Raw genomic sequence first — 72,089 nt, 5'->3', positions numbered from 1 at the left:
TGCATAGTAGCACCATGTTTCATTAAGATAAAAATAGATAATACCTGAAGTATTCGCATTCCAAAATAAATCAGCCCAGCTCTCTGCTAGTGGGGTTTAGCTTTTTCGTTACTATATGGATATGATGGATACTTTTCAAAACCTAGTTTAGACAAACTGTTCAGAGAGAAATGAGTTCTCCTGATCAAACGAAAATTAAGGTGAAAATTGATGTCCTTCTTTCCTCCCCCCATGGAAATATTTAAGAATAAGAGACAATTATTTCTCAGAACGGTGAAGTCCTCTCAGGATTTGTCTCCTGCACATATGCAGCGACTATTTTAAACTCAGCCTATCTCTGAGGGGTGAAAGACAGAGAAAATAAATGAAGGAATGCCACCCAATATCGTTCTTTCTGCAGACAGAAGGCACGTGCGTGCTTGAGTCCCTTATTTCTCTTATTTCACAGAAGCAAATACCTCAGATCATTTATTTAAACATTAGATTTCTCCACTTTATTCATTTCTCAAGTAACCACCGGATGGCAGCATAGGATGATAAATCAAAGTTGATTCCTTAATTCAAAATCATCCACCAGAGGTTATTAATCAACGTGAATTCTTTCATGCCTAACACATGGAACTGGTAACAAATTTATTCATGGCGAAAATGTGTGTGATATTTAGTCCCGCCATGTGTGGTTGCAGTGACACCTTACCAAGTAATTTTTCAATTTGGCCTGGTAGAAACCATAACAGAATCTGCCTTTCACGCTGCAGTATCTTATAAGGTGTTACCAATGTGAACATGAATTTGTAGTGAGAAATAGTAGAGTTTTTACAAGAAAATGTAAAAGATCTGTCCATGACAGCCTGAGAGTTTGCTTTTTAAAAATCAATCCCAGATTTCCTGTTTCCGGCCCCATTTCCCTCTCTCATAAAGAAGAAAGTAAAATGTGCAAAAATCCATTCTGATTATATCAAGTGATTTGGGCTCATTAACACAAGATTTTTAATATTCTCATTATCTTCTGCAGAACAGGATGTAATTTATCTTCAGGCTGGATGATTAGCCAATGAATTTTAGGTACTTTTTTTCCCCCCCTGTGCCTTAGGAAGCCTCAGAGGGCGTGTTCCTCACTCCTACACTAATTCTGCTTCTCTTCCTTTTGGGAGCCATTATCTTTGCTCATCTCCTTTCTTCTACTCTCCATCTGGATGCCTTTGTTTATCAAAGAAGCTCTGGTCAGCTTTCCCTAGCATTTTCCCTCTGTGTACCACCCACCCAGTTGAACCACTTGAGACTTTCTTGCCTAGCCATATTTTCTGTTGCTACCAAGTTGCTCTTTGAGAGTTTACACCTTAATTTCTTATGAATTGAAATATAACTGACATATAACATTATAATAGCTTTAGATGTACAACAAAATGGTTCAAAATTTGTATCTATCATGAAATGATCACCACATTTAACATTTTACACCACAGTAAGTCTAGTTAACATCCATCACCACACAGAATTACAAATTTCTTTTCTTGTGATGAGAACTTTTAAGGTACTTTTAGGTACTTCTTAAAAGTTTAAAAATTGCAATATTTTAAAAAATTAGTTTAGATTTAGAACCCCCATATTCTATGTTTCCTTACTTTACATGTATTTCCTATTTTCTCACATGCTTACAATTGCTTCACATGATATTATTTGTCATGCTTAGAAATCCTCAGAACAGCATTTTCATTGGGATATCGTGGAGTACTACTTCCTAAGGAAATGTTTCACAAAAGAACGTCCATTGGAGGAATTATATGTAAGATTCCTTTTGAAAAGAAAGAATACACATTAACATATGAAGTCTGAAAAGTCTCACCAAAAAGAACTATTTTACCTTTTACAAATCCAGGTTTTTAAACTCTGCTATTAACTTGCATTAAGAAATGCTGATTTAGAACATATAACTCAAAGAATTAAGATTACAGTTCAAGATCCATAATATCTCTTACATACAAAACTGGCATTTTTGACACCACAAATACTGCGATTACAAATCACTTTGTTACCAACCCAGAATATTTGTTAACACTGAAAATACAATCCAATTCCAAAATTCCCTAGACAACAGTTTTAGACTATTTTTAAAAAATTTCTCATATATCTTAAAAGATGTAAATCATTCAGTTAATTTAAAATAAATCTTGTGTGTGAAAATTGTGCACCGTGTAACTGAGTTGACTTGTGAAAACGGTCTAATTTATCGATATATGTTGCCATCTAGTGACCATTTCTTAAATCACAGTGAACTCTCAGAAAGGAGTGGCCCCTTGGTTGGAAGGTGTCGTACAGTAATTACATTCAGAAATAGAATTTTAGAGTAGATTATTACTAAACTCAGATTAATTTATAATTCTATAAATTTAACTTGTGATGAGTATTTTCTTCATGAAATCTTCTATTTGATTTTCATTTCACTTATCTGTTTTTCTAAATTTACTGAGTACCTCTATATAAACAATAGTTTACTATTTTAGGGGGTTGGACGTCAGGGTGATTTTGACCTGCCCAAAATCAGGAGGCAGTGGAGAGAGAGGGAAAGAGAAAGTAGCGTTTTCACAGCTTGCTCACTTGGAAAGAAGTTCAAAATTACCCGGGGAAATATAAGTATCAAATATCACATGAGCTGGGGGGGGGGGGGGTTAGATGTGTAATAAAATTAGGACAGGATACAATGTTAACACAACCTGACTAAAGTTTGAGATGACTGGCCTAAGAAAGCAGAGAAATTAGAGACAATGAAAGAGTGAGAAAGAGGCTGATTTTTTTTTAAAGTGAATATTCTTAATCAATGCCTAACCAATAGACTTTCAACTTTTCAAAGCTTGGCTAAAATGATAGAACTGTCTCCATCTTGTTTCAGATATTTTTAATCTTTGCAATTTTTTAAATTGTATTTTATTGTGGTAAGAACATTTAACATGAATCTACCCTCAACAAATTTTTAAGTGTATAATACAGTGTTGTTGTTACAGTGTCACACAGCAGATCTCCAGAACGTTCTCATTTTGCATAACTGAAACTCTATAACCATTGAACAGTATTTCCCCATTTTCCCTTCTCCCAGCCCCTTGCAACTGCCTTTTTTACTCTTTGCTACTATGAATTTGACTATTTTAAATTCTTCATATAAGTGAAATTATGCAATCCTTGTCTTTCTGTGACTGGCTTATGTTATTTAATGTCCTCAAGGTTCATCCATGTCGTTGCATATTGAATAATTCCCTTCTTTTTTAAGGCCAAATAACATTCCATTGAATGTGTATACTACATTTTCTTTATCCATCTGTCAGTGGAAACTTGGGTTGTTTCCACATCTTGACTATAGAGAATAGCAATGCAATGAACATGAGAGTGTTAAGATGTCTATAAGATCCTGACTTCACTTCTTTTAGATAAATACCCAGAAGTGGGATTGTTAGATCATATCATAGTTTTATTTTCAATTTTTGGAGGAAAAAAATATACTATTTTCTATAGCAGCTGCACCATTTCCTATTCTTACTAACAGTGTAAAGGGTCACAATTTCTCCATACCTTCGCTTGTTGTCCTTTGTTTTCTTGATAATAGCCATCCTGACTAGTGTGTGGTGATATTTCATTGTGGTTTTGACTTGCATTTCCCTGATGATTAATGATGTTGAACATTTTTTCATGTACCTATTGGCCATTTGTATGTATGTCTTCTTTGGAGATATATCTACTTAAGTCTTTAGCCTATTTTTTAATCAGGTTATTAGTTTTGGTTATTGAGTTGTAGGGGTTCTTCAAACATTTTGGAGATTAACCCCTTATCAGATATGTAGTCTGCAAACATTTTCTCCCATTCCGTAGGTTGTCTTTTCACTCTGTTGATATTTTCCTTTGCTGTGAATCTTTGGAATTTTAAACGAAGACTTTGGAAGCTATCAAACTCCCAGCTTGCCAACAGAAAAGTCATATGCTTTTTTAATGAACATACTAAAAATTCAGTACAACTAAATAAAAGTAAGTAAAAAGTATCTATTGATGAATAACAAATTATCCTAAGGCTTATGACTTAAAAGAACGTATTTAAAGGACTTCCCTGGTGGTGCAGTGGATAAGACTCCACGCTCCCAATGCAGGGGGCCCGGGTTCAATCCCTGGTCCGGGAACTAGAACCCACGTGCCTGCTGCAACTAAGACTTAGCATGCCACAACTAAGGAGCCCGCGTGCTCCAACTAAGACCCGGTGCAACCAAAAATATATAGAGAGAGACCAGGAGAAGATGGCGGAAGAGTAAGATGCGGAGATCACCTTCCTCCCCACAGATACATCAGAAATACATCTACACGTGGAACTGCTCCTATAGAACACCTACTGAACGCTGGCAGAAGACCTCAGACCTCCCAAAAGTCAAGAAACTTCCCACGTACTTGGGTAGGGCAAAAGAAAAAATAACAGAAACAAAGGAATAGGGTCAGGACCTGCAACAGTGGGAGGGAACTGTGAAGGAGGAAAGGTTTCCACACACTAGAAGCCCCTTCATGGGCGGAGACCGCGGGTGGCGGATGGGGGAGCTTCAGAGCCACGGAAGAGAGCGCAGTAACAGGGGTGCGGAGGGCAAAGCGGAGAGATTCCCGCACAGAGGATCGCTGCCGACCGGCACTCACCAGCCTGAGAGGCTTGTCTGCTCACCCACCGGGGTGGGCGGGGCTGGGAGCTGAGGCTCGGGCTTCGGTCAGATCGAAGAGAGAGGACTGGGGTTGGCGGTGTGAACACAGCCTGAAGGGGTTAGTGCACCACGGCTAGCCGGGAGGGAGTCCGGGAAAAAGTCTGGAGCTGCCGAAGAGGCAAGAGACTTTTTCTTCCCTCTCTGCATCCTGGTGCGCGAGGAGAGGTGATTAAGAGCGCCGCTTAAAGGAGCTCCAGAGACGGGCGCGAGCCGCGGCTATCAGTGCGGACCCCAGAGACGGGCATGAGACGCTAAGGCCGCTGCTGCGCCACCAAGAAGCCTGTGTGCGAGCACAGGTCACTCTCCACACCGCCCCTCCCGGGAGCCTGTGCAGCCCGCCACTGCCAGGGTTCCGGGATCCAGGGACAACTTCCCCAGGAGAATGCATGGCGTGCCTCAGGCTGGTGCAATGTCACACTGGCCTCTGCCGCCGCAGGCTTACCACGCATCCATACCCCTCCCTCCCCGCGGCCTGAGTGAGCCAGAACCCCTGAATCAGCTGCTTCTTTAACCCCGTCCTGTCTGAGCGAAGAGCAGACGCCCTACATGCAGAGGCAGGGCCAAGTCCAAAGCTGAGTCCCAGGAGCTGTGCAAACAAAGAAGAGAAAGGGAAATTTCTCCCAGCAGCCTGAGGAGCAGCAGATTAAATCTCCACAATCAACTTGATGTACCCTGCATCGGTGGAAAACCTGAATAGACAACGAATCATCCCAAATTGAGGAGGTGGACTTTGGGAGCAAGATATATTATTTTTTCCCCTTTTCCTTTTTTTGTGAGTGTGTATGTGTATGCTTCTGTGTGAGATTTTGTCTGTATAGCTTTGCTTTCACCATTTACCCTAGGATTCTGTCCATCCGTTCTTTTCTCTTTTATTCAACTTTAAAAAATTTTTTTCATAATAATTTATTTTAATAACTTCATTTTATTTTATCCTACTTTATTTTATTATATCCTCCTTCTTTCTTTCTATTTTTTCTCCCTTTTATTCTGAGCTGTGTAGATGAAAGGCTCTTGGTGCTCCAGCCAGGACTCAGTGCTGTGCCTCTGAGGTAGGAGAGCCAACTTCAGGACACTGATTCACAAGAGACCTCCCAGCTCCACGTAATATCAAACGGCGAAAATCTCCCAGAGGTCTCCATCTCAACGCCAAGACCCAGCTTCACTCAATGACAAGCAAGCTACAGTGCTGGACACCCTATGCCAAGCAACTAGCAAGACAGGAACACAGCCCCATCCATTAGCAGAGAGACTGCCTAAAATCATAATAAGGCCACAGACACCCCAAAACACACCACCAGATGTGGACCTGCCCACCAGAAAGACAAGATCCAGCCTCATCTGCCAGAACACAGGCACTAGTCCCCTCCACCAGGAAGCCTACACAACCCACTGAACCAACCTTAGCCACTGGGGGCAGACACCAAAAACAAGGGAACTACAAACCTGCAGCCTGTGAAAAGGAGACCCCAAACACAGTAAGATAAGCAAAATGAGAAGACAGAAAAACACACAGCAGATGAAGGAGCAAGGTAAAAACCCACCAGACCTAAAAAATGAAGAGGAAATAGGCAATCTACCTGAAAAAAAATTCAGAATAATGATAGTAAAGATGACCCAAAATCGTGGAAATAGAATAGAGAAATGCAAGAAACATTTAACAAGGACCTAGAAGAACTAAAGAGGAAACAAGCAATGATGAACAGCACAATAAATGAAATTAAAATTAATTGATCTAGAAGGCATCCATAGCAGAATAACTAAGGCAAAAGAAAGATAAGTGACCTGGAAGATAAAATAGTGGAAATAATTACCACAGAGTAGAATAAAGAAAAAAGAATGAAAAAAATTGAGGACAGTCTCAGAGACCTCTGGGACAACATTAAATGCACAAACATTTGAATTACAGGGGTCCCAGAAGAAGAAGAGAAAAAGAAAGGGACTGAGAAAATATTTGAAGAGATTATAGTTGAAAACTTCCCTAATATGGGAAAGGAAATAGTTAATCAAGTCCAGGAAGCACAGAGAGTCCCATAAAGGATAAATCCAAGGAGAAACACGCCAAGACACATATTAATCAAACTATCAAAAAATAAATACAGGGCTTCCCTGGTGGCGCAGTGGTTGAGCGTCCTCCTGCTGATGCAGGGGACATGGGTTCGTGCCCTGATCCCAGAAGATCCCACATGCCGCGGAGCAACTGGGCCCATGAGCCATGGCCGCTGAGCCTGAACTCTAGAGTCTGTGCTCTGCAACGGGAGAGGCCACAGCAGTGAGAGGCCCACATACCGCAAAAATAAATAAATACAAAGAAAACACATTAAAAGCAGCAAAGGAAAAACAACAAATAACACACAAGGGAATCCCTATAAGGTTATCAGCTGATCTTTCAGCAGAAACTCTGCAAGCCAGAAGGAAGTGGCAGGACATATTTAAAGTGATGAAGGAGAAAAAGCTACAACCAAGATTACTCTACCCAGCAAGGATCTCATTCAGATTTGATGGAGAAATTAAAATCTTTACAGACAAGCCAAAGCTGAGAGAGTTCAGCACCACAAAACCAGCTTTACAACAAATGCTAAAGGAACTTCTCTAGGCAAGAAGCACAAGAGAAGGAAAAGACCTACAATAACAAACCCAAAACAATTAAGAAAATGGGAATAGGAACATACATATCGATAATTACCTTAAATGTAAATGGATTTAATGCGCTAACCAAAAGACACAGACTGGCTGAATGGATACAAAAACAAAACCCATATGTATGCTGTCTACAAGAGACTCACTTCAGACCTAGGGACACATACAGACTGAAAGTGCGGGGATGGAAAAAGATATTCCATGCAAAGGGAAATCAAAAGAAAGCTGGAGTAGGAATTCACATATCAGACAAAAAAGACTTTAAAATAAAGACTATTACAAGAGACAAAGAAGGACAGTACATAATGATCAAGAGATCGATCCAAAAAGAAGATATAACAATTGTAAATATTTATGCACCCAACATAGGAGCACCTCAATACCTAAGGCAAATACTAACAGCCATAAAAGGGAAAATCAACATAAAACAATCATAGTAGGAGACCTTAACACCCCACTTTCAGCAGTGGATAGATCATTCAGAATGAAAATAAATAAGGAAACACAAGCTTTAAATGATACATTAAACAAGATGAACTTAATTGATATTTATAGGACATTCCATCCAAAAACAACAGAATACACATTTTTCTCAAGTGCTCAAGGAACATTCTCCAGGATAGATCATATCTTGCATCACAAATCAAGCCTTGGTAAATTTACGAAAATTGAAATCGTATCAAGTATCTTTTTGGACCACAACGCTATGAGACTAGATATCAATTACAGGAAAAGATCTGTAAAAAATACAAACACATGGAGGCTAAACAATACACTACTTAATAACCAAGAGATCACTGAAGAAATCAAAGAGGAAATCTAAAAATACCTAGAAACAAATGACAATGAAAACACTACGACCCCAAACCTATGGGATGCAGCAAAAGCAGTTCTAAAAGGGAAGTTTATAGCAATACAGTCCTACCTTAAGAAACAAGAAACATCTCAAATAAACAACCTAAACTGCACCTAAAGCAATTACAGAAAGAACAAAAAAAACCCAAAGTTAGCAGAAGGAAAGAAATCATAAAGATCAGATCAGAAATAAATGAAAAAGAAATGAAGAAAATGATAGCAAATATCAGTAAAACTAAAAGCTGGTTCTTTGAGAAGATAAACAAAATTGATAAACCATTAGCCAGACTCATCAAGAAAAAAAGGGAGAAGACTCAAATCAATAGAATTAGAAACGAAAAAGGAGAAGTAACACTAACACTGCAGAAATACAAAGGATCATGAGAGATTACTACAAGCAGCTCTATGCCAATAAAATGGACAACCTGGAAGAAATGGGCAAATTCTTAGAAACGCACAACCTTCCAAGACTGAACCAAATAGAAATATGGATGGGAGAAAATATTTGCAAATGAAGCAACTGACAAAGGATCAATCTCCAAAATTTACAAGCGGCTCATGCAGCTCAATAGCAGAAAAACAAACACCCGATCCAAAAATGGGCAGAAGACCTAAATAGACATTTCTCCAAAGAAGATATACAGATTGCCAAGAAACACATAAAAGAATACTACTCAACATCACTACTCATTAGGGAAATGCAAATCCAAACTACAATTGGGTATCACCTCACACTGGTCAGAATGGCCATCATCAAAAAATATACAAACAATAAATACTGGAGAGGGTGTGGAGAAAAGGGAACACTCTTGCAGTGTTGGTGGGAAAGCAAATTGATACAACCACTATGGAGAACAGTATGGAGGTTCCTTAAAAAAACTAAAAATAGAATTAACATATGACCCAGCAATCCCACTACTGGGCATATACCCTGAGAAAACCATAATTCAAAAAGAGTCACGGGGCTTCCCTGGTGGCGCAGTGGTTGAGAATCCGCCTGCCGATGTAGGAGACACGGGTTCGTGCCCTGGTCCGGGAAGATCCCACATGCCGCGGAGCAACTAAGCCCGTGAGCCATGGCCGCTAGGCCTGCGCGTCCGGAGCCTGTGCTCCGCAACGGGAGAGGCCACAACAGTGAGAGGCCCGCATACCGCAAAAAAAAAAGAGTCATGTACCAAAATGTTTGCTGCAGCTCTATTTACAATAGCCAGGACATGGAAGCAACCTAAATGTCCATCAATAGATGAATGGATAAAGAAGATGTGGCACATATATACAATGGAATATTACTCAGACATAAAAAGAAAGAAATTTGAGTCATTTGTAGTGATGTGGATGGAACTAGAGTCTGTCATAGAGAGTGAAGTAAGTCAGAAAGAGAAAAACAAATGCTGTATGCTAACACATATATATGGGATCTAAGAAAAAAAAAAAAATGTCATGAAGAACCTAGGGGTAAGACGGGAATAAAGACACAGACCTACTAGAGAATAGACTTGAGGATATGGGGAGGGGGAAGGGTAAGCTGTGACAAAGTGAGAGAGTGGCATGGACATATATACCCTACCAAATGTAAAGTAGATAGCTAGTGGGAAGCAGCCACATAGCACAGGGAGATCCGCTTGGTGCTTTGTGACCACCTAGAGGGGTGGGATAGGGAGTGTGGGAGGGAGGAAGATGCAAGAGGGAAGAGATATGGGAACATATGTATATGTATAACTGATTCACTTTGTTATAAAGTGGAAATTAACACACCATTGTAAAGCAATTATACTCTAATAAAGATGTTTTATATATATATATATACTGATGCCCAAGGCACCCTTCCCTTAGTCCAATTCAGTCGGAAAGGGCCTATGCATCAGTACTATTTTTAACATCTTTATTGGAGTATAATTGCTTTACAATATTGTGTTAGTTTCTGCTGTCACAGAAACACCGACGCGGTCACAAAGCACTGAGCTGCTCTCCCTGTGCTATGGGGCTGCTTCCCACTAGCTATCTATTTTACATTTGGTAGTGTATATATGTCAATGCCACTCTCTCACTTCGTCCCAGCTTACTCTTCCCCCTCCACATGTCCTCAAGTCCATTCTCTAGGTCTGTGTCTTTATTCCTGTCCTGCCCCTACGTTCTTCAGAACCTTTTTTTTTTTTTTTTTTTTTTTAGATTCCATATATATGTGTTATCATACTAGGCATCAGTATTTAAGAAAAAAAAAAAAGAATATATTTATTATCTCACAGTTTCTTTAGGTCAGAAGTCCAGCACAGCTTAGCTGATTGTTCTGCTTTAGGGCCTCTCACAGCTTGCAGGCGTGCCGGCTGGGCTATAATCATCACAAGGCTCCAGCAGGCCCCCACGCTCACATGGTTGTAGGAAGGATTCAGTTCCTCATGGGCTGTTGGAATGAGAGCCTTGGTTCCTTTCTAACTGTTGGCCTCCGATCCCTGCTGTACAGGCATCCTCAACACGGAGGCTTGCTTCATCAAAGAATGAGCCAAGAAGGCAATAGAATCTTCAAGCAAGATAAAAGTTACAGTATTTTGTAATCAAATTACAGACGTGATATCTCATCAACTTTGCTGTACTCTTTTGGTTAGAATCAAGTCACTATATCCAGCTCATACTCAAGGAAAGATTTGTTAAGGGTGTGATTGCTAGGATATGGGAATTATTGGGAACCATTCCTGAAGTCTTCCTATCACAGAGGAGATGAAGCTTCTTGATGAGATTTATGGTCATCCTGAAGACCTGTTTTAACTTCTTATCACACACACACAAAAAGCTTGGAATCTACCATTCTAACTGGAATGACACATCAACCATATCTTTGAGACCTAAGAAAATTCCCTAAGTCTCAATCCAAAGGAATAGTGGGGAAGTGGCTCAGCACTGGATAATTCATTGGATAGTGTGCAACCCTTGTGCACTAGTGACATCCACCAATGTGCACATCTCAACAGCCAGTCTCAAAACTTTCAGGGCCACCTAAAGTCTAGCCAGTATTTAACTTCAATATTTAATTGCACTGATTAGAGCAACAATAATATCAGATATTTGGACTAATCATTTAAAAGGTTGAACCAAACATGTTGAATATGAAATAATATAGAGCCACACTGAAGGACAAGTCACCATGGGAGCTGCTTCTATAATGTCTGGCTCCAGGACTAAGCCACCACTACCATGTTCATGAAATTACCACCATCAAGACAAAGCCACAATCAAGAAGCATCAATTATCAGAAAGCTGTCGCAGGAATATGACACCTCCAAAAGACTTATTTTCAGAAGAAAAGCACAGAAGAAACAGAAGCCAGGCCTCTGATTCTCTTCGACTTTCCAGCACCTGTGCAAGGGCATCTGATGGATGGAACCTAAATTATAGCCAAAACCCTAAATGCAAGTGAGTCTGAAGAATGTAGCTTTTCTCTTTCTAGCTTATCCGCTACTGTACAGGAAGGAACAGTAGGAGGAATAGAGAATAGGTGTTTTGAGTGGTCCTGGGTCAATCAGAGTGACAGCTTTTCAGGCTTTGAATTTGACTCAAAGGAATTCTTGGCACCATTAGATGAAAGACTGTAGCCACATATCCCTCCACCATCATTGTACCAGCTTCTGACCTCCCTTTCCTGGTTGTATTCCAGGAGCAAATGCTGAATCATCAATGTCTATATAGCACATAGTAAGAAAGAGGAGTAAAACATGGGATTGTGATACCACACCAACTGAGATCCATCTCTGCTTGATGTGTATACACTATTCCTGCTGTAACAACTATGCTTTGGGTTAAGAGTTTTTAAAATATCACATTTTGTTGAAGTTAAACATGATTACAATTGTTATTTTTGCTTTCAGTAAACTTACAAGAAGAAAAGAAAACCCATGTGACCTGATGAAGAGTTCACTGATAACATACAAAGGTATAGATCTTGTCTTTTAGCAGCTGAGACACAAATCAAAGAAGCATTCACAATCAATCAATCAGTGTCATATGATAATGTCCAGAGTGTGCACACTGATCCGATTTGTTGACTAGATTAATTTCAATTTTCTTTTCTTAACCAGCATTAATGTCTTGCCACTGGATTCTAGATTTTTTTTTCACACCTTGATTTTATGACAGCTACACTTATTTCTTCCCACTGTGTTTACTGTGGTTCTGCATGTGTTGCTATTTTAAGTACTTACCTTATCAGCATGTGAGCACAGACTCATGGTTCCAAGTTATCTGGCTGGTCCACAGTATTTTTTAATCATAGCTGGGAATTTTCCTCTCCTTCTCTTACTTTTTTTTTTTTTTTCTTTGCTTCTCTTGAACATTTCTTTCCCACTGGGCCTCAGTAAAACCCTTTTTAATTTTAGTAGATTCTACTATGATATAAAATAACCTAAGCCCTCAGTTTGAATGCTGTCCCATTGGATGTTTTTGCTTCCAGAGTTCTAGTTTTTATTTATTTGTTTGTTTGTTTGTTTTTACTTTCTCTAAACTCTGGCATAGAGTCTATTTTTCTAAATAAGAATTGCAACTTAGCTAATAAATTTCTGACCTTAGTTTTGGGTTTCAGAGTCACAATTTAGGATGTTTGTCCACCATTTCTCTTGCTATCAGCCTCTTGTTTTTTTTTTCTGAAGATCTTGGCCACATTCTCAAATGTTGACTTTTATCATCTTGTATATGTTTATCTTTTTCATCAAATACCCTTTAATGCATCAATATCAGACACCCCACTCATTACCAAGTATCAGAACAATACCCATGTCCAATTAGGATTCTATACTCCTTGAAATGTAGGAATACTTCTTGGACATTCATTTCCTTCTCACTACTCTCACACCTTCATGGAAAAGGAAATTCCCACATTACACAAAGTAACTTAAAATATGGTCTTAAAATATTTATAAATATTTATATTTTAAAAATATTTCCATGATTACTCTAATGAAAAGTAATCATGTCTAAATTTGCAATCCATTTCAGGAGAAAATATTTATACTATAGAAATGTTATTGAAATATAAAGATTTGGGGGTATTTTTTTCCAGCTAGAGCATCTGTATAAAAATTAAACAGATAGCAAGTAAGAATAAAAATAAATGAAATGACTAAGTGCTGCCTTAAATAAGCTTTTTGGTATAAACTCATCTTTGATATATTTAAAAAATTGACTAGGGTAATATTTTGTTCAAACACTACCATTGTTTTCATGGGCCAAGGACAGATAGTTTGTAATGTCTATTATTGATAATTTTTGGATTCTTGGCATGATGTAAATAATGGATAAAAGATTTATGATGTTGGTAAACAGTGTTAAAATATGACATCCTAATGTGTACACACCTAGATAAATCTATAATGGTTTCTCCTCAAATTGAGTTCAACATAATGTAATATAAAACCAGTTGTGATAAATTCTCCAGTCTCAATGAAATAAGGAATAAAGCTTAACTGTGTGCCCCAAACCTTGAAAAGCAACACCAAAGTAAAGAAATAAATGATCTGTGGAATTTTCGTGTAGCACAACTTCTGACACCCACCCCACCCCAAAGAGAGAATACTGAGAAAAGAATATAAATTATTTGTTTTTAAATCCTGAGTGTTCCTATTAATAGCCTTCAATTCCGAGATACTTTAAATGAGCAGACCTGGAAATTGCAAATGAAAATCCACTGTGAGTAGAAGTTCTTGGGGTTCACCTTGAGACCTCAGCTTAGATAGAAAGATCATACACAGCTCTTCATCTTTCAGGGCATGAAGCTGAGTGGGTGATGAAATTTTGCTACCAGGAGAATAGAAAAGATCTCTAACTGATAGCTCAGACTGGTAAAATTCAGGGATGGTATGTATTTTGTTATTTATACTTTTCTTTCAATGTTTATATTTTTGAATAATGAGTTTGTATTATTTTATTATAGCAATACTTATTTTTTAAGAAGCCAGAAATATAAAAAGTATAATGGGATAATCAAAGATATTCACAAAATACATGCACAAGAAGGTTGATCATAATATTACCAGTTATCGACTCATGTGGTCATTACTATCTTGGCATGTCCTTTTTTTTTTAATTTTTACTTTACATTGGAGTATAGTTGATTAACAATGATGTGTTAAGTTACGGGTGTACAGCAAAGCGATTCAGTTATACCCATACAAGTATCCATTCTTTTTCAAATTCTTTTCCTATTTAGGTTATTACAGAATTTTAAGCCAAGTTCCCTGTGCTTTACAGTAGGTCCTTGTTGGTTATATATTTTAAATATAGTTCTTGGCATGTTCTCACAGGCTGTCAAAATCATAAAGCACCTCATCTCTTTAATGTTTACCCTTGCTTCATTACAAAAATAATCCTTTAAAGCTGCTTGGCTGGTCATTTTCTCAAAATGACCCCTTTATTCTCAAAGGTCTTATTTGGACAAATTTTTAGCTGTGAAGCACTTCTTAGTTAATTGAAAAGGTAATTGAAAGTAAAAACCAACTTTGAAGCCTGCTTGTGAGGATATCTCATAATTACAACATTAATTGGGTTGATTAAATCAACACCATTTTGAAAATTACCTTCATGAAGACAATTCCTATGTCCATTTATTACATTTTCTCAGAAGAAAAAGAATCATTACTTGAAAATGAAAAACATAAGAAATCTCAAAAAAAGGATTTTAAACATGAAGGCAATGCTAGTAGATATATTAAATTATATTTTTAAAAGGAGAAACAGGTATTCCTTCTTCTAAATTGATAAATAATTTTATGACTTGAAATAAAATGTTATACTTGAATATATTAAAAAACATTTGAAATATAAAGATATTTACCACCTCTACAGGGAAATCAAACATAGCACCGTAAGATATTTTACAACAATATTACTCAAGTCAGAAAAATTTTATAAATAATTTTATATGCAAATACTATCATTAGTATTTAGTATCTTACTTGCAACACAACACAATGGGGAATAAAGCTCAACTTTGGGGCAGTAAACAATGGATCCTTTGATTTTCTTTCATTCCTTAGCACATCCGGTAAGTGAAATGCCAGAAAGTGGGGAGAAACATGGAAAAAATTGGAATCTTTTGTGTAGTTAAAAACTCTATGGAATCCAACATCAGCAAAATGGCAGACTAGGAAGGTCCAAACTCTCCTTCCTACATAAAAACATCTACAAAACAACCAGAAACTATCTAAACCAATTTTGCAAGAGTTCTAGACACAAAGGTTTGTGACATAGCAAACACCCAACCACAAAAAAGTCATTTCCAAGATGGTGGCAAAGTTTTGCGGTGTTTTTATCTGCCTTCACCTCCTCCATGGTACAGTGGCAGGCTTGGTTTTAAGCAGCAGCAATCCAATTCCCAATTCCCCTCGTATTTGGACCAGAGAGAACAGAACAGACCTTATTTGTAAGTTATTGTGTAGGTGTGTTCTAATCTGGCTGGAGGATATTTGAAGGGCTGACTCACTAGTCTCTGTCTCACATAACTTGGAATGCAGGCAGAGTAAAGTGGCAAACACTCCTCAAAAAAGCTACAGGGGGGCTACAAACTCACAGACCCCTCGAGTAAGAGATTATAGGTAGAGACATGCAATAGACCATCTAAGATCTGGAGGAGAATCTGTAGTGAGACTCTTTGAGAAATCCGGACATTCAAAAGCAGCTGCTTATATGGGGGATTTTAGAATATCACACGCATGCCTAGGCAAGATGCAGGTTCAGAAGAGTCATGAGAAGACCTTAAGCTTTCACCTTGCACTGATCCATGAAGGACTGTCTCAACAAAAAGCCAGTCTGCAAAAACTGGAAGAGATAGTTGTTCTTTCTTTTCTTTTTTTTTTTTTTTTTGGTGTATTTTTGTTTGTCAATGAGATATGATTTTACATCTGCTAAAACAGCTACAATCAAAAAGCGTACGATAATAAGCATTGGCAAAGATGTGGTGAAATCAGAACCTTCATACACCATTTGTGGTCATGTAAAACGGTACAGCAGCTTTGAAAAACATTTTAACCGTTCCTCAAGAATTTAAACATAGAATTACCATGTGATCCAGCAATTTCACTCTTAGCTATATAGAAAAGAAATGAAAACATATGTCCACACAAAAATGTGCACATGAATGTTCATAGAAGCATTACTCATAATAGCTAAAAGGTGTAAACAACCAAAATGTTCATCAATGATGAATAAATAAACAAAATGTGTATAGCCATACAATGGAGTATTTTTCAGCCATAAAATGAATGAAATAATATACATGTTACAATATTGATAAACCTTGAAAATACTATGTTAATTAAGTGAAAGGAGCCAGTCACAAAAGACCACACACTATATGGTTCTATTGAAATAAAATGTCCAGAATAGACAAATCTTTAGAAACATAGTAAACTAGTGGTTGCATATAGCTGGGGGTACAAGGGGATTATTACTAATGACTACAGGATTTCTTTTGGCGGTGATGCAAATATCTTTAAATTGATTGTGGTCGTGGTTGCACAACTTTGACTACAATGAAGATATTCAGTTAATTACACATTAGATTAATTGTATGGTATGTGAATTGCATCTCAATAAAGCTGTTAAAATAAATAAACTGATTGGTTAATTGGCAAATCAATAAATAAGTAAATGTAGAAAACTGGTAGTAGAGATATAATGAATTTTTTTAACTGGATTGATGCAAATATAGTAAGGAAAGAGGAATAAAGTAATAAAATACAGATGGTTCTAAAAGAAAACTAATAGCAAGATGGTAGACTGAAATCCAACTATATCAATAGTTAAATAAATGAATTAACCCAGTTAAAAGATTTTTCCTTTATTATAAGACAAGATCAAACTACATGCTGTATGCAAGAAACACACTTTAAATAAAGACACAGATGTGAGGAAAATAAAGGAAAGGGAAAGAAATATACTCTTAGCAAAATACTTAGCAAGAGAAAGCTGGCATCGCTGTATATATTAAACAAATTAGAATTTAAGGCTAAAAATGTTACAAGTGATAAAAAGAAACACTTCATAGTGATAAATCAATTAAACAGAAAGATATGAAAATTTATATAAAATTGTCCAAAAATTTAAGACAGGCAAATCCATAATCATAATAGGAGGTTTTAACACACCCCTCTCAGTATAGATGTGTGATAGAACGAGCAGACCAAATATGTGGTAAAAACTACAGTATTTCAGCAACCTGATCAGCCAAATTGACCTAAATGACATATATAAAACTTAACCTGCAGCAACTTCAAAAAACATATTCTTTTAAACTTTGAAAAGCAGGGAAGTAGAATACCCCATTTTTTCAACAATTTCAAATAATGAAATGTTTATTGCATTGATTTGAGAAATTTTCTATATAATTTTCAGCATTGTACCCACTTAGGAACAAAAAAACAGAGTGGAAATTGAATAAACTTTCTAAAAGAAACAAATTGAGGTGAAAATTTAAGCTCTTTCAGCCCCATGCTCCCTCACATCTCTATGGCTCTAAGCCAGATTCCTGAATCTCTGACCTTGGGTTACTTGATCTATAAAATAAATATATTAACATGTCAGAATAAAATTCTAAGCCATCCAACATGTACTCAGTAATGTTGGTTTTCTTTCTTCCTTTCCTCTTCCCAATCATCCTAAACAACACAGGCTCCAGTTATAATCTTAGACTGTATCTAGATAGAATAGCTACAGAAGGTAATGTGATAAGTTTACTATACAGATGTAAGATATTACATATCAAAAATTATAACATAGATGAAAGAAATGCATCCCTCAATAAATCATTATAGTTTCTATCACTGGAGTTTCAGTATGAACATAGAGGTCTAAGTCAGTGGTTTTCTACCTTTCCTCGGGAAATTCATAACAAAAAACATTAAAAACAAAGCAAAATAAACATGAACCCCTGAAGCTCCATTTTTCAGTGAAACCAGATGGCCTGTTGTGACAGACCCAAAGGTGACCCCCAATGATTTCCCACTTGCCAGTGTCCACATCTTTGTGTCATCTCTCCTTTTGAATGCAAGTTGGACTTGTGATTTGCTTCTAACCAACAGAATATGGCAAAGGTGAGAGGATGTGACTCCCATGATTAGGTTACATGATGAGGCTCCAGCTCAGCGGACTGGAGGGAGAGGCAAGTAAGCAGCTGGGTTGAAGAAGCCCACGTGGCAATGAACCGGGGTGGCCCAGGTCTGACTCTAGATCTGGAATACCAAATAACCACACAAATGCTGACATTTCCTGAATGCCACTCAGAGGCAGGCAGAGCTCTAAGTATTTTACGCACACTGGCTCAGTTCAATCTCAGAGCGATCCAGTGAGGGTAGACAGATTTCATATCTCCCCCGATTAAAAACTACCGATGGATTCTCACTTCATTCAGAGTAAAATCTCCCACGAGAAATTTACAAAAGTTCTATGTCACATCCAAAAGAATACTCTGCAAGATTCCTCTGAAAAATTTCTAGGTCCAGAAATTATGCCAACTTGCTGGGTAATGTCGTTATTATGGAATAGAAAAGAAGCTGTCCATTAAAACTGCCTCAAATAAAGTAACACATTTGGTATCACTAATAATTGTCCATTATTTCTGCCTCGAAGGCCATAGTCAAATTAGTAAAATACACCAGTTGGCTTGGGAAAAAAATCCCCATTGACTGTCCAAGATGCTGGGATTCTGAAACTGCCTAGATTTGAGGAGAAGAAAAAAGTCATCTAATCAACAGAGGTATGAAATGAATGTGGTCAAGATCTACATGTTTAGCTAATATTATTCCAGGTAGAAAATAAAGGAGCAGGGAAAAGCACCACTTAGATTGGGCTCTATCCTGAAATCTTAACCTCATTACTTTTAAAATAGAATTTTAGAAAAATAGACCATGGCCCAAAACTGGGATTTTCACCTAATGTTGGCAAGGTATGAAAAATAAATTAATTTTCTCATAGAAACCATCTCCAGTACATTTATTTGATTCATGTTTCATATAAGCCATAGCAGCAGCAGGAAGAAAGCACTTGTAAATAGCTATCCACCACACATGAATTGCACTGAGCTTTTATGGTGTGTGAAATAAAGCATTTGGTTTTGAACAGAGAAGGGGAAAGGGGGAAAAAAAGAAAACAGTAAGTTAACTGTGAGTTCAGGTAGAGCTGACATAATTAAGAATAAAGTGTATTAATAATCACTGTATCATACACTAGCCATGTCTGACAGCTTCCTAAAATTATCTGAATGTTATTTGAGGACATAAAATAAACTCAAAGATAAAATTAGCTCTGTAGTAAAACAACTGGACAAGTGCCCTCATCTCTTATAGTGAATGTCAGTAAACACAATTAAGGTGATTTTTAATTTATAATAAAAGTTAGATAAACTGCCAAATTTAATCTCCTTAAGATCTTCGCTTTACATTATTCACAATAGCCAAGACATGGAAACAACCAAAGTATTCATCAACAATTAAAAGGATAAAGAAAATGTGATAAATATAGATATATAGACTTATACATGTGTCTATAGATCTAGGTATAGTATAAACATAGGTATAGATGATAATAGATATACACACCATGGAGTTTTATTCAGCCATGAGAATGAAGGAAATTCTGCCCTTTGGGGCAACATGGATGGACCTGCAGAGCATTATGCTAAATGAAGTAAATAAGACAGAGAAAGACAAAAAAAAATCTTCATTTGAATCTGCTTAATCGTCAAGAAGATGGTTCTGTATGTTCGTTTATTTGGTAGGCTCCTTGAAACATACATCCTTATGTCCTTTACCTTTCTTACCAGAATGAAAAATTATAGGACTGTTGGTGTAGAGATAAATAGAAAACCTAAACTGTGGAATACATGACATCAGATTAGTAAAGACACGCAGGCTCTGTTTAAGAGGGATGTTTTTCAGGCCTTGTAGGAAAAATGGATTGACTTGGGGTGGAGACATACCATTCAAAGGTGACATAAGCTGGCTGGAAGGCAAACATCAGGTCTGAAATCAGACCTGGCTCATGGCTGTAGAGACATGTTCGAAGACAAGTTGGATTCCCATTGTTGGAGGAGAAACAAGATGCCAAGCGCTGACACTGGCAGCTTGGTTCCCCCCAGAACACTTGCCGGTTCACACCTATTTATGTATTCCTTGTGACATTCCAAAGTCACTCACGTGGGTGCCTCCATCGTGACATGTGAAGGAGGGGATCTGGTAAGTAGTAAAGTTAGGAGGCAACTCAAGTCTAAGTCGGGGAGGCAGTAAATAGAAGACAACAGGAAGAAAAAGGAGAAAGAGGAGGAGGTGGGGGGGGATGGGAAGGAGAAGAAGAAATGTGGAAGAGGAAGAAGCAGAGAAGAGAAGAAAATGTTAAGAGAGAAGGCAGCAAAGAAGGAAGAGAGAAAGAGGAAGAAGAAAACCCTTTCTATGTACTAACTCATCTCACTTGGGTAGTAGGAAGTGCTGTTATAATTCATGTCTCTCCTCTGCCGAAGACCTGCCAGTGGACGCTTACCTTATCCATAGTAAGACCCCAAACCATTATGATAGCCACAGAGCCCTACAGGATTTTCCCACGGTGACGCCCCCTCCCGGCCCTCTCACTGTTCCTCCTCTTCCACTCAAGTTCAGCGACACCAGCTTCGTGGAACACACCAAGCAAAATCTTACCTCAGAGCATCTGGGTTAGCTATTGCCTTTTCCCAGAACGTTCTCTGCCCTCCCCAGCCCTGCAACAGGGCTTCCTCATTCACTTCCTTCAGGTTTTTGCTCGAAAGTCACGTAATTATAAAGACTTATAATTATAACCACTGTTTAAGAAAATAAAAATCTCCCATATTTATGTGTGCCCCTTTTCTGCTTTATTTTTTTCTTTACATCATTCATTGCTCCATGACATGTATTTGTACATTTGCTCATTATCTGTCTCCCCCCACCCCGCTTCTTGGGATTTGTCATGAGAACAGACTGGCTGTTTTATTTATTCATTGCTGTATCTTTAGCATCTAGAACTGTGCCTGGCAGGTGGTAGTTGATCAAGAAATAATTGTCAGTGATTTACTGACTGACAAGGAAGGAAGGAAGGAAGGAAAGAAGGTAGGAAGGAAGGAAGGGGGGGAGAGGGAAGGGACTTGCTTTAGACAATAAACAGAAGCACAGTGAAATTAAATAGTTTGTCCAGGTTACTTGGCAAGTTAAATAATTTTACTGTAATGAGCCAAACAACCTTTGTAGATATTTAGAACATAAATTGCGTTCAACTTTAAAGCTGATGTTTTCTTTGTGTATACATGTGTGTTTTTGTTTTATTTTCTTGTGCTTCTCTTTGGATCATTGTTCTAATGTGTTATCCTCATCTATCAAGATAATAATCTTATTCTATCATTACACATTCAGCATGAGTGTTGGTGTGTAGACTGGAGATGAGAAATTAGTCTAATTGGCTGCCTGAGATAATAATTTGCTCAATTAAGTTACCTACAAATCTGGTCAGAAAATAGGAGCTTACAACTTTTTCAAGGATTAGCAAAATAGTTTAAAAAAATTAAGGGGCATCCTGGATGTGAAGATCTCAGGAAGAGAAACCCTTCCCTCTGACCCCCAATTGCTTGAAGTAGCATAAACTCTCTGAAACTCGGACACAATCTATGAATAGGTGAGTGAAAGAGAGCCCTAATTTTAGTCTGATAAAATGTCCATTTTTATTTTATTATGGCCAACCAGCTAAATAGGGTGTGAGGGGACTCTCAAGATAAAGACAAATTAAGTTATGAAAAAATATTGACATATTTTCTACATCTGGAATTGTGATCATGGATATTATCTGTGTTCTAGGTTTACACACATACAACATAGAATTCCTTCTAAATCATACATGATCTTTCCAAATCAAGAAGGTGAGGTGAATAAGGCTTCTGTTTGAAAAATACAGTGTTTTGAGAATTGGACTGAGGAAAGTATTCATATTTAATTCTGAGGACCATTCCCAGAGTGGACCAGGTACATCCAGCATCACCAAGTTAGAATCACAGAACAACATGTGACTAAACCAATGTGATTCTAATAAAATTCACATCACTTTTTTCCTCTCTGCTTTGCTTTATTTTCCTTCTATGCCTAATATGTTTAAGCTGTTTTCTTGCATTCCCCCAAATAAACTTCTGTTATTCTCTATCTGCTTTAACTTGACTATGATGATTCATATTAAGAAAAAAAACACAGAAATTTCAATGTAGCAGGAATCTTTGTGAAATTTCACTTTTGCTTGGAACTCATCATGTCAGAGAAACTTGCATAGTCTCTGAGTCAGAATGCCAATGTCTCAGCTGTCACCAGTAATACAATCCACCACCACAGACAATTTGTCTCTACACAGGAAGTGAATCTAATAAGGTAACATGGAAATCTATCCTTTAATTTTAAAAAAGTATAGTCACATATCACACAGTTTGTATTTATGTTACGTAGTTTGAAAAAAAACAATAAAATTAATTTAATAAATACGTGGGAGCTTGGTAACAAATATTCAGGTTTATTCTAGAATATTATATCTATTAGCTTGCCCCTAAGTAAAATACTAGCTTGTAATATCCCAAGTGTGTATTTTCCCCACTATTGTTGTGCTGTCCACGGGAGATAGAACAATTACGGAAGACATAGGTTGCAGGCATTTCTGCCAATGTTTTAGCTTGTTTCAAATTGCCTTCTGAAGATCTCTCTGCTTTTGAAGTTACATGTGACGACGACAGCGTGCTTCTCTGGCACTGCCCACATGTTTGTGCATCCCCAGGCATCTTCAGGCTGTGCTCAAACACAGCAGATGTCTGAGTGACTGAAGGGTGTCTGAAAAGGAGCCAGAGACACTGGGAACCAGAGGAAAAGGCAGAACACCAAGCCTCTCCTACCCTGAAGACTCATGGAAATTACCTTGCCTGAGGACACCTGAAACCAGTTTTTCCTGAAGGGAAGTATATTGGGGTTTTTTCCCCAACGTGGGGAGAAACACATGACTTGAGATGTACCGTCAACAAACGTTTAGGTGTACAGTGTAGTATGGTTAACTGTGAGCAGTGTTGTATGCCCATCTCTAGAACTTTCATCTTGCATGACTGAAACCCCACCACCCATTGAACAGCAACTGCCCATTTCCCGCTCTGCCCCCAGCCCCTGGCAACCACCATTCCACCTTCTGTTCCTATAATTTTGGCCACTTTCCATACCTCATATAAGCATAATCATGCAGTATTTGTCCTGCTGTGACTGGCTTATTTCACTTAGCATAACGTTCTCAAGGTTCGTCCATGTTGTAGCATGTGGCATGGTTTCCTTCTTTTTAATGGCTGAATGGTATAGCTGCTGTGAAAAATATATGGAAGTTCCTCAACAAATTAAAAACAGAACTACGGTATGATCCAAAAGAACTGAATTCATGATCTTGAAGAGAAACCTAAACTCTCATGCTCATTGCAGCTCCATTCACAATAGCCACAAGGTGGAAACACCTAAATGTCCATGGATAGATGAATGGATAAGAAAATGTGCTGTATACATACTTCCCTGTCTTTCAACAATCACCAGTTGCTTGTTTGAATAGTAGGAAAGAATCTAAGTTCACTTCTCCAGAAGTTCCAGAAATACGTCTCCTTTCATTTCTCTAATATTCAATTTCTTTTTTAGGTCATTATTGAGTCAACATGGCAGACAACAAACCTCAGTCATTTGGGATTTTGTCTTCAGCTCTCTTTTCTGGGGTTAAGTCTCACTCACTCCAATAGAGTACCAAGTGGCAAGTGGCACTGAGTAGGGAGAGTCTGGTGGTTGGTCTTTGACTCACACAAGTGGTCATTAAGGCAGCTCTTAGTCTGATCAGGGTTACCTGGATGGCTTAGACCTTGAATCTCTAGGTGTTAATTCTCTGCCACATGTACACAGAATCTAATAAAAACAGAAGGACTTAGTTGCTTAAATGGGATGGGGGTTGTGGAATAAAAACAACCTATCAGAAAGAAAAACATGCTATAGAATTGTTTTGTGTATTATGAGCACAAATTTGGGGGGGGGAATGTGTCTCTTCCCCCTCCTCCTCTTCTCCTATATAACCATAACCTTTTCTCCAAAAAGAGATCAGATATTGTTTTCTATTATATTCAACTACATAATTTTACTTCCTATATACATAACATTCATAAATCTTTTACTATATACAGGCAATGTTCTACATGCTTTAAATATATGAATTCATTTAATCAACCCCACAACTCCGTAAAGTTGGTATTGCTTTTTTGATTTTAAAGGTAAGAAAACTAAGACTTAGAAGATAAGTAGATTTTCTAAAGTTACACACTTAATAAGTGGGAGAGCCAGGATTCAGATTCAAACAATCTGACTCTAGATTCCATGCTTCTCAGCCACTATGACCCCAAATCTAACCAAACCAATTCTGCTGGACATGTGGAACCAAGAATGGAATATTGCTTGATTTTTTTTTTCATTCATAATGTTTTTCCTTGACTACATTGCTCCTCCAAGTAAGAATCCTGTATTAATTCTGGAACATTCTGCAATTACAATCTTACAACCTTACAGTACTTCTTCACCAGTCAAAATCAGCTGATAGTTAGACAGATATATAGACAGACAGTTAGCAGACAGTTAATATTTGTAAAGCTGTGCCCCAAATGGTGACCTCCTCCCAAATAGTATAATGATGTTGACAATTTGGTAATGACCCCTTCTCTAAAGTATTTCCCTATAAATACAATGAAACTATTACTAAGGATCTGTTTCCATTCCAGTCTTAAGCACAATTTTGCAACATGACCACCTTGGAATAATTTAATCTCTAAAAATAGCAAAGACAAGAAATCAAGTTAACATTGTTTTGTTAATCCCAGATCTGTAAATATTGCTTTACACATTAAATTTTTGCTTATTTTAACCTGCCATGTTTCTCTAAAAGCAAAGTAACTTCTCTGAACAGCAAAATTAAAGCTCCATTAAAAACGTTGCAAAATCTCACTGCATTTTAGACAGATAGTTAGCTGCTTCCTTACAAAAATAAGAAAAAAAAAATTTGTACATTTAAATAAAAATTCAAGAACATTCACTGGAAGAAAAATTAAAGCTTCAAAAAGATATTTTCTTTCACACTAAAATAGCATAATTTTCACCTTATACACGTAAGGAAAGAAGAATACAATATGTTAAAAATGTTTACCTTAAAAATAAGAAGCCCTTAAAAGGAAAATTACTCTTTAAAATATTTAAGTATAAAAAGCCAGATTTCAGGAGCAAATTAGAAAACAGAAAATGGAGCATCAAATAGGAAATTCAGACACCTGTTTAATTGAAGACATCTATCTCAGTGACCAGACGGCTACATTAGGAATCCAGTATTCCGCACGAATGCCGAGTTTGTCCTGCACAACCAGTTCAGTCCTGTCCTGAAAACGCTTTCAGACTCAGCAAGGAGTCAGCTCTCTTCTTGATTCCACACTCCAAATAAGCTGAGGCAGAGAAAGGGTTGGTGATACTTCACCAAAATCAAATGGCAGCTGCCACTAGCCTGAGAAAAAAGGAAAAGGAAGGGCCTGGCCTAGGACAAATTAAGAAGCAAACAAATTTGCTTCAGTGTTTACCACTCATGTCCCTTTTGTGGCCTCTCTCTTTGCCCTTGAAGGCCTGGGTTTTCATGTTCCTCTCTGACTGTGCAAATACACCACTTGTGCTTGCCCTCTCCTGGAGTTCTCTGTGTCCCCACCTGACCACGTGATCTTTTTCTTTCATGAATTCAAACTTCTTAGTTCTTCTGTTATTTAAAAAAAAATCCTCGTTGGGGCTTCCCTGGTGGCGCAGTGGTTGAGAGTCTGCCTGCCGATGCAGGGGACATGGGTTCCTGCCCCGGTCCGGGAAGATCCCACATGCCGCGGAACGGCTGGGCCCGTGAGCCATGGCCGCTGAGCCTGCGCGTCCGGAGCCTGTGCTCCGCAATGGGAGAGGCCACAACACTGAGAGGCCCGCGTACCGAAAAAAAAAAAAAAAAAAAAAAAAAATCATCCTTGTAAGAAAGCAAACCCGTAAAAACTAATTTATACTGAAGGGTGATTGACAGCCCAGAGTATTTGCCAGCTAAGTGTTATTGACAAGGTTGGGAGAGAGATTAAAGAAAGGGGGCCTGATGGGAGGGCTGATTTCCTTGAATCACATCTATGTCTCTTTAAAACAGGGCAGTGATTAGGGAAATGACATTTTATAGTTTCCAGGCTTTGATTGGAACACAGTGTAAAGGTGACAGATTTGAGGTCTTAGGACAGTCATGCCCCACTTTCGTAAGATTTACCCCGCCGCAGCCCCCTTTAGCCTTTAAAATCTGACCCAGAGAACATGGTTGGTTGTTTGGCTCTAAATTTTTTAAAATGTCGATTGGTAGGAGAGAATGAAAATGGTTGTAGAAGATTTATTTTTACCAGAATTAGGTTAAAAGCAGTTTTTAGTGTTAGCCCCAAGAAAAACAGTTCATCTCTGGAAACCTGTCACTGGAAGTCAAGGAGCCCTAGCTGTGATAGCCGGTCACCAGTTTGCTCCCAGTCTGTAGACGCAGAAGGAGACGGAAAAGCAAATCTACTGTTCCACCTGATCCCTTCTTTCCTTTCCACTGAAACCAGAAAAGTCTAATTAACTGTATACAATTTTAAACAACTTACATAAATGCACATGAACTATTTCCTGATATGCTTAGTTATCATGCAGCACCTAAGAACCAAACATAAGTTCTCTATTTTTTAAATCCCGGATTTCTATTATAGAACACACCACACCCCCGCCTCATTTTAAATTAAATGTTTTTCACTTTATTTATTTTATTTTATTTTTTGCGGTACGCGGGCCTCTCACTGCTGTGGCCTCTCTCGTTGCGGAGCACGGGCTCCGGACGTGCAGGCTCAGCGGCCATGGCTCACGGGCCCAGCCGCTCGGTGGCATGTGGGACCTTCCAGACAGGTGCACGAACCCGTGTCCCCTGCATCCGCAGGCGGATTCTCAACCACTGCGCCACCAGGGAAGCCCATTTCACTTCGTTTTAAATGCTTTTTTCCACTTTGTTTTAAATGTTGCATTGATTAATGATTTAACCATTAATGATTAGTGGTTATATATCTAACCATTAATGATTAATGGTTATATATTTAACCATTAATCAATAAACATTAATATGTATGTGTATATATATACATATATCCAGTTCAAACTGTATTCCTATCGAACATTGCCACTTCATGGGCTAGCTCAACAAATTCTGCCTCCAAAGTAAAATAAAGAATTTTTTTTTTGCAGGGGTCGGGTATGGGGCGCAGGTCCCAATTCTTCATAGCTGCAAAATTTTAAAATTAATTTAGTCTTAATTATTTTTCTTTCAAACTTTTCTTCAACTAGTGGTACCTATTATTTGTTGTCTATTTTTTAAACTATCATTTGAAGTGAGTATATAATTATGTGCTATTAGGTTTATCATAAGATTAGATGTTAATTATTTTAAGTTTAAACGTCATTGCTCTGGGGAATTTTGCAAGGCCTTCCAGAGGCTGTAGCATGTGAACAAATTTGAGAAGCACAAAATTTAAGCAACACCTTGGAAGATATTAAATTGCACCTAAGGTTTAAGTTTCCCTATATTCATTTGATTCATTATAGCATTGTGTAATATTTACCTGCTTTAATAAGGAATAATGTATTTTATTTGAAAATGGTAGTGAATAGAAATGAATGTTAATGCTCACTGCTACCATAACTACGATGGGAGTCTGTTTCTTCAGACTGATTCAATGGCGTAACTACAGTCCATCTAAGGATAAGATATTCTAACTGCAAATGACTACTGTCGAGAGAAAATAAAGAGCCATATGTGCTAAACTTGCAAATGAAAACATGAAAGTATAATTCTCAAGAGAAGAAAAGCAACTTTTTCTCAGCATAATTCTCATTACTGGCAAGTTATCAAAGGTAGTTCTGAATCTCAGGAAAAAGACTTGTGATTACAATCTCAACAGAAGATCTTTACATTAAAATACTGGCAATAACTCTGTATGGTGAATATAATTTTCTTTCTCGAGATTAAGGAAACTTCGATATATTCCTCATAACAATACTTTTGTAAACCATAAAACACACTTTCAAAAGTATAAAAACAACACATTTTCTTTTTTTTGGTCTACACTTTCCTGGTCTAGTTTTCACATTGTGGCTCTGTGTTTTTGAGACCTTATTAGGGCAATCTAGTATCTAGAACTGCTCTTCATGATCTAATTGCTACTCAGAAGAAAAACAAAATTCTAGTAGCCTTCAGAGCAAATGATCAGGTGCTATTGATTTTTTAGAGCTAAAAAAATCCAACATAATTTACCATAATGATTAATATTCTACTTTTAATCTAAATCTGGAATAAGAATGGAATTTTTAGCCCACAGAGCTGTTCTGCTATAGTCAGTCAAATACAGCTTCTATTGTTGGACTAATATTTAGCCAATGTATTTATTGGAAAAATATATGAAAAGAAGAGGAGGTCCTTTATAGACCTAATTCCAGTGCTATAGCATGAGATTTGCTGGTTGTCTATTTACTCAGCAGTAAAAGAGGCAAAATCTGTTTTAACATTTTAAACTTCCTGAAAAGATAAGTAACAAACTGTTTTAAAGTACAAATTGTTACGTAGCATAATTCAAAAATTTTAGAAAAATTCATATATATTCATATTCATAGATATCTAGATATCTAGATATAAATTAAATTTTACAATATCCCTTTCAGAAACCTCCAGAATGCCTGATAAAGATATGTCTAATTGTAGCACTGTAACATTATTTCTTTGTGCATGTTTCTGCTAAGGCAGTAAATTTGGTTTCCAAATTATTTAAAAAGTCAAGGCCATCTTCTTCCTGTTTTTCACTGCAGCAACCTACAGAACGAGCTGGAGACCCTCTTCCTTCATAGTTATACGTAATAATATAGTCTTGAGATGGCATGTGGTCTTCATCCTGATTACATAGATGCAATTTCTGTAAAATTTTAAAAAAAGGTATTGTATTATTGTTTTAAACACACTGAAAGATAAACATAAAATTATTTTTTATTTACCTTTTATGCTTAATTTTTAACCAGTGTGTCCTCTAATGGATTCCTACATGCAAAAAATGCACAAGGTTGGTCTATATCACAGCCATACCACAAAGTCAGTATATTTTACATTTCTAGTAATCCATACAAATCCAAATATTTAAGTACATTTAAATTATTATTAAATTCTTATCCCTAAATTTTATATCTAGAGGTCAGGCTAGTCCACAAAATGGTAGCAATATGCATAGTGATTAGGAATTTGAGCTTGAATAGTCAAGCAGTCCTGATTTGGAGTCATAGCTTGGCTTTACCAACTAGCTACATGACTTTGAGCAAGTTATAATACTGAACATCTTTAAGTCTCAGTTTCCTCATTTCTAAAATAGGAATACAGACAATGACTATCTCACAGGATCATTATTAAATGATGAAATAATAAGGCATGAAAAATACCCTTATTATGTCCAGCATGTAGTACATGTTCAATAAACTAAAATCGCTATTTTCTGCAGATATAATGTTGGTAAGATTACCACATTGTCTTCAGAATCAAGCTTCCGAGAGAGCTAAAACATGGCAAAATAAAAAGATGCACCAAAACGTTTCAGTGAATTTAAAATAATCAAGATAACTCACACTGCAAAAACCTGGCCAGAAGAGAAGCCAAGCATTCAGCCACATTTACCCTAGCTGTTTTTCACTGGCCTGTCTGCCACCTTGTCAAACTCGTGCACCTCTCCCCTTTCTCACCTGTGTACCCATCCCCTCTCAGACCCAGCGCTTATTACCTTGGCTTAAGTTAGCAAGTGTCTCTCTTCATGACCATTTTAGCCTCACATCCCATTACCTGATATGCACATTGGAGAATACCCCTAAGAGTGTTTCTTTAGCTTCCCTCCTCCTCAGCCTGATCTTACATGTCTACTGACTGTCTAGAAACAGAAAAGAGATTAACACTTGAATCTGATGAAAAAAATAAATATGCTGTGGACCTATGATAACCTACAGCCATGTCACAGAATGCTGCCCATCTGCAGTCCATCAAAGGCTTTAGGGTTTCTGGACCAGTGTTTGTATTACAACAGCACTGGTACTCTCTGATAAAAGAAGTGAAAACTTAGTACCAGAAAGAATACTTAATTCAGTGGTCCTCTACTCAGGCTGCACATTTGAATCACCCGAGGAGCTTAAAAAAAAAAAAAAAAAAAAAAAGCTAAACTAATTAAAATCAGAATCTTTCAAGGTGAAGCACAGGCATTAGTATTTTTTAAAAGCTTCCCAGGGAATTCTGATGTGCTGCCAGGAATGAAAATCCCTTATTGAACCCCCCTATCTTTCACATCCTTGCTTTCCTCTGAATTAGAAAACACTTTATATATGCATGATGCTTTTCACATGAAAAAATAGTTCATATGAACCATATTATTTAATATTCACTCCAGAATTCTGTACAGAATTCTGTTTTCACAGAGAGATGCAGATTTGATTTGGGGATTTTTGTGATTGTGGACAATGAGATTTTTTTTCCCTATTCTTCTACATTAAAAGAGTTCATGAGATAAACACACACCTAAAAATGAAATGTAACTTTAGTGAGGGATAGTAGAATCCTCCAATTTTCATGAGATTTTAGAAATTAAGAGAAATGTGACAGATGAAATTAAAACTTTTATATCAAATACTGTAACAAAATCAAAGAGCAGGGGCAAAAATAATCAGAGAGTGAGAGAGAAAGGATACATTGGAGAATCTGAAAAAGAAGTTTCTGAAAATATATGTTAATCTCAATTTCCTAATGTCCTCCACTTGGACATTTAAATTGCAGGGTCAAAACACTCAAGGAAACTCACTTCAACAAGGTGGGGCAGAGTGAATTCGTACCACTCCGAATGGTCCATCTCCATGGTGCCTCCTCTGCGGGAATCCAGGGTATGAGGATACCCGGCCCCTTGGAACAATTCCAAGGTCTGGTTTCCTCCTTTTATCATTTCAATGGTTTCCTGCCTGCCATTTTTGACTTCTGATCCCATAGAACCACAAAAGCCTTGGCTAGAGTTGTTGACCATATGGGTCGTAAGCCCACTGGCAGAACACTGAAATAAAATGAAATAAGACAGTTCATACAGGGAAGAAATGGATTCCAAGTAAAGTCACAAGAAGGCAAAGGAGACAGCTCGTTTACTCAACCTTTTATTCATTCATTCATTCAACAGACTTATCATTTTCCAATTAGGTGCAAAGATAGAGACATGGTCCCTCAGTGGCTCCAAGAAGCTCTTACTCCAATGAGGCAGAAAAATAGACAATTACTTTAAGAATGTGATTATGCTGATGTACGGTGAACACAGAATGATATAGGGACACAGAGGAAGAGCATGAAAATTCAAACTCGGAGAAAGTAAGTGGAGCAAACTGTGAAAACTCTGAGCTGAGGGATTCCTACTGAGAAATACGAGGAAGAATGCATTATCTGTAAGAGGGTCTAGAGGCAAAGGCAAACGGGGTTCCTTGGGGGTTCCCAACTTCAGCCTGTCAAGAATGCTTACCACAGAAAGTTCCAAGAGAGAGACAGAGGAAGCTAGAGACGTTATAAAAGGCCAGAGGACATAAAGATCTATATGCCATGCTAAAATTTTTAGACTATCTTGAAGATTATGGGGACTAAAAGAACGGTTTAAATAACAGGCAAGGGACATATTTTTTAAAAAATTATTTTAGGCAATAATGTGAAAGACAAATAAAAAGGAGACAAGTTTAGAGTCATGGATATCAGAGAGGTCACTGAAACATTATAGGTGAAAAACGATAAGGATCTAAGCCAAAGTCGAAGCAGGATGATTAAAAGAAGAGGATGGACTCCATAGCGTGCTTATTGGTGGATAGATGGATGAGGCAGCAAAGGGAAGGGTCAGGAATTATTCCTATGTGTCCTGCTTGTGCAACTAGATAGATGGTATGATTAACTGAAACAGGGATGAAGGATGCACTTGCAGGTGAGAGGAGGGTGAGCAATTCAATTCTGGACGTGGTAAATGAGAAACCTGTGGATTTGCAAAATGAGTATATGAATATGTGGTCTGGAGCTCAGGTGAGAGATCTGAGCTGGAGTATAATTCTGGGAGTCACTTCCATGTAGGGGGGAGTTGAAGCCATGGGAATAAATGATATCAGCCAGAGAAAGCTGCAGTCTAAAAGAAAACAAGGCAAAGAATAGAATGACAAGAAACATCATGTTTTAAAGGGTGGATAAAGGAATTAGAGCTGTGACAGAATTGATCTGGAATAGCCACTGAGATAATACGGAACCAAAGAGGCATAACTCTCTAGGCAAGAGAGGATTACGGTAAGGAGATCAATGGTGTGGAAAAAATCCAAGTAGGGTAAGAACTGGTTCAAATAAAGTAAGCACCCATGAGAGTCAAGTAAAAAAGTGGCCAGTGGTGATCTGTGTCAAAAGAATTTCCACCGAGTGCGGAATGAACAGGAAGTAATGTCATAGAGAAATCGAGTAAAAAATCTTTCTCTCAAAAAATTCAGTTTCAAAGAAAAAGAAATATGGAGGGATCTAGGGGAGGACAAAGAGTCAAGGGAATATTTTAAAATGGAAAAGACTTGATTAAACATTAACTCAACGCTGGAACTGCACACCAACCGTCCAGGCCATAGGTGAGATGTTCAGTTATAGCAATAACCTCTGCATGTCAGTTTGAATTCTAAACCATCACTTTCACGACAAGACCCCCACTATAATCAGGTGTCTTTGTGTCATCTTCTTACCAATTTATTTTTTCTATCTAATAAGCAGAGTCTCTATCAAAACAAAGATTTTCAAGTTCAGATAATTAACTGAATCTGAAATATATCTATAAAAGTCAAACATTATTTTACTGCCTTTGAAAAAAATACCAGAAAAGAGAACTGAAAAGTAGCCATTTGGTGGCACTGCTACCCTACATTTTTTGCTTAGGTTGCTGCTACAGTAAAATTCTATCTCACACACACACACACACACACACACACACACACACATACACACACAGACACACACACAAATCCTGTTTATCAAATCTCCTTGATGGGTATAATTTTGTCATTATAAATACATATTGAGATCATATTTCTAAGCTAATAAAGGGAGAATTGAAAATAAACTAAAATCAAAGCTGAATCCACAGAACTGTTTCACATTCTGTAATCTCTGTTCCTTCTCCCAAGTTTATTCTCATAGGGCATCAACAACTCCTTCACCATGTCAGTGATTTTCAAATTTACTTTTCCAGTCCTGATTTTTCACACAACTCCTAACCCCATCTGAATGCCTTTGACTTAAACTCAGATTCAAAACTAAAGTTACCACCTTTACTCATTGTATTAAAATGAGTTTACACATTCACTGTGAAATTTTGTTGCATTTTGTAGAAATATGCCGAAAATTATATACTGGTATAAATTAACAATTTCAAGTCCTTTTGAGAAGTGTTCCTAATAGAGAACAGGTAAACAGGTGTATGTGGCCAATAAATGCCACCGACTCCAGCATCAAATGGCAAAGAAAAAATATTAAGTACAGCTCAATCATTCCATGCTCCGATATAAAATAAGACCTTACTATGAGTCAAGGACTAACATGGGGCTAAATCTATTTCCTGAATGGAGAGATAATTACAGGGTTCCACACATAGGCATGTCAAGCATAGACGAGTCATGATTTTGCCTGATGGTGGGAAGGAAGTGAAAGAAATAGTCGATAAGAAAGGCATCGTCACCTTGAGATACAGAAAAGGCCTGATATAAAGTCACTGTCCCGGGCTATAGCTTCTGTCACATTGACTCCACTTTTTATTACTTAAAAGAAAACGACTTTATTTATACATTTAAAATATTTCTTATCCATCTCTATTTTAATTTTCCAATAACCATTATCCTAGTAGAGTTATCTCATGCTTAAATTATCAAAAGATCCTAATCCTTTATCCTCCCCATTCCTACTGTCTTCCTGTTCTTGTTGGTCACCCTACTGATTCAGTATCACACTGCTCACGTTATGCCACTTTCATGCAGAAAGCCTTGACTGGCTCTCCCTTACCAAGAGAATAAATCCAAAATCCTTAGTGTGCCACAAAAAAAGTTTCATCCCCCATCCCTCTCCTATTATATCTTCTCCCTCCGGAACCTAAGTGTCAAGCCTCTAGTCCAAAACATCATTTCTTCCATTTCAAATCAATTTATTTACTATTTGTTGAATAATCCCTAAACATTGTCATCTCCTTTTTTATTCATTAGGCTGTTTTTCTCCATCTCTTCACTTTCAAACCCTTCGTGTTCTTTATGTTACAGAGTAATCTGTACCTCTTCCACCAGGCCTTTCTGGTTGATATCCAGACATCATGAATATACTTATGTATCATCAGTATCTTTGAACTCCACCAGTGTCCTATCATATTGGTGCTAATAGTTTACTGTCACATTCCTATTTATTTTTCAATGTCTCAAGAATGAATTGAAATCTTTTCAAGGGAAGAACATGACTTGTAATAATTTTTTACATACTTCCCGCAGAACAAGAAGCATAGTGCCAAGCACCTCAGAGGTCCCAAGAAATATGTAAGAAAAGAAAGTGGCAGTATTCTTCCAATCTGCCCCCCCAAACACACACTTTTTTTAAAAACATATATCTTTTTGATATTTTTGGTTATCTTAAGAACTTTCAGCAAGTTCTTCCTATTATAAATGGTCAAAGAGTTAGACAAACAAACTATATCTGAAAATATACATTGAGCAGTCAAAAAGATTTTTCTTATAATAAATTCACAACATCAATAACAAGTTTTAAACTATAACACTAGAGAGTAGAAAAGAGATAACTAAAACAATACATCTGGTTTAATAAATGCCCTACAAAAATATTTGAATATTGACAGATAACATATTTATGTCTATAGAATCTGATCAAATGAAAAATAGAAATTAACTCCTAAATTCTGAAATAACTTCATAAGGATGAGTTAAAGAAATTGTGGGAACTACTCAGAGATAAATAGCTGTATAAAAAATAAATAAAATAAAATTCAAAAATTCAAAAAATAAAAAAATTACTTACCACTATATCATCTCCAGGTGCTTCTGTGTTTGAGATGATTAAGTTTTGCTGTGCCAAATCTTCACGAAAACTTTTTTTATTTCTGGCACTAACAAATGTCCATACTACAGTTATCAACATAGCTGAGTTAAAAACAAAAACAAAAATGTTTAACATGCATACAATAAAATACTCATCTTTTATTTCTTATCACCTAAGGTGCACAGGAGGAAAACAAGTCACTGAGCATTGTGTCCCACAAATTACCTTGGCCCTTCTAAATTAACAGGCCATGAGTTGGCTTAGATTTTAACATTTAAAGTGACTATATGTATATTTTGATACACATATCTTCAAGAGTGTGAATTCCACCCATCATTTAAGTATTTTGAATCATGAATTTTTTAAAAAATCAATGACATTTTTTAAGACAAAGACTTCAAAGAGATTTACTGATTCCCAAAAGAATGGTTTGCCAATATGAAAAGATAACAAAGCAGACTTTTCTTCCCAGAATAGATTTATCTCCAAGTATCTTAATTAAACTTACTTTGTATTTTGCCTATTCAGAATTTTCATTCTGCTTCATAATTGTGGGAGGTTGAAATACATGATAATAAAGCTAACAGCAACAACAACAACTCTTTACAATGTTCTACAAGCCCCTATACCAAGGACTGCCAACCTACGGCCCCAATCCAGCCCACCATGTTTTGTATGACCCATGAGCTATGGTTTTTACATGTTTAAATGACTGAAAAAAATCAAGAGTAATAGTTTATTACATGGGAAAATTATATGAAATTCAAATTTTAGTGTCCATAAATAAATTTCTAATGGAACACAGCCATGCCTGTGGTTTAAATGTTTTCTATGGCTGCTCTCTTGCTACAAGGGCAGATTTGATTGGTTACAAATGAAATCATATGGCCTGCAAAATTTAAAATATATACTATCTTGCCCTTTACAGACAAAGTGTACCAATCCTTGCCAACTCTGTGTGGCCCCTTGTTACCTTTCTGGTTCCATTTCCTACACTCCTCTTCCCTCATCCTCTCTCTACTCTCAGGCCACACTGGTCTCCCTGCCTTCCTTGATTTCTCAAGCATTCCCTCACCTTACGGCCTTTGAACTGACTTTCTCCTCTGACTGAAGGCTCTTCCTTAAGTATTTTTGGCTGACTCTTTACAGCTCCAGAGACCCTAATTATCTGGCTCTATTTTTTTCCTCCACAGCATTTAATTTATTACTTTACTGTCACAAGCAAGACTTTGTTTTGGTTTGTTTGCTATTGTCTGCTTTTTTCATTGATGAATCCCAAGCACCTAGACAGTTCTGGTATATAGTAGGTGTTCAATATATATTTATTTTTTGAGTTGATAAAAAATAATAAACACCTATTAGAAATGTACCATGCACTGTTTTAAGCTCTTCACACGCATTAACTCAATGAATCTCGGGTGCTACCCCATAAAATAACCTACTACAATTATCCCTTTTTATGAGGAAACTGAAGCACCATGAAGTAACTTGCCCCAGGTCACATGGCTTACAAATAATAGAGCTAGGGTCCAAACCCAGATAGTCTGGTTCCAGAGTCTTACTCTTAACCACTAGTCCTATCACAGAATAAAGGAACAACAGCTAAAATAAGCTGAAGGATTGAATGGAAATGAAAAGAGAAGAAAAAATAACGGCACCACTGGGAACTACACAACTGGTTAGGAGGAGGTTAATAGAATTTAATTAACCTGGTAGGATACACCCAAGAAGAGTTATTGCTGTGATTTGAACACCTCCCATAAGTCTGTAGCTGAAATGAAAATGACATGATATGAAAGTGGCTTTTAGTGGACTGGCATATGGCAGAAGTTTTAGATAGTTTTATTTAGCCTTAAAAGGGGTAGTACGAGGACCAAGAAATAAAAGCTATACATTGACAGGTTTGGCAAAAATCTAAGGAATTTTCAACAGTTCTGTCCAAGTATGAAATCTTTGATCTCAAAAAGGATTTTGCTTCTTCTCTCAGAACTCAGAAAATAACACAAAAAGAATTTGTAAAAGGGACTCACACCTGACAGATAGCTGGACAAGATTTCTTTTTAAAGACCTTTTCCTGCACTCAGATATTTATTTTATATTTTAAAGTCAGGTAAGTAAAAGGACTTACAGAAAAGCAATGCTATACCCAGAAGTATCACAAGGATCGCCCATTTGCCAAGTATCACTCGTGCACTCCTCGAAATCGTGCGACATTGAACTGGACGAATACAATCACAGAGGTTCACTCTCAAGGATTTTGTCGCAGAATGACCTTCTGTATCTGTTACAGTTATAGGAATATTATATTCTTGAAATTTGGCATTTTTCTCATATAAAAGATGGGCAGCTGTATCTGAAAGAAAAGAATTATATTTTTAATGAACATTGATTCCTCCTTTAACATCTGTTCCACCACACCTATTTTTAAAGACACTATTCTCAAGGAACCACCTTCCATGTGAAAATGGATAAAAAAAGATGACGATCTTCAACTTTTTCAAGCACTAATATCACCAGATGTATGTTGCCCATTGTAACTTTTTAGAAGAGAGGATGAAAGAAATAATTTGGCATTGGAGTGACCCAGCAGCCTTTCAGCAATATTTAGTATTCCCTTATTTCCTCCCTTATCTACAAGCTACTGATGCTAGATTGGCTCTTGACATACACTCCAAGCATATCTCTGAAGTACCAGTTTATGGTACTCGTAAAGAATTAACACCAATAGTTACACACAAGAGATGTCTGAAGTTCATATTTTCTTATCCATTTACCTTCTGGTACCTGTCCATTGTCTTTATGTATAAGGTAATTTCTCAAAGCACAGCTGACCCTTGGTATTTAACACCTTCCCTGTGGAAGTAACCTCAATGCCAGAAAACTAATTAACATCACCCAGGCTAGGTATAAGGCTTACATAAACACAGACATATCTATATCCTAACAATACAAGTTTTTATGAACAGTGATATTTCCCCAATGATCTTGTTACCTTATTTCAATGACTTTATTATCAACTGACCAAAAGCTCCACACACTTTCAATGGCAATTGCAATCTTTTGGGTTTTTCAATAAGTGAAATGACAAAATACCATAATGTACCTCCTGGAAGTGATCTGTAATTTCTAAGCCTTTCTTAAATGCACTGTTAGAGCTGTTGAGAACTTCAAAGATTTCTGGCTACACCTCAGACACAAAGCTCCCCAGAGGAATTTGAATTATCACTATGGTTTATTTGGAACTTTTCAGGATAATATTGTGTTTAAAGTCAAATCCTTCAAATCTCTCTCATCCCTCAAGACCACAGGCTGAGCCATATTCATGTCCATTCACTTGTACTAGTGCAGCAGCCTCTGACTTTCCCTGCCACTCAACTCTGCACTCTTCAAACTGCCCTCCTAACTGTTATCAATGTCACTGTTTTTAAGACATAAATCTGGTACGGCATTGCCTTACTTGTACACCCTCAATGCGTCCCTGCTGTCACCAACCATGCAAAGGTCGGCCTCCTCAGCTAGTACATAAGGCCCTTCATCACCACTCCTGCCAAATCTCTCAGCATTCCTACTAAAACCTTCTAAACTCTAACAACCCTGATTTACTTATTGCCCTAGTATTTTCCTGATTTCATGCATATTTGTTTATCAATTATTGATTAAACAAACATTTATTAAGCAGTTAGTGTCTACCAAGCACTGGGCTAGGTGCTGGAAATACACAGATGGGCTACAAATGTCCTGAGAAAGTCATGTATTAGCGCAGAAAGGTAAACAGATAAAAATACAACATGTAGATTACATGTAGATACAACAGGTAGACAGTAGGTGCTCCATAAATATTATGAATTAATATCAAGCTAAGAAGTGGGAAGGAGGTAGTCTAAGCAGAAGGAACAGCATATGCAAAAGTTGAATTGCATGAAAGAGCACAACATAGCAACAAAACAGCAGTGAACTATGGCCATAACATAGAAGACTGTACACCCCAGAAACCACTACTGTAGCAGTCTGCGCTGCAGGCTTCAATGCCAGGCCTCTGTCCACAGCCCACCATGTTTCCTTCCAGAATGTTATAGAGTGCTTATCCCACACACCCAGATCCCTCATTTCCAGAGTTTGCTTACACTAAAATTTAAGCCGCACACCTTCTGTTCTTTCCTCATCGCACAGTAGTTACTTCAAAAACACAGCAAGAACAATTTGTTTTAATGATAAGTTGCCCAGTATTTTAACAAGGATTTTTTGTCTTTGTTGTAAATGTAAATTCTGCCTTCATAAAAATTATGATTTTTTTTTTCATTTTATGTACAATATATAACACAGGTCCCACACAATGTGTGCAAAAGTTAAAGTTAGCCTTCTAAAATATGTTCATGAGAATCCATTTTACATTATGCTTCACGTGAGTAAAGCAGTAAATCCATTCCTAATTATTTCAGAGCATATAAATCATTATTTTTGATGAAATACCATTAAATCTGGTGAGGGTCCATAGTCTGTCGATTTCTGGAGAAGTTTTTGCCAAGCTGAAGGAAAATGGAGGGCCGTGGATGGGCTCGTCAGGATCAACAGCTGAAATGTCAACATACTCCGTCTCTGATTTGCAAATTACTATATAATTTTGAAGTATTTCTGGTGGATTATCATTCTCATCTTCAATGCTAACTGAAAGCATTCCAGTACATGATCTACTATCTAGGAAGAAAGGAAAAAAGTTTAGTATAGTTCATAGACTTTTATAGTTTCTTAAGAAAAATAATCAACTAGATTCTACATATGATGTATGGGCTTTTTAAAAAATAAACTCTGATAATTAGAGAAAATGGTAAATAAGAAGGTAGATGGATAAATGAAACCTGTAGATCACCTAAAATGAGTATGCTGTTGACAGTATCAGATATAACTGGCCATAAACCTTTTACCAGAATTATTACCAAAAAGTAAAAATAAATGTCTGAATTTCAAACTCTCTATTTCCTTGGATTTCTTTTGGTCCAGATGTTAAGGAACAGTAAAGTGACTACAGAAAAATTACTCTAATTCTGGTACACATTTAAACCACCTAGGGAGATTTTTTTTTAATGTACGATGTCCAGACTGCCTAACCAGGGATTCTGATTCAGTTGGTCTGAGGTAGTGTCTACACCTTGATATTTTTTTAAATGTCCCAAATTATTTTAATATGTAGCCAGGATTGAGAAACTCTGGGTTACTTTAGGGAACAGAATTCAAGGAAAGAATTATTTTGACTTAATAGTCAGCTGAGCTATTTAACAATTTAAAATGATGTAAAGAGATCTAGAAGAGTCTGGTGAGACCATTTCATCTCGTCCTAGACTTAAGTTTCATCTCTGTCCTCTGATATAGAGATCTATAGGCATTTAAGATGCTGCCATGCTAGGGATATAAAGATAAATAAGGCATGGTTTCATGTCACCAAGCAGTTTCAACTTGTTTGATGATTAAGATAAATAGAAACAATCTTTAAAGTAATTTCTAAGAATTCTATATACTTGGCACAAGGATAATTCTGCACAAGAATAAATGAAGTTTATTCTCTAATTCTTTTCTAACATACCAGATGAAAACTGGTGTTTTACCTTGATCTATTGCCAGGACTGTAACATTATACATGGCATTTCTGGGAGTTGCAGCCTCCCTGTCTAAGATTTTGGAAGTTTCGAATGAGCCCGAAATTTCATTAATGGTGATCCACCCTTTCGGGTCATGCAATAATTTGTACCTGTTAATAAAAAGTAAAAATAGTTTTTAGCACTATAAAATTTATTAAAATATATTACTGTCTCAATTATTACAAATACATAATTTGTATGTGGTTATAGATTTCTTTGTACCTTAAACCACTGCTACTTCTATTTTCAGGGTCAGTTGCCTTATATCCATTGATCTTTGAACCCACTGGGGAGTTTTCTTTAATCTGTATATATTGGACCGCAGGTTTGCATTCAGGCCCTTCGTCCTGATCCTTCACATGAACTGTGACTGTGGCTTTTTTCATTCTGAGTGTCACATCTCCAGTAAATGGAGCTTCATTGCCTACTCCAATTTCCAGGACCACTTGACGGTTTTCTTCGTAATTCAGTGGCTTTAAAAAAAGGGCAAGTATATGAACATCAGTGTAAAATACATTTGGTATTTCAAATAGCAAGTGAACTTTTGTCGATATGAACAGTGCTACATAAATTCTGTACTCCCACTTAGCCAATATTGACTTTTATCCTTTGCTAAAGAGAGAGGTGATTCTTCACCAAGCCTTTAGCAAGAGTGGTCGGAAAGTTTCTGCAGGTGGTTTTATGGAGTTGTGGGAAAGCAATTCCTAAAATATTTTTATAGCTCATTCTTAGTAAGGAAAATTATTCTGAACCTGAAGATAATGCAAAAGCATGACAGTGTTCTTCTGGCCTTATTTAGAAGACAGGCCTAAGGGTCATCTGACTCTTTGAGAATGTTCAACTTACTATTTACCATTGATGAGGGCCCAGATATTTTACAGCTCTTATAAAACTAGATGTTGACTTAAAGCTGAAATGGTGCAGTGATTTTATTTTCTCTCTGATAGAAATGGTATTTCAAATGCACATTTTAATTGTCCTCTAAGGTATATAACTGAGCAATCTTTATTTCAGCTTTTCCTTTTATCAAAATCCATACAGCTTCCTCATTTCTTCTAGAAAGCTGCTTTTGCTTTTTGCTGAGTCCCTCACTGATGAGTTAAGTAAAATTTTTACCCGTGCTAACTATCTATTTTTATGAAAATTTTATTATTGACAATTTGAGAATTATACTTCGGCATTGTCTGTAATTTATCCAATGAAACTCTCACAGTGAAGAATGCAGAGGGGTAAGAAAAATATAATATGCTATTGGCACTATTATTATCATCATCCGCATTTTAGAGAGCAGGAAAGTGAAGAAGAGGAAATAAACTGGGTTTCTCAAAGCCAAAAGAAACTCATTCGAGCTGGAGTTTGAAGCCAGGTAGTCTGGTCTGAGTCCATTTTCCTAACCACCACACTATAATCTTTCTGCTTAATTGACTCACCAGCCTCTAAAATCTTCTAAATCAATTCTTTTTGGTTACAATTGATTTTTATACAGCAAACAAGCCAAATCCATAAAACAGTATTTTACACTGTACTGAAAAGCTAACGCACTTTTTCTTTCATTCTCTTTCTGTTTATCAAAATAACCACTTGCTGAACATTGAACAAAATGCAAACTGATGAGTAAAATTGGGGGTTTAAGCCTTTCTCCACATCTCCACATCTAGGCATTATCAAGCAGAGATACTAATAATACCACAAGTCCAATAAGAAGTCAAGAAAATTTCTGAATCTACAAAATGTATGTGAAACTCTTTTTGATTCTTTTATTAATATGCCAGACCTGGAGCGCCAAGAGAGAAAAAGATTAATATATGTTTATTTTCTGCTAATGAACACTACCTCACAAATTGCTCGTATTGCTATGATCAGGCTGAGAGTCTGCTAGCAATGAGAAATGCATGGAAATTTAGAAAACAGCTGCTGCCCTAGAAGAGGTGCAGTTATTCAATCTAGAGTTACTTGCTAAAAGCCCTAGAGTTTTTTTATGCAATCTTTTAAGGCTTAAACTGGATATTGCTGTAGTAGCTTAAAACTCTGCAAGATTGAGAAATCTGGTGGGATGAAATCAATGATTAATGAAAAAATATGAATTCTCTTCAACCATAGGATACCTTCTTGTTTCACCAACTGAAAAAAAATTGTCCAAAAATATCTCATATCTGCACTAAGATGCTAACAATTCCCTAGAAAATATATTGTTGTGAAGATGGATGTGAGGACTTTCTACGTTGAGAATGACCAAGAACTCTGTCTTCCTCACTCAAGCTCTGATGCACTGCTGCTGTTGCTGAAATGGAGTGAAAATACTAAGATGGAAAGATTACCCAGGACACAGCTAAAGACTGAATCAGCTCATACTCTACAGTTTCAAAAAAGTTATCTATTATGGAAAAATATAATACTATTCCCAAGAACATGATGTGACTTCTAAAAATATAATACTAATATCCTATAGTTTACCAAGTGCTCTCATTTTTTTTAACATCTTTATTGGAGTGTAATTGCTTTACAATGGTGTGTTAGTTTCTGCTTTATAACAAAGTGAATCAGTTATACATATACATATGTTCCCATATCTCTTGTGTCTCCCTCCCCCCCACCCTCCATATCCCACCCCTCTAGGTGGTCACAAACCACGGAGCTAATGTCCCTGTGCTATGCAGCCGGCCCCACTAGCTATCTATTTTACATTTGGTAGTGTATATATGTCAATGCCACTCTCTCACTTCGTCCCAGCTTACCCTTCCCCCTCCCCGTGTCCTCAAGTCCATTCTCTAGTAGGTCTGTGTCCTTATTCAGACTTTTATGTGTACCTGTCCAGTTTTCCCAGCACCACTTATTGAAGAGGCTGTCTTTTCTCCACTGTATATTCTTGCCTCCTTTATCAAAGATAAGGTGACCATATGTGTGTGGGTTTATCTCTGGGCTTTCTATCCTATTCCATTGATCTATATTTCTGTTTTTGTGCCAGTACCATACTGTCTTGATTACTGTAGCTTTGTAGTATAGTCTGAAGTCAGGGAGCCTGATTCCTCCAGCTCCATTTTTTGTTCTCAAGATTACTTTGGCTATTCGGGGTCTTTTGTGTTTCCATACAAATTGTGAAATTTTTTGTTCTAATTCTGTGAAAAATGCCAGTGGTAGTTTGACAAGTTCTCTCATTTTCATTATCATATTTGAATAGCTACTAGGAAGGCAGAGAGAAATATTATTTATATTTTACAGGTAATACAGAGGCTAATTTTCCAAGATCACAGAGCTATGCAAAGCAATTTAACACAGGGCTTAAGAGCAGATAACTTGGAATCAAAGAAACATAGACTCAAACCCTGTCTCTACTACATCTGAGCTGTGTCACTTTGGGTAGGTTTCTTAATGTCTCTGAGACTAAGTTTTCTCTTCTGTACAATTGTTATAAGAATGACATTTAACATTAGCGCACACAGTAAGTGCTGCTTTACCCTACAGGACAATTTTCTTTCTTTTTCTGGGTTAGGAATATAAAACCAAGAGTCCTTCCCAAAAGAGCCTTTTCTGCCCTTATAACCTGGACCCTAGAATGTAATAGTACTACCAAAAATACAACATAATAGAACAAAGAATATGTTCATTCAGTGCTGTTTGATGTAATACTATATTTCATTCTCAATATTACCTTTAAGAAGATCAGTTACAACCAGTCATATATTCAAGAGAGAGAGAGAGACACAGAGAGAAGAATATGAGCCTCTAAATTATATCATGTAAAGAACAGTTAGAGGAATTGGGAATATTTATCCTAGAGAAGGTAAATCTCAAATAGACATCACAGCCTTTTCAAAGGATTATACCTGTTTTGTATAACATTAGAGACAAAACCTGGTCCAAAGACATGAGTTACAAGGAAAATAATTTAGGCACAGTAAAAGTAAGGCCTTCTGAGAATTAGAGTTCTCCAGACATGAAATAAGCTGCCAATGGATATACGGAGATTCTTACGATTGAGAATGTTCAAGCATAAGCTAGATGCCTAATAGCTGGTAACAAATTATAGAAGAAAGGCAGCATTAAAGCAGAACAAGTGAACTAAATAGATGAAGTTCTCTTCCAACTTGTAAAGTCTATGATCTGAAACTACTTAGTTGATTAAACCATTAGTTGATTAAAACTTAACTTGCCAAATTGTCTATTACTCATTATTACTTTACCTTTACAACATAGAGAACACCTTCATTAGTTTCTTTGTCTGTAATGATTTTGAAATGTCCATTTTCATTGCCCTTTAAAATAGTAAAAATGGCTCTCCAACTGGAAGTGTTAATTAAATCCTTATCTTGTATAGGTGTTCGTAAGATTTCCACATTGAACGCATTTTCCTCTACTGATGTTTCATACTGTAACAGAGAAAACTCATTAAAAACTTACTTTATAAAGGAAACTTTTACAAAGAAAGTAAAATGTTTCTTCCACTCCAAAAGTACTTGTGTTTACAGTTTTTGCCTAGATTATTTTAAAACATGAATCACAAAAGCATTGTTTTACTAAGGGTTACCTTTTAAATGAATGAAGAACTTTGTTACAAATAAAGACTAATGCTATGGCCTTTAACAAAAGGGAGATAATATAAATACTATTATGAATAAATAAAAGATATTTATACATCAGATATTTTATTGATCAAATAAACATACATACTTCAAAGTATGATAAATATTTAATTAATTCAGATTAAATAAAAATAACAATAGAAATCTTTGATATTATCTACTTACAGCATTTCGTCTGAAAGTGGGTACATTGTCATTTAAATCTTTTACTGTTATGATGCAAGTTGCTGTATTCATCAATCCAAAAAATTGACCATCCATGTCTTGTACTTTCATTATCAATGAGTACTTGTCTACAACCTGAAAACAAAGCAAATATTTAATTAGCTTTGAAAACCTTGTTTAGATTTATAAAGGAAACCTCAGTTGTACACACTTCTATTGGTGTGTATCCATGCTTTTATTTGATGTCCCTATTTCTATATACCCAAAGACATGGTAGACAGGAATAAAGCTGAAAAGGTAAGCAGAAGTTCAATTACAAGATCCATAGTAAAAATGTAGACATGCTTAAGCAGCAGGTAATGGGGAAGGTTTTATGGGAGTCATATTGGGAGCACAAAATAGAAATATTTGAGTTTGAGAAAGAATATATTTAAAAGAAGGTTGAGCACAATTTGGAGTGAGCTGAGCTGAGATTCAAAGAAACCAATTAAAGGCTCCTGAAATAGTACAAAGCTGGGGCATTAGCAATGAGGACAAAAAGAAAGGGTGAGGAGGGCTTCCCTGGTGGCACAGTGGTTGAGAATCCGCCTGCCGATGCAGGGGACGCGGGTTCGTGCCCCAGTCCGGGAAGATCCCACATGCCGTGGAGCGGCTGGGCCCGTGAGCCATGGCCGCTGAGCCTGGGCGTCCGGAGCCTGTGCTCCGCAACAGGAGAGGCCACAACAGTGAGAGGCCTGCATACCACAAAAAAAAAAAAAAAAAAAGAAAGGGTGAGGAAAGTTATTTGTAAGTCAGAATGGAGTTGGACTTAAGAACAGATTGTGTGCACAAGTTACGAGAGAAAGAGGGGGTGGAGGATGCTGCTCAGGTGTACTACCTGGATAACAGGCACATAGAAGTATCACCAACCAATACAGGAAGACAACGGTTCTCTGAGGAAGTGAACACTGGCAAGGTTGGCAAGGAGAGGCGAAAAAATGAGTTTTGTCTGGTGGATATTGAATTTTACGTTCCTATGGGAAATCCAAGGAGAAAGGTCCAGAAGGCAGCTGGATAGATGGCCCTATACTTACGGGGAGTTAAAGGCCAGAAACATCAATCTGGGAGTCAGCAGTATGTAGATAGTGGTTGAGATTATGGCAAGAATCTGATTTCCTGGGAGAGGTTAAAGGATGAGAAGAGCTGAGGATATAAGGAACAACAGCATTTCAAGCAGGAGGGAAGTAAGAAGACTAAGCAAAGGACAGACACTCAAAACAAAAGATCAGAGAAGCAGGAGGAGAACCAGAAATCCAAGAGAAGAGAGAGTTTTAATAATTAACCTTTGGATTAGGCAATTAGGTGGTCGCTGTTGACTTCTGCGAATGGAGTTTGCAAATGGTGTGTTGATGAAATGGAGTCCCTGGTCTGTGACACAATCACTTCTGTTGCCTTTCCCTTCTATTTTACTCTTCTTTAGCCACTCTTTTTGTTCTTTTATTCTTCATTTTCTATTTCCCTCTCTCCCTTCCTTGGTCTTTATTTTACTCATCCTTCATTCACAGTGGAAACCAACATTCCCACCATGAAATGCTCCTTCCACAGGCTCCAGCACTCTCTGAGACCCTGCTTTTTCTTCCTCTAAATGCAGTTTCTCTAGCTCCCTTGTTCATTTCTTTACTTCCTGTATTGTCCCCTACAACACACCTCATGGTTGTTCCCCACAAAATCCCATTATATTTCTTTTGATCAAGCAAGCACATCTGGGTTTGACCCCGAATCTATATCTTACAAGCTGTGTAACCTTAATTTATTTAATTTCTCTAAGCCTCATTTGTCAATATTGAAAAATTAGAAAACATCCTTGTTTTCACATGATTACCATATCATCTCTAAATATTCCACAGATTCAAAACATATTCATATTGTTCCCTTCAAACTTTCCCATTTATTATGACCATTATGTATTTTATCACATAGTATGACTTGACCCCACAAAAATTAAAATAAATAAATAAATAAAACCTTTGTACTATTTTTTATTCTTTTTTATAGGTTCTCACCATCTCTCCCTTTTGCTCTGACATCAAATCCCGTTGGTTTCTTCTTTATAATATCTCTCCCTATCATATCGATCCTTCTATTTATGTTATTCTAGTTTTAGTGGGAACCACTGAAGTGTTCTAATAAAGCTACTGTGTACATATGAAATTGATTGATCTGCCTCAGTCAATAATGCAAGACTCTGAGTTAAATATGGACTGATGAAATGGACAAGGGCAAGATCAGAAGATTCAGTGCAGTAGTTTGACCTGGGCAAGTCAATCAATCCTCTGACTGTCACCTTTCTCCCCTGTAGATTGGCTATAAGCAATCAAACAAGGAAATTATAAAGATGAGATCAAATTATGCATAAAGAATTTGAACATCATGCTATTACTATCATCCAAATAGTGTTACAGATTTTTAATAATCTATCAACTTTTTCTCAACTAATCCTTTCCTGATAAAAGTACATATCTATAATAATGGGATAGGGATCAGGGTATATATAATCTATACCCATGGAACACACAACACTAATTGTCCTACATGAGAATTGAGCTGGAACACTGAGTTGGAACCAACTAGCCATACACAAGAAGCAAAGTATTATTCACTAGTATCAACAGTCATAGCAATATCTTTTTTTCTCACCCCTTCTGAACACCAGTTGATCTTTATTTCTATTCCTCATGGTTTCTCTTACATAAGGAAACAGAAATAATATAAAAACAGGTAACATAGCCAGGAATTCTTATTGTCTTATGCCTAAATAAAATAAAATGAGAAACTCCTAATCCACAGGATAGCAAATTATAGTAAATTGGGGGTGGTGGGTTCAACCCCAAGTAAAATGATAATCTATGGATTGTGAAAGCTACCTCTCTGTCCAAATAATGAGAGATTATGGTGATTACACCTGTGCCGGGATGCACAGAAAAGGTCCCAGGTGATCTTGGCGTCTGTTCTAAAATGCTATACTTCAGGCGCGTATGCATCGTGTCTGGTTCATCTCTGTCCGTGGCATAAACCACTCCCACTGTAGTACCTACATGTTTAAAAAAAGAGTCTTTACTTTCCAGAATTGCAAAATATGTTTAGGCATATCTACACTTCTCAAATTCTAACAGTGATGGTGGAAACCTCATTTATGATGTATTTCTTACCAGAGATATTCCATCTTTACATAGTACTGATGAAGATGACTTCAAATTTATAATATGAAACACTTTGATGCTGAAAATCAAGGCATACTCTTACTTTGCAGCTTAAACTATTTGATAGTAAATTTATTAAAAACTTATTTAAATGGCATCCAAGAATAATTTCAATACATATTCCCACATATTGCAATAACTAACCTAGCTGGGGAGAGAAACCATGTCTCCTAAATAAATCATATTTTTTAAAATCAAAGTTTTGATTAATAACTAAATCAAGGCTGACTTGGGTTATAACTGGATAGATGATGAAGTTGACCTTTCACATCTCAGTCTCTTTTCTATTCTATTTTTTGCTAGTTGTTGATTTGCTTCCTTCTCTTTCACCAGATTTGTATCCAAACCTCACTGCCCCCAGCCCCACTTAATCTTATTTCATACTATTTACCATTCAGGGAGAATTTAAGTTAACTGTTTCTGCAGTTAGAGCTATTAGTATTTTTCATCAGTATGGAAAGTAAGAATATTGCTCTGGTAAAGGACTTCAGGTGTCAAAGAGTACATACAGGTGGGGTTTTTTTTGTTGTTGTTGTTGTTTTTGCAGTACGTGGGCCTCTCAGTGTTGTGGCCCCTCCCGTTGTGGAGCACAGGCTCCACACACGCAGGCTCAGCGGCCATGGCTCATGGGTCCAGCCGCTCCGCTGCATGTGGGATCTTCCCGGACCGGGGCACGAACCCGTGTCCCCTGCATCGGCAGGCGGACTCTCAACCACTGCGCCACCAGGGAAGCCCAACAGGTGGTATTTTTATAGTCTAAGGATAGTGTTCCAATGCCCATGAAATTATAATACATAGAAACACTTTGCCTATAGCCCTGTATGTGAGGTTGGCCTGAGGAACAATACATAGACACATACAATCATATACATATATATGTATATATATATTCGTTGAAATTTTATATCTGAGAGAAATAAAAGCCAAGTAAAACTATTAATGCAAGGAAGTATTAGTTTTAAATAATTTTGTCATTATATCCTTAAACTTTATATATGTGTGTATTTGCATGCTTAAGTACATATATATGTGTATACATATATATGTATATAGAGATATAGATATAAATTTGTAGAGAATGTCCAAATACATACTTAAAAGTAACAAAAAGATTTCTGCAGTGGATCAATATGAAGACATGAAGTAATAATCTTATTATTATAAGAAAATAAATTATCTTTTCATAGAAAACTGTTTATAATCTTTATAAGACATACATTTTCTTCCTGCAATTTCATTGACAGTCAGGAAGACATAAACACTATTTTAATTCTCTGGATACAGAACTCCTTTACTTATTACATAAAACCTTCCTAAAGTCTTGACTTGAAAATTCTTTTCCATGAGTGCTATATTTCACTATTCGTTGAGCACCCTTTGCCCAAACCCTCTGTGTGTGAGTTAAGGCAAACTCAAAGAACACCTTCAGAGTACCACAGCCTTAACAGGGCTGACCTACTGGTGTGATATGCTTAAAGTATTCTGGGTTAATCTGGGCATCAAAGTGTTTGCCCTAGATCCTTCTCTGTTACTACCAAAGAGAACAGAATGTTCAAGAAAGAGTCTAAAACCAATCATCCCTCTTTGAAAATAGAAAAATGTAAGAGTCATAGACTTGTGAGGTTAAAGACATTATTAGTCATCTAGCATAATTAACTCATTTTATAGATCAGAGAACTCAAAGGAACTTCCATGAGTTCCCACAGTGAAATAAATTATAACAGACCCTGAGTCAAAAACTAGGTTTCCTAAACTCCAAAGCAACAATAATTTTTTTAATTGTACCATGTGAGTAATAAAGAGGTTAACATCTATGACATCAAATTATCAAACTAAAATATAAAAGGAAAGAGCAGTTACAACAATCCAGTGAAGATCTAAGTAACTCCTAGAAACTTTAATAAGCAAGTTAGCTAATCCTCTATGGTTGAGTTCACTTCCTTTCAACTTTATTGTGAGTGGTTATTCTCCATATTGCAAGTCTCAGAAGACATTAAGAATGCCACATTTAAGGGCCTATTGAAGTGAAACACTTTGGTTTTCCACATGTGAGAGCAAGTGTTTAGGATGGAGAACACACAGTGCAAGTTCCTCTAAAGTTATTCCAGTATTCACTCTAAATTGGAAGTCGTAAAGTAGTAGTTTAAAGAGAAGAGACAATATAGATAAGAGCTTAAAAAATTGTATCCTCAGTGGACATCATTCAACACCTTCCTAAATAAAACCTAATAAAACTATCTACATTGATTTTAGTTTTATTGTACATTCTACCCTGCATGTCCTCCCTTGGAGCTAGAAATAATGATAAACCCACATAATAATAAGATGAAATAAAGTATATAAGCCAAATATGGTACAAAGCTTGAATAACTGTTATCTGCCTTTATAATTCATTGGTATCATACCAACAACACTACAAACTCCTATAATACCTTGTAAATTACACATTGATTAGATTTGATAGGATTAAATGTATTCTGGTAAGTAGCTATTGGTCCAGTGTCATCTCAGATTATCTGCCTTTGAGTAAAAACTCAACCTCTCGAACAAAGTATATAAACATTTAACTTAGCACATTTTACTCCTAAAAGTAGTCTTACCAATTTTACTGCTTTCTGGAACTTCAAAATTATAAATTCCTTTTGTGAAAATAGGGTGGTTGTCATTTTCATCCTCCACTCTGATGGGAAGTGGAAGAGGTAAGTCTGCAGAATACCCATCTGTAGTTGACACATGGGCAATCAGCTGTAAAACAGTGAAAAGCAAGTTCAACAATCCATTATAAAAGGTTCCAGCATGAGAGAATACTATGCTTTATCTACTACCTTCTCTACAAATCTTTTCAATAATAAATCACTTCAAAAATTCCTATTCCATGCTTCTTTAGTTATCAAAACATGGAACGTAGAAAGACTTTAACTACAGTTAAAAGTATCCAATGTTTGGTAGAAGTGGCTACACTTCAAATAAAACCTAGGTCAGAGTACAGAGAATCAGAGACTACTCAGGTCATGAGACTAAGGAATTAAATGTGAATATGGAGATGTGGATTACAGTCCTTATTCTCCCCATAATCATAAAATTGTATTGGGAAGAACAGTTAACCTCCCTGCCGTGGGGAAAATCCTGACTATATCATCTAAATAAGGCAATGAGTCCCAACTTTGTCACTACTGAGCCCCTTTATTGTTTAACCTCATAGATCACATATTTGTAAGAGGTTTTCTAACAACATACATTTAACAATTTCCACATTACTAATTAATCAAAAGCAATGTAATGTCAAATAGAACTTTTTTTATTTTTAAATGATTTTTTAATATAAACAATTTTTCCATAGTTAAAAGTGCACTATTTCAATTATAAAAGAAACATCCTTATCATGATAAATTTAAAAATTCAGTAAAGTACAAAAGAAGAAAATAAAAATCCGTGACCTACTACCCAGAGATAAGTACTGTTCACATTTGATGTATTCCTTCAGTCCCTTCTGTGTATATATTTGTACACAAAAATTGAGATCATACTGCTGTAAGCTTATATCCTTTTTTTCCAAAAAGCAAACAAACTTGACTTTATGCTGTAACCATTTCCCAAAGCCCTTAAACATGCTTTGAAAATGGGATTTATTGGCAGTCTAATAATCTACCACATAGACATACTGTAATTTATTTAACTAGACCCCTATCGGTGGACAAATAGAATGTATTTCTATTCAGCATGTGATTACAACACTGAGTTGAAAATTTTCCAGCCGAAAGCAAAGAAATGTCATGTGGCGAACATCAGTCAAGTTTACTTACCCAGCATCTCTTCCCTCTTCTTTTAGGAAGAGAATCCCTCTTTCCTATGGGGAATCAGTCCCCCTGTACCACATGACCCCAGAGCATTGACCATATCACACTGAAAATTGTCTGAATGATTCCCCATTGATGTAAGTTCATTCACATCAGAATGCTGGCTTATTACGCCGTGTTTGGACTTGGTCTCCCAGTTTTGCTTCCTTATATACTTCTCAGATATCATCAGATAATTAGACAGGTGGAACAAAGACCAAAAAAGGAAAAACAAAAAACACAGAGCAGAAGAGGGACACTGGAAGAGGACCCTTCCAATCAACTGTGGCCCCCTGTCTCGGAGAGAGGAGAAAGTACCACGACCAGAGAGAGAAAGAATCTCATAAGCAAAACTAACTCCTGCAAATTTGCTGGAATTTACATCCAAATACAATTAAATTTCTTGGCTTCATTTCAGGCTTACCTAATAGAAGTTGAGATAAAGAGCAGACCAAGTATTCCAAAATATTACACAATCTATCTCCTTTGTCTTTCAGATCCCCTCTAAGAAGAAGTGTAGAAGACAGGAAAGAGTAGATGCGCTATCAGAAGTTTAGTTTAAACTATGATTATAGTTTAATCATTTAAAGTTATGTGTATCAATAAAACTCCTACATCAAAAACATCATATTCTTCACGATCCACAGGCCGGGTACAATACAGATTTCCAGTGGTTTTAGATATGTAAAACAGATTTAAAGGTTCTTGGTCAACTCCACGCCCACTTATTGAGTAGAAGACGGTATAGTTCTGTGCCGCGTCAGATTGAACCTAAGAGGAAAAAGCATATGTAAAAAATTTTTCATGAAAATGCTATTTTAAAATACAACTTATATGTTTATATATTTTTTTATTTTAAAGAGCTGACTTTAATAATATAATAATCACCTTTGTCACTTCATCAACATGCAAAATGGTAATGAACGATGATGATTTGGCAAAAGATTTTTTAAACTGCTCAAATTTAAGGAAAACAATGTTCAACATATAGTAGCCAAAGACAACCTCACATTAAGGCACAGTTTCCCATCTAGTGATTTGGCAAAGGTAGAAAAAAACAATAATACCCACTGTGGACAGGGCTGAGGCAAACAGGGACTATCATATACTGTTGAAAGGAACGCCAGTTGTAATGTTCCTTAGGGAGGGGAATTAACAAAAATTAAAAGAATGAGAATCAACAGGGAAGACTCTTCCTGGCACAGGAAACAGGAAGTGCAAAACAACCAGACCAGGGTCGTTCCTGGAGAGTTCAAGGAGCAAAGAGGCCACTGTGGTTGGAATAGAGAGAACTAGGGGAAAAGGAAGTCGGAGAGGAGGACGAATGCAGTAATAGGGCCATGGCATGTAAGAGATTCCAAGGATGTTGACTTCTGCTTGGAGTCAGATGGGGAGCCATTGGAGAATTTAGACAAGAGTAGTATCTGATTTATATTTTAGAAGGATAATTCTTGGTGTTCTGTTAAGATTAGACTTGGGTAGGCAGGTAAAGGAAGAAGCAGGAAGGCCATTTAGAAAGTTACTGCAAGAATTCAGGGGAGAGAGAACTGTTTGTTAGACCAGCATGGTAGCAATAGGGGTTGTGAGAAGTGGTTAGATTCTGGATATAATTTGAAGATACAGCCAACAGAATGTGCCAATTGGTTAGCTGCGTGGTGTGAAGATAGAAGTCAGGGATGACACTATGTCAGTGGGTACAAGTATCCCCTGATGTCTATTCTGCCTTATGTCTATTCTTCCTTAGTATTAGAATTTACAGTTGAGCACAAGCTTGCCTGGAAGGAAGACTTTTCTCAGTCTCCCTTGCAATTAGGTATGACCACACGAAAAGGTCAGGTCAATAGGGTGTGAGCAAAAATAATCCATGCAGGATCCAGACTGTACTCTAGAAAGTAGAGGAGTGTGTTCCCTCATTGGGACACAATGATGAGCCATCTTGAACCTGCAAGGATGGCCAAGCTTAAAAAGGAAAGAAGCCTGGGCCCCTGGTGATTTCTCAAATTAGAATCTCTTTACCAGATCACACGTTGACACGAAAGGACTAAATCTCTGTCATGCTTTAGCCACTATGATTTGAGATCTTGGTAAAATGTGGCTATATCCTTATCCTATTATAATACAGGAATTAAAATTTTAACTATAAAGAATGGATGGATATGGTAAATTGGGGCTCAACATCAATTTCATCTCCTTCTACTGTGTCCTCTCATAGTATAGATATTAGAAAGATTCAGGTAAAAACAAACCAAAAACTCTCCCTTTTCCAGGGTCTCTTGAAACGAGAGTTCTGAATTAAAATACAGATGGTCAGGTGTGCTTGCATGAAATCTGGAAGCCATAAGGGAGATAGATGCCTCCTTTTTGCTGCTTCTACTGTTTTTGCTGGTGCTTTGTGGTGCAATTTTTATTTTCTTTTTTCCTGCAGCAGCAGAAGTTCTAGCGGTTTTTCACAGACTTTGTGGATGTTGAGAGACAGGATATAGATCAATCTTTTTGTGGACATGGATGGGAGCAGTTAAGATTGTTTTGGAGCTGCAATTGAAGGAGCAGCTTCCTGCCTGTGGTGGTTCCTTGCCCAGTGCAGCTTCCTGACCATGGCAGTGGCACTTTGGCTCTAAAATGACTGGCTTCCCCATCATGAAGAAAGCAGTATGTCCCTTGGTTATAGATTCTGTGGGGTAACTAGGAGATTCGTTTCTGAAAATTCAACCTAAAGTTTGTTTCTTCAGCCTTCCCAGCAATTCTGTAAACTGTTTAATACACTATAGTAAATCCCTCCATTAATTCCTTAAAGAGAATTTTGCTCTCCACAACTAAAACCTTACCGAATGGACTCTACCGCCCCAAGAACTGAAAGGATGGAGCTGCCATTAACTGAGAGTGGAGGATATTTTTTATAAGAAAACCCAAACATTTGATTTTTATACGTTAAGTTTGAAATGTCTACTGAAATTCAAAGTGGGAATATTAATTAGGCAGTTTGGGCTGGAGATATGAAGTCTTAAGTTTCCAATGTATAAAATGTACTTAAAGCTATGAGGCTGGATGAGATCACCGAGAGAGTGAATATAAATAAACATTACACAAGGTTCATAGTCTGAGCCCTGGAGCTCTCCAAATTTACAGACTGAGGGGTCAGGGTGGTGAGGGTTGGGAGGATGTAGGAATGAAGAAGAACCAGCAAAACATACTAAGAAGGACTGGCCAGTGAGAAAAGTGGAAAACTAGGTGAATGTTGTCCTAGAAGCAACGTGAAGGAGGAGGGACAGGTCAGCTAAATCAAATGGACACACGTCAAGGAAATGAGTACTAGAAGGGCTGACTGGTTTAACAGTGCAAAGACCAAAATTACCTCTGATCAGTATATAAGTTTGGTAAACAGAAATCATTTCTTAATATGCTTTCACCAGTGCTTAAAGTACAATAATCTAAGAGAAGAAACAAGGGTCCAGAACGGGATAGAATTTTCTACAAGTGTGAAAGACATTGGAGGCATAGTTAAAAACAGAAACAAGTAGGACACAGGTGGCACCATTGGTATTAAACATCAACCACAGTAATAGAAATTTAAGGGAAAAAGGCAAGCACAATGCCATAGCCTCACCTCAGTCATTATTTCCATTGTGTATATTCCATTTGGATCTTTGTGAAAAGTAAACCTGACCCTGCTTAAAAATGACTTGTTTTTAGGAACAAGTTAAACTATCTAGCAGAGCACACCTGGCCAATTCTGGGTGGACCCTACCTGCCTCTTCTGCCCCATCTCCCTGCTCCACGCCCATCACACACAGGAAGACTAAGCTCTGTGAGCTCCTGCGAGGAGCCATGCTTCCTTGTACCGCTGTCCCCCTCTCTTCTTCCACAATGATTTACCTGCATGACACTCTCCCATCCTTCAGGCTTTAGCTCAGATGCCTCCCCCTCTAAGTCTTTTTTCTGTTTTTTACAGCATTTCAGCCCATGAATTCTCAAATCACCCCAACCCAGCCCCACCTCAGCACTCATCATGCAGTATTGCAATAATTTGCCTACTTCTATCTTCCTCACTAGACTCATAAAATACATGAGAGCAAAGGCCATGACTAAATGTATTTCTAGCTTCAGTACTTAGAGCAGTGCCTTCCACAGGACAGGGTAGGTGCTCAATAGCCGGCTGCTAAGTAAATGAATAAACTAATAAAGATCATTTAATGGCTGTAGAGTCTTTCTCATATTATTATTATTAGTTTTTTAGTGATTTTCTAGTTTTTCAGTGATTTTCCCACTTTATGTACTTTTATGACTCTTCATGAATATCTTCAATCAAATCTGTTGATTTTTAAATGTTTAAAGAGTTATTAAAACCTGGACAAAACAGACTCTTGGAACTAATTTAGCAATCACAATCAGAAGGAATGGAAAACCTACTTGTTGAAGGAACAAAGGGAAAGGGCCCAAGGAATTCTCTTGCATTGAGCAGGGGATAGGTGCCCATCTCCTCTTGGAACGCCTGAGAACAGTCTCTTTAGTGTGTCTCTTCCTCAGTACCTGAATTTAGAGAAAGAAAATTAACAATAAACAAAAGCATCACAGCCTACTTCATTGTAAAATAGTGGATGAACCATAAATCTAACACCTCTCTGGAGGCTCAGTGTCAGTAATTTCCATGCTGAAACTAAAGACCAGATAATAAGGTCTTCTTTGTGTTAGAAGGATAAGAAAAAATGTATCCAGACTTTAAAGGTTTCATGAACCAAAGAATTTCATTTCACATACCTTTCCAACACTGACCATACTTTCAGGTTAGGAAAATTATCACCGTACTCTCAGTTCTTCCTGTTCCATCCCAAAATGAGATGGAGAACACATCCTCTTTCAGACAATCTATAGACAGCACTTACTTGTTCTTTCTGCTAAAACCTCATGCTCTCAGGTGAACTATAGTGAGGTAACGCGTGTTCTTCATTGCCTGAACACTCTACCTGCACTGTCCAATATGGTAGCCACAAGCCACATGTGACTGTTTAAACTAATTAGAATTAAATAAAATATAAATTCCATCCTTCAGTTGTACTAGCCACATGCTAAGTATCAGTAGCCATTAATACTGGGTGACCATATCACACAGTGCAGATTACAGAACATTTCCATCACTGTAGAAAGTACTATTGGAGTTTTTAGTGATTTCCATCTAAGCAGTCATTTAAGCATTTAGATGACTTTTTCATTAATACGCTTCACATCGATTAGTTGTAATCCAGTGAGTACTTTCACAACGGCATTCCTCATGACATGGAATTTAGAACTACAGTCAACAATCACTGAGTGGTGGCTAATACCATTCAGACGCATACATACTCCAGGATTTCCATCCTATTTTAACATCAGAATCACTGTGGCACTTGAAATCAACCTCTTATTCACTGAGAACTACTGCACTTAATATTAATATAACATGTACCTATTGACTATGGGTCAGGTGTAAATGAGGCTATAAACACAAAAGGGATTGATTCATGCCCTTAAACAACTACAGGTAAATTGTTTGCGCTAATAAAAAATTCCCAATGCTACAACAGAGGGATAACCAAACTGAAACTGGCACACAAAAGCAAGTAAACTTCAGAGGTAGAAGAAAGATTCACAGAGGAGGTGTCATTTAGATTTAACAAAGTAAGATCCAATGTCTAACCAGTGTTGAAAAGGGAAGGGGAAGGAGGGAAGGGAGGAGGAAGGAAGGGAAAGCAAACAGAAGGAGAGAGGAAAGATGAGGAAAATAAATCCTATATTTTCTTTTGTCTTCTTTGCAATTTTTAATGAGAGTATTTAAATGAGAAGAAAAACATGCCTGAAAATATCAGTGTACTTTGAATACCTTCTTCTGATGTTCCAGGAGCACAGGAATCTCTTTCTGTGTCTGTTTCTTTAAGTCAGAAAGCCATATGGTGAAAGATCTTTTCTCATCAGACAACACAACAGCATGGGCTGTGTATACTGACCCATCTTCTAGAACTCTGAAATCAGGATCACTGGATTGGATGTGGTCTGCAGATCCGAGGCACTCTTTCAAATTAACTGCAAGTAGGAATTTCCAAGTTGTAAAGTAAGAAATACATGCAAAAATAAAAACAGTGTTAAAATAATTTATACAATCTTCTTCAAAATCCTGAAGTGAAATGAAATGAACCAATCACTCTGCATTTATCAAATATCTTAACAAGACTCTTTACATGTATTTTTTTAAAGTGATAATACTTTCTCTGTTAAAAAAATGATAATTCTGGATTGTATATTTGTATTAAATAAGGTGTTTTAAACCTTTATATGCTTCTAAGAGGCTTATGAAAATGATCTTCTTATTAAAGACGTCTGTGTGTTGCAATCATGACAAAGCTGAGCTACATGCCCCCACACACACCTGGATAAACAAACAGAAAAGTTTTCCTTAACAATATAGTCTGGGGCTTCCCTGGTGGCGCAGTGGTTGAGAATCCGCCTGCCGATGCAGGAGACACGGGTTCGTGCCCTGGTCCGGGAAGATCCCACATGCCGCGGAGCAACTAAGCCCGTGAGCCATGGCCGCTGAGCCTGCGCGTCCGGAGCCTGTGCTCCGCAACGGGAGAGGCCACAAGGGTGAGAGGCCCGCATACAGAAAAAAAAAAAAAAAAAAAAAAAAAAAAAAAAAAACAATATAGTCTGAGCCTTTTAAGATACACCTGTGTTAAGCCAGAAGTTACACACAAAGAGTGACAGAGTGTATGAGTTTGGCAAATAGTCAAGTAAGAAAAAATCTTTAAATTCTTCCCACTAGCACTTTTCTGTCACATCCCCCCCCCCCCGACCCTCACCAATGCCCCCGGGGCCCACAGTTCTCTTTGTGTTCCTGTTCCTCGCTTTCCCAGGCTCCCCAGTGAAATTCTACGTGGAATCTTCTCCCCCTGGGAATTTTCCCAAGTGAAAAGTCATAAAATATAAGTATCATACAAGTGTTTTGATACTTTATCAAAAGTATCAAATCCATCCCATTCTTCCACTATCTGCTTTGACAGAAACCAAACTGATACATTAAAACACACTTAAGTAATAACCTAATACTCACTTAAGCAATATCATCTCAAAAGATTCATGTTACTCATGTATAATATTTTCACTTTAATCCAAATCTGTCACAGATGGAAACGTTAAGTCAAAATGAAGTGAACATCTTTAGAAGTGATGACATATTTCTCTCGTGTTCACATTTTTAGCAGAGTGATAACCTCTGGTCTATTCCCCTGGATGAACACCCCCGACTTCTCTTTACATCCTCTCCTTTCTTCCTTCCCAGAAATGGGACACTCTGTTGAAAATTAATGTGGTGTCTCTGGGACAAGCTATATCTCTAAAAAACACATGATGCTTTCCTCCAATATTCCCTGTACCACAGGGAAAGTCTAGCTGGGCAGAGCTTCCCAGCTATTGGGAAAGTTTGAGGTTCCCTAACTTCTCAAGTGTGCAAATGGCTGATTAAGCTCAGTTTTGAATGGAATAGCTCACCTTGTTATAGTTCTCACTGCAGCTATGGCATTGATAAAAATATTGCTCTGATTCGCTCAGGTCCTTACCTGTATCTCTCCAGTGCTTAGAATCCTAGAGTAATGAAAGAGCTACATTCTACATGTAATTCTTTATGTTATTTTTACTGTTAAAACATAAGTGACTACAAAAGCATGGATTAGTACACGTTCATTAGAATCGATGACAGAATTCTATAGAGTTCTAAAGAACAGAACATATATTTTAAACTTGACTTGTATCTAATTATTGGTTCTGGCTAATTCCAAAAGGCAAAGATTGGATAACATCCTCTTTCCAGCATTAAATTAAATTAAATTTCTGTTTTAAAAACACTGTTTTGAAATTGCTCACCTCTGCCAACAACTTTGTCTGCCTCTAGTTTGGAAGGTATATGAAATATCACCTTTTTGCAAGCTTCACAAGCAAAACTGAAGACCTAGGAAAAAATGGTCACATTAATACAGTATAGAATAAAGAACTAAGTTTTAGATATGCAAGATAAGTAAGTCCTAGAGATCTACAGCTAGCAATACTGTATTGTATACTTAAAATTTTTGCTGAGAGCAAATCTTATGTTAAGTGTTTTTACCAAAAGAAAATAGAAATAATATATAAAGAAGGTGAGAGGAAACTTGGAGGTAATGGATATGTTTATGGGATAGATGGTGATGATGTTCTCAAGGGTACATACTTATCTCCAAGCTCATCAAGTGGTGTACACTGAATATGCACAGATTTTTGTGTGTCCATTTCACCTCAATAACATAGTTTTTAAAAAAGAATAAAGAACAAAGCCATATGATCATCTCAATAGATGCAAGCAACTGACAAAATCCAATGCCGACTTACAATTTAAAACTTTCAACAAACTAGGAATTCAAGAGATTTTGCTCAATGTGATAAAGGGCATCTATGAAAAACATCCTACTTAACAGAGAAAGACTGAATGCTTTCCTCTGATATAAAGAACAAGACAATGATGCCTACTCTCACCACCTCTATTCAACATTGTACTGGAGGTTCTAGCCAGGGCAATTAAACACACAAAAAAATAAAATTAAAGGCATCCAGATTAGGAAAAAAGAAATAAAATAGTCTCTATTTTCAAATGATATGATCTTGTACATAGAAAATCCTAAGGAATCCACTAAAAACTATCAAAAAATAATAATAAGTGGTTTCAGCAAGGTTGCAGGATACAAGATCGACATACAAAAAACAATTGTTTTCCTATATACTAGCAATAAAAAAATCTGAAAACAAAATTAAGCAAACAATTGTATTCACAATAGATATCCCACCTTCATAGATTAAAAGACAGATTCCGAAAATTCGTCTAACAGATTCAATGCGCTCCCTATTGAAATCCCAAATAGCTTTTCTTGCAGAAATGAAAAATCAATCCTTGAGGAAATGCAAGAGACCCAAAGACTGAAATAAACTTGAAAAAGAACAAAGTTGAAGGATTTCCCAATTTCAAAACTTACTACAAAAATACAATAATCAAGGCAGAGTAGTACTAGTGTAAGGACAAACATACAGATGAATGGAATGGAACTGAAATTCCATAAAGAGGCCCTTACATATTTAAAAATACATTATTGGTTTTGTTTGCTGCCACTTATTTTAATATTTCAAATATATGTCCACAAGTAAGATCAACTTCATACCATCCTCATAAAATGAGTTAGGGAGAGTTCCACTTTTTTCTGTTCTTTGAAACAATGTATATAAGGTAGAGATTATCTGTTCCATATAATTATGGAAAAATTCACCTATCTCAGGTCTGGGCTTGACGGATATGACAGTGTGTGTATGTGGAGACATTTGGCTTCCAATTCAGTGTCTTTATAAGTCTATTTACAGTTTGTAAACCTCCTCGAGTCAACGTTGGTAATTTGTATCTTGTAGAAAATTGCCTATTTTGTCTCTTTTCAAATTAACTAGAATAATATATTAATATTACTATCTACTTTTTAAAACATCTGTCCTCTCCATAACTGTGCCTCTTTTTATTCCTAATATTGTCTTATCTGTGCCTTCTCTATTTTTCACTTGTTCAATCATAGCAGGTTGGTCTATACTTTCAAATGATAGCGTTTGGTTTTGCTAATCCTCTATATTGCTTGTTTCTTTTTCCTTTTTTAACTGTTCTTCATAAGATATATTCTAAGTACACGTGTATTTTAAGAAATAATCAAAAAAACACTAGGGCACTTACCTTCAAAGTTAAGAAATAAAACATTACTATTATTTTCAAAGTCCCTATATAACTCTCCCGAACTGCATTTTCTTCCTGACTTCAACCTCTCCAAATTCAGGTAACCACTAATGAATGATATATTTTTGTAAATCATTTACTTCCCCATTTCTGCTTAATTTTATCCCATGAGTATGTATCCCTAAAGAAGATTGGTTTGTTTTGCCAACTTTAGGCTTTAAATATATGCAGTCATATGCCAATTATATGCAACTTGATTTCTTTCCTTAAATTATGTTTGTGAAATAGATCCATGCTGAATATATAGCAGCAGCCCATTCATCTTCGTCACTGTATAGTACATCACTGGAAAGCAGGTACAATTAATTCATTAATATAAGGGATCGATATTGGAAAGGATGATATTCATACATAGATTTCAGTTATGCCATGTTTCCTGAATTATAAAGAAATTTGATACTATGTTTGTGGGGATTGGATATATTACTGAAAATAAAGTTTAAAAATAAAATAAAGCCACAATTAGATTAGCAATGATGAACTAATGACTTTTAAAGGTATTTTAAAAGTAACTTTTGTACAGATGAGTGCCCCCCCCAAAAAAATACAACATACAAAAAAATTTTTAAAGATTAATGAATTATGGATTGACTATTTGAGTTATAAAAGAATTTATTTTAATGAAGAACCCTCCAGGACAACTTTAAATATCTGACATAAAACTTAGAGTTGCAAGCAACTTTAAATTAAAATGTAACAAATTAAGTTTTAAAAAATGATAATATAAAGTATTATCTACTCTAGTCTAGGAAAAATGAATTGCTTTGTCTCACTTTACAGTACTGTCCCAATTGTATTAATTGTACCATAGAAAGCTTATCATACAAATCATTAAATCCTGATGGAACTATGTAATGCCAAAGGGAGAGTGAAAACACAGGCATACCTGCCAGGGTTTCATTTTTGTGCTGTTGTTCAACTTTAGAGTGAATACGCAAGGTAGGCTTTCTAAAATAACACCTTTTTCAATAGAGGAAAAATAAGTCAAAGAACAGAAATTTATAGAGTATCTGAAACATAAAGGAGATCTTGACTGAGCATATCGGTTACAGAATTTTCAATTTGTCGTTTCTCCTGTGGACGCTTGCCATCTTCAAGACAGAAATCTTACCTGTCAAGTTCTTACCACCCTGAATTGTAAGATTTACCTTTCTGTATTCTCAGTGCTTTGATGATTCTACTAAATTTCTTTCTAACCAAACTCTGTATGATGGGATTCTAGTTAAATGGAAAGTATGATTAGCTGGAGGTCACCAGAGATGCCATATATGGGATGGCAACTGCCACAAGGATTACAACAGGGCCAAAAATTGTGCACAGCTTACATGTATTTAGTGACTCGGAGAGTGCTGCACCATTTAGCTGTATCTCAGTATAAGAACCAATAATCTCCATTAAAGAAGGTAGGTGATAATGCACTGATATAAATATATACTACAACTCTGACTTTCTTAAGATCGTGGTTTTGAAATAAACTAGTTAGCATTTACTTCTTTTATTTGTCCTAAGCTTTTTTCCCCACTAATGCAAAAGGTAATAGAAAGTATTATACTCACTTTTATTTTAAAAAATGAATATGTCAAATGTTATCAAAAACAATAATAACAAAAAAGTCTGTTAAAGGAGTCACATTATTCTCAAATGCTATAAAGTCTGAAAAGATAGAATGCCCATTTGTCAACATAGGTTGCAGGCAGAATTTCACATACTCCAAGGGGAAAATCATGTTATGTTACAAAGAAAAATACTATTTTAATTCCTTTTCAAGAGCCCTTTTAGCAAGTGATAGATTAACCATATCCAAGTACATACCATTTATAATATGTAATAGTAAATATAATTCCCAAAGTGGATTGGATATGGCAAACTATATTCAACACGCATATAAAAGGATCTCATTATTTATAACAGGGCAGAAGACATCTGAGCAACTGAGCTAATGTGAATTAGTTTTCACCATTCCTAACAATTTTGCTACTTTAAAAGGAGAAACATTTTAAGAGATACTCAGTGCTTTCAACAATAATGGGATGATCTGACACATTTCTTTTCTAGTTTCCCCCTCTCCTTTCTTCCTTTTCTTTGTATATGTGTATGAAAGGATGATTAGGAATTGTAGTTAATTGTAGCAGTTTGGAGTATACTGAGGATGGAAAGGTGGGAAAGGGATGCAGATTCAGGAGGAAAATGCAGAAGGGAAGATTCCACAACCTATGGGGCAGCTCAGTGGGAAAGCTAACACCTTAAAAGTCTCAGTTTTCTGTTAAAGACTTGCTTTGAAGAGCTCACTTCAAACAAGGAATTGTCTTTGAGAGATCCATTAAGGGATCCATAAAATGAAAACTGCGTTTCTAAAATGTTATGCCCTTAATATTATACTGAAAAGTAGAGAGTCCTCGGAGTCAAAAGGAAATACAGGGCTTCCCTGGTGGCGCAGTGGTTGAGAGTCCGCCTGCCGATGCAGGGGACACGGGTTCGTGCCCCGGTCCGGGAAGATCCCACGTGCCGCGGAGCGGCTGGGCCCGTGAGTCATGGCCACTGGGCCTGCGCGTCCGGAGCCTGTGCTCCGCAACGGGAGAGGCCACGACAGTGAGAGGCCCGCGTACCACAAAAAAAAAAAAAAAAGGAAATACACATAGATATAGGATGGTCAAGAGAAGTCTTAATTTATCCGTCTGGACAGAAATTGAAGTTGTCTGTAAACTGGGGATTGCAGGTGAAAGAAATTATTCTATATACATTCTCTAGTATTCAAGTCTCCAGGCAGACCATTTAATCTAAACTTTAGGAAATTCTTTTAAAAAATAATCCTAAACGAGGAAGTCATACACTAAAGCTGATGCTATCCCTGTTTAGATGTACAGGCCTTGCAAGTCTCTCCTTGCCCTCCTGCCTTGCCGCGCCCCAGTACTCCCACCACCACACCCCGCCACCCGGACAGCTCCTCGTATTCCACGCCCTCCCCTCTAGCGAATACATGAGAAATCTTGAGAACACAGCACCTCTGCTGTTTTCTTCTCCCCATTCGGGATTCCTTTCGCAGGGAAAACACAAAACACTAAATTCACGCTTTTAAACATATTAGCTCGAAACACTTTCAAAGATATCACAAAAGAACACACTTTCAGAGCAGTTCCCACTTGTAAAGAGTCATTTCATCAGCTCATTTAGTTGTAACAGCTACCTGACAGGTCGACGTCCTCATCTGTACAATTCCTTGTCCATAAATATATCTGAGATCATAACTACTAAACCGTTATTCATAACTCGATAATTCAAAGGTCAAAGCTTGCACCCACACGCCCTGCTTGGGGGCAGAAGAGCAGCAAGAATCCAACTAGCCAGTTTCGACCTGCTCCCGAGCCAAGCTGGTCCTCTCGCCACCGGACCAAGCGCGGGGCAGTCGGGGGTTCGCAGCTTCTTTCCAGAGCACTTCTTGAGCGCAGCCGTGGTCTCGCCCTCAGCTCCGCGTAATCGCACAGTTCACGACTTTTTGCTTTGTGTCTCGCGAGTTCTCCGAGACTTGTCCGTATCCTCCTCTCGGGGTGGATCTCATCTTGGGTCTCAGGTTTCCTGGGCACAGAAGACCCCAGGCTGGGCTCTGGGCTTGCGCAGTCCTGCCTGAAGCCGGACAAAGAACCACCCAATCCCACGCCTCTCCCAACACTCCTCTCAGCCTGATTCTATCCCCTCTGCCCCAACCCACTCCCCCATCACACCGCCGACCCAACCCGCTTCCCTAATCGAGCCGCGCACGCCCTCGCGCCCCAGGTACACTCCGGGTGGCCAGCGGGGGTGGACCGCTCCGGTGAGCTGCTTCAACGGAGGCAAAACCTGGAAGCCGTTTTTCAGAGGTGACTCAACGCCGGGACCCAGGGGCGCCGCTCCAACCCCTCTTCTCACCAGCGTCCCCAACCCAGGTGACCCTGGGGTAGGGGGTCAGCCCCTGTAACTCACTCAGGGATCCTCCAAAACCTAACCCAACACTATTCTTCGCTCTCTACCCAAACCCACCCCAACCATCATCACCAGCCCTAGGAGCCAGGAAAGGAGCGCGAACCTCAAGCCGGCCCACTCGCCACGGCGCACGAGAAAGCTCAGCGAAGCGGGAGCCCATCCCGTAATTCAAACAATCGAACAAGTCCGAAACAAAACCCTCAGTCCGGAACTGACTGAGTACTCGTTTCCCATCCTCATTCCTCAGAGCCCGAATCTGGCTCGTCTGTGCCCCCCCGCCCCCGCAAGATGGAGCTGAGCCGCGGATGTCACCTTTCGGTCGGCACCTCTCCCCCCGCAGGACCAGGGCCCATTCGCCCCTCTGCAGCATCTCGGCTCCGGGTAGGTGGTTGCGCCCCACCCCGCCCGGGCTCCACTCACCACAAGGGTCAGCAGTAGCTGCCTGCAGAGGGCTCCGCGCAGGGAGCTCCGGGGCCCGGCGGCGGCCATCCGGGCGCGGGGCCGGAGAGGAGGACGCAGACACCGGGCGGGACGTAAGAGACCAGAGCCCGCCGAGGTGCAGCGACGGGGAGGTGCGCTTCTTTCAGCTGCTCGTTACGTCGCCCGGGCCTTTTTCAGGCTTGCCTGCCCAAGAGCGTTTTCACTCCTGAGACAGGATTGGACTCGGGAGACGCCGAGCCGCCCCTTCTCGTTTTTTTCTCAAGTTTTATCACCGCGAGAGCCTCTGGGGAGCTGCCCAAGGCTGCCCTTAGGCTTCTCGGAGGCCGCGCCGGGTGCTCGCTGTGCAGGCCACCCCCTCTCGGCCAGCTTTCCCACGCCCCTCCCGCCCACCCCCCCGGCTGCCACGCCTTTCGCCCAAAGCTCAGTGGCATCTTCCTCGCAGACGCTGCTTGGAGCGTTCCTACTGCGGAACCCAAAACCGTCTGCAGGGATCCCTGCCCCAACGCAGGCGCTCCTGGGTGCCAGCAACACCCTTGTCATTGGACCAGCGGATCCTCCCTTCAACATCTGATCAAATGCTGGGCAAAGTCTCCTGGTTAATGCAAAATATATGTATTCTTCCCAAATTTGACTCACACGATAAGATAAAGGACGGGAGGGGAAATTATCCCAAGAGGCATGAATAAGCTGACACTTATCATACCAGAAATTAAAAGCAAATAAAGGAAATTCTGATATCTTACCATTTTCACGCACCCAAAATATGAGGGATTACACTCAAAGCTTTCATTTCCTGCCAATCTCGTGGCCTGAGTTTTCTAAGAATTTCTTCTTCTTATATGAAATTATTGATTTGAGTAATTACCTGGTAATTGTACTAAGACGCAATTTTTCAGTTTGTGGTAATAGAAAAGTCTACCACACAAAAGCTGCTAGTCTAAAATGAGGCTTCCAGATTCAATATCATTCGACAAATGTTTATCACTGCCCAGAGTTGCACAGGCACTGGGGCTGGAGGAAAGGAAATGCACAAAACCCAGTTCCTGCCCAAAGCAATTCAAAGTCTACAGGGAATAAAGGCATTCATCATAGCCCAGTATGCTAAACCTTTTAATAGAGAGGAAGCTTACAACACTAGGGCACATTCCTTTGTTTCTCTCTAGACTGAGTTTGTGTCCTCTACGGCCCCACCTACTAGACTCAGGATGAACTCCCTCTTACATATGTGTTGTTGCTTCTTAAAGCCCATGCACAAGTTCCAAGGTCAGGACCCTCAGACTCTGCAGATTAATCAGAGAAGGCACTAAGGCCTTCATTCATCCCCCCCTGGTCACCCCAATAGGCTGCTTGTCTAAGCCATGTGTTTCCCTAAAACTCACAGGCCTAAGCTCTCAGGACTCAGACCCTAAGCTGAGCTTCCCAGTCCCATCTCTGAGGTATCCAAGGCTCCCATGCACCCATCAGAGATCCTGTTTCACCTCTGGAGGCCTCGTATGGAAGAGCTCTTCTAACCTCAGAGAACGCTCTCCACTCTTCACTCCAACCATTTTCACCTCCCATCCTCCAGACCCTCACCTTGACCCATGACCTCAAGACCGAGCCTCTCAAAGTGTCCTCTGGCCCCAGGCCCACTTTAGAGACAAGCCAGGATGATAGCTCTCATCAGAAAGCAATTGGCTAGCACTTGATTTTGGACCCTCAGCCTCTAGAACTAAATAATGCTTGCGATAAGAACCAACAGAGAAAAGGAGAAGGGTAGGAACACGTCTTGGGCAAAGACCATAGTCATAGCCCTAGCGGAGCTCTCAGGAGTCTTGTAAGGGTTTCCCACATCAAGGAAATAGAAAAGAGTTTCTTCAGAACCACTGTACGGAAGACCTCTGTGCCTGAGAATTAGGTTAGAAAGGTAGTCTCCTAACAAACCAGGCTGAGGAGTTGAATTTCATCCTAGAGGATATGGAGAATCATCCACTCAATCTGTGAGAAAGATGATCACTCTGGGTGAGTTAACGGGCTCATTAACTTCATTAATGAAGCTGCTTCTGCCATGGTAGAGCTTTTCCTTAATATTTAGGAAATAAAAGACTTGAAATGTTTTTCTTTATGCTCAGTAGCCCTAGTTTTCAGTGATTTCAACTTTGTCTCATAGAGTCTGACCTGATTACTACTGTCTTCCATGTGACTAAAACCATAAGAAAGCTATCATTTGCTGTATAATTAAGGCGATTGTTAAACCAACTGACTATATATGGCAGTTACTCTGAGCTTCTATGTTTAGCTTCTACAAAATAAAAATTATAGGAATCTATTCCAGAAATAGTGTAAGAAAGCATATTGGTGATATTTTCTATTTGTATTGTAAAATTCTAGGTGCAATATGAATACTGAATAATAACAATATGGAGTATAACTCTCTTGGAATTTCCTGTTTTGCTAAGACATTATTTGTCCACCATGAGTATATTAAAGTCCTAATAAAAAGCAACGTGTTTTTATAATTTAGAAAAGAATCTTCATAGGCGGTTATAATTATAAATATGACTTGAAGACAAATTTTTAAATTGCTTTTTTTTCCCTGTGGAGATTATAATTTTAAATGAAAATGTTGAAAATTTATTTAAAACATGAGCTTTAGTTTGAGTATAGTTAGAACTGGATGCCTTCTATAATAAAATTAATTTTAAATCATCATGAGACATCATAAAGCATAGAGTTATTCTGAAATGTCTTTATTTTAATACCCTGTACCCCCAACTGGAAAGTCAGTTGGAAGTCACTACTAAAAGAATAGTGTTCAAAAATGGGAAAGAAATATTATTTTTCCTTGTTATCTTCTTAGTTTGAGGGTAAGAGCAGCAATAAATAGAAAATCAAAAATGGAAGGTGGGGCTTCCCTGGTGGGGAAGTGGTTGAGAGTCCGCCTGCCGATGCAGGGGACATGGGTTCGTGCCCCGGTCCGGGAAGATCCCACATGCCGCGGAGCGGCTGGGCCCGTGAGCCATGGCCGCCGAGCCTGCGCGTCCGGAGCCTGTGCTCCGCAATGGGAGAGGCCACAACAATGAGAGGCCAGCGTGCCGCAAAAAACAAAAACAAACAAACAAAAACAATGGAAGGTGATCTTAAGCTAACGTCTAAAACTTCAGGGATCCAGGTGAATTGTCATATTTTCAGTAGAAAGCAAACTTAAGATCATCAGGAAGAGTTCTCTGTAGCTAGGAGGAATCTCTGGCCACAGAAAGGGTAAAGACCCTAGGAGCTGGGAGCCGACTCCTAGCCCAGTGAGAAGGCTGCCTTGCACAACTCCGTGCCCACAGGTGCTGGTCTCACACACCCACTCACCTCAGTGGTTTATATGGGCAGTGACACGGCAAATGTGGGTCCCCTCACACACGCCTATAAAACACAACCAGTACAACTGTATGATGTTTGGAACAAATTTGCTGGCAAGGGAAGAGATATTTATGAAAAGCTTAAATTAAAACCAAGTAAAAGTTTCATGTTGAATAGTCTTACTAGTGACACAGAATGAGTTCTGCCCTGAGACGTTAGCTCCGAAGCATTTGTAGAATATTATTTAGGGTAAATAGTCATGGTAATGAACAGTATTCAAACAAGCTGCTTGCTGGAGCAAGAGTGGGAAATACTGTATAAACATGTACTCAAATGCCAGGAGCGTTCTCAGACTTAATTTTTAGAAATTAGCTCCCCTTAGTGTATCCACTTGCTCTTTTAGAGAAGGCTCTTCCCTGGTGCTTGGCAACTGGGCGGTCAGATTCTCTCATCTCCACTGCTGTTTTCCTCTAAGAGTACTAAACTCTGCTACTGCCCTTCCAGCCTCCAGGAGAGGATGCTGCTTTTCCTGTAGCACCTTTCCCAAAGTGTGGCGGTAGGTCCTCCACTAATTTCCCACAGTGCCGCTAAGAACAGCCTTTATTTTATTTATTTATTTATTTATTTTGGTCATTTAAAAAGACTGCTGGAGACAGTTGACATCAAGAGTAACCTATAGGGCTTCCCTGGTGGCTCAGTGGTTGAGAATCCGCCTGCCAATGCAGGGGACACGGGTTCGTGCCCCGGTCCGGGAAGATCCCACATGCAGCGGAGCGGCTGGGCCCGTGAGCCATGGCCGCTGAGCCTGCGCGTCCGGAGCCTGCGCTCCGCAACGGGAGAGGCCCGCGTACCACAAAAAAAAAAAAAAAAAAAAGAGTAACCTATAATATTGCATTGCTGCTCAGGATGAGAGCCATCCCACGATCTCCATCAACCTCACGGCAAGCACCCCTCCCAGCTCTATTTCCACCCCCATGGAAATGCTCCAGGAAACAAAGAGAATCTCGAACCTAGACCAGAATGAGCCCTGGCCTCCCAGGGAACAGAAGTTTACCTTTCCTCCTTTTCTGTGCTGTGTCCTTACTCCTCAGGATTAATTTCTACCCAGAGTGATTGACAGTAGTATTACCCATTCCTTTCTGGAGAAAACACTCCCAGCCACAGAGGTGTGACCTTTCACTCTAACCTTGCAACAAACATTCAAAAATTGAACATTTGTACATCTCTGAAACTCAGAAATATCCAGTTTAAGTAACACCATGATAATAGTCCAATCCAGATAGGGTGTGCCAGGCTCAGAAAGGCTCCCTTTCAGTCTCTCTTTATTAATAAATGATTCAAGAACTATTACAATGGTTTTACTCTTCCTCCACGGAAATCCTCAGATGCCCTGACAAATAGCCTCTCTTCTGCAAACAGGCCTTTCAAGGAGAGAGGAATGGTCTCCTGGTGACTTCTCACCAGGCTGGAGGGAAGACGGATTTCCACACAGACAACAACTCCATTGTGTGAGTGATAACTTCTTACATTAACTAGACAAACCCAGGGTAACAAAGCCCTGCTACAGGGTCAATTTTGTCCCTCTCATCTTGGAATCATCCCATAATTATTTGCTTCATGTCAGCGTGAAAGTCTCTTCCCACCGGG

The 72,089-nt window shown here is 37.9% G+C and overlaps 1 protein-coding gene across 1 annotated transcript; it reads right to left on the bottom strand.

Moving 5' to 3' along the window:
* Positions 1 to 29,048: 29,048 nt before the first annotated feature.
* Positions 29,049 to 67,248, bottom strand: DSC3 (desmocollin 3). Its single transcript, XM_059040270.2, has 16 exons — positions 67,092 to 67,248; positions 60,785 to 60,869; positions 58,752 to 58,951; positions 57,305 to 57,424; positions 53,513 to 53,668; positions 51,662 to 51,806; positions 48,726 to 48,892; positions 45,823 to 45,957; positions 45,259 to 45,444; positions 41,300 to 41,550; positions 41,045 to 41,187; positions 39,915 to 40,139; positions 37,573 to 37,797; positions 35,424 to 35,545; positions 31,174 to 31,416; positions 29,049 to 29,262 (listed from the first exon to the last, which is right to left on the bottom strand). The coding sequence occupies exons 1-16, from the start codon at positions 67,158 to 67,160 to the stop codon at positions 29,065 to 29,067; spliced, it is 2,670 nt and encodes an 889-aa protein (XP_058896253.1). The 5' UTR covers positions 67,161 to 67,248; the 3' UTR covers positions 29,049 to 29,064.
* Positions 67,249 to 72,089: the final 4,841 nt, after the last annotated feature.

Source organism: Kogia breviceps, chromosome 15 (genome assembly GCF_026419965.1).
Source record: "Kogia breviceps isolate mKogBre1 chromosome 15, mKogBre1 haplotype 1, whole genome shotgun sequence".
Taxonomy (NCBI): Eukaryota; Metazoa; Chordata; class Mammalia; order Artiodactyla; family Physeteridae; genus Kogia; species Kogia breviceps.
Note: the sequence above shows the minus strand (reverse complement) of the source record. Positions and strands in the feature narration are given on the sequence as shown.

Bases quoted from the DNA above. Each gene is read 5' to 3' on its own strand.
- DSC3 (XM_059040270.2), bottom strand. From the start codon at position 67,160: ATGGCCGCCGCCGGGCCCCGGAGCTCCCTGCGCGGAGCCCTCTGCAGG. The intron at 45,445-45,822 runs GTAAGTAGATAA...TCTCTGTTACAG, and splicing joins CCACTTTCAGACGAAATGCT to TATGAAACATCAGTAGAGGA. The intron at 41,551-45,258 runs GTAAAGTAATAA...CTTTTTTTAAAG, and splicing joins GTGTTCTCTATGTTGTAAAG to CCACTGAATTACGAAGAAAA.